Here is a 70,696-nt window from a genome sequence, read left to right on the forward strand (position 1 = left end):
CCTTTGATAGTTGAACCTATTTCTATGGTCTATCCTGAAGCTGAACGCCAACTGACAATCCATGAGCCTACTTCCACAGAGGCTCATGAAGCTGAAGACTTTCCAACAGCTGATCCCATCGCTGCTGAAGACATTGGTTAACATGACCATGTAGAAGATGGTGCGGTCCTTCCTCAACTTGAGAACAGCGAACTCATCAGCATTGGTCGTCCGCTGACGCCAATTGCACAGGATGCTTCATGGGCGGATCGCCCACAAGAGGAAGAAGACTATGAGGCCCAGCCCACTCCAACTCCACAGGCGTCGCCCGCGTTGCGCAAGCTTCGCAAAGGTCCAAGGCCTCAAATCTCTGTTGAAGACAATCCGGCTGCATCAGCCACGGAAGAAGAAGTCCTACAAGTCCCCCTGTCCCACCAAGAAGCAGTTCTCAAGGAGAAAGTGCTTGTGACCGACCCTCCAGCTCGTCAAGTGGAGGATGAACATCTTGAGGCTGCCACAACCACAAATGAAGCTAATGTGGAGCCCTCCCCAATGGAAGAAGAAGACAACGAAGCCACTGATCCCGTCACTTCTGTTCCTGAGTCTGCTGCCGGTCCACAATTCGACTATCATGTTGAGCATAGGCCTCAGGTACAGAAGCCAATCCCAATATTGCCAAGGTTCCCAGGTCCTGCATCAGCACCTGGCTCCTTCAATATCAATGGCTTCAGGGCAGACAACACATTCTTCGATAGCTCCAGGAACCCCTACTCAAGGGAAAGGATATCATCTGATCGGTTCTGGAGCTATCCTCAGCGAAGCTATTACTCATGCATTCTTTACAACCAAGGTCGCATCTTCCCACATAAGCGCCTTGACATTGAAGCCATAGCTGGTCTGCCCTATCTGGAAGAAGCTTCGGATTGCTTCAAGGAAGTTGGACTGCTGGCATTCGTTACTGACCAAGAGCATTGGAATGAAGAGCTGCTGCTCCAATTCTATGCCGCACTTCACATCCGCGGGTACAGCAGAGATCCGAAGACTTGGGTCCTGGAGTGGATGACCGGAAACGTTCATCACGAATCCAATGCATTTGACATCATTGAGCTCACTGGTTTGCCCACTCCTGGCGATCTCTACGAGCATGGCTGTCAGCTGCATAGTGAAGCTATTGAGAGCATCTTTAAGAGGCCGGAACCTGATATGAGTCAGATGCTCAGCATGATGAAGCCATTGCCCCAAGATGCTGCTTATCCAACAGAGTTCTTCGTTGAAGACCTTGAGTATCTGCCAAGAACCATCTATCACATCATCAGGCGAACTCTTTGGCCCATCAAAGGGCACTCTCCAAATGCCAAGCTTGAGGGTGCAATGAAGACTTTGGTCTTCTATATTCTTCATGGAAAATGCTTCAATGGACAGGACTTATTCATCCGCCAACTTGCTGCATCAGGCTCTGATCTGTTTGGCTTGAAGTTCTACGCCCCATGGGTAATGCGGCTAATTAAACTTCACTCCGATATCTCATATCAGCCATCTACTCGCAATCATAGGATTTTTCTGCCCGATGTGGATATGTCTACTGAAGCCATCTATCCTGAGCCTGCAAAGGAACCTCTAAGTCTTCAGAATGCAGAGCATCAGAGTTTCTCACAGAACATTGAAGGAGTTGAAGCAATCACTCAGGTGTATCCTTTGGCTGGCACTACACGTGCACCACACCCTGCTTCCACTGAAGCCACTAATAGTACAACTGCTCCAAGACCCAAGAAGCGCACTCGTGTTCTCAACAACCGAGAGCTTCTTGTGGCTCTTCATCAGAAACAGGATAGGCATCATGACTGGCTGAAGCGTCAGATGAAAAGCCTCTTGGTGGATGTTAATCGCATTCGCAATCTTGCCACCAAGAATGCTTTCGTTGCCCATGAAACCTGTCGCCGCACATGGAAAGGGCCAACGATGTTGTGTTCTGAAGATGATCTCCAAGAGGATGGCTTCACTGAGCGATTCAAGTTTGACTCCACACCTCCTCGAAGGGCTGTGCTGCTAGGAACTCCATCCCTTGAAGACTCTGAGTTCTCTTCCTCTGCTGCAACAGTGACTGCCAGAGTTATCGAGGATGAAGACGATGCCACTTCACCGCCACCTCCTTCAGCACGCTTCAACTCTGCTCCAAGCTCTTCAGCACCGCCAAACACCACCAACGACCCTGCTACTTCACCTACTCCGCATGGGAACAAGTAGATGCTCTATGTCTTCAAACCTTTTTGGTCCTTACTGACAAATGGGGAGAAGCATATGAGGTTGATAGTCTTCAAGCGGGTCCATATGGGCGGGTGCTTTATATTTTGCGTCATGCTTACAACTCTCGTTTCGCTACATTTGGTTCTTTGAGTTGTAACACTTAAACTCGATGGTCGTCTGCTACTTATCTGCCACTTTGTTTTGCGATGATAAATTCCGCATGTGCGACGATAAATTCCGCACTTAGATCATTCTGTAGACGTCCATTTTCCATTATGCATTGTCATTATCTTCATATACTGTCACATGCATAGTGGATTGTCATCATAAGTTGAAGTGGATCTCCACAAGTACAACCTGCCATGTGCATTTGCATTCCAAAAGCAAATTACTTATATGCACATCTTCAGGGGGAGCCCTTGCAACTTATGAAGACAATTCCTTATCCTTTACAATTTCACAGATTATATTCCCCGTTGAAAACTTCAACTAGTTTGTCATCAATCACCAAAAAGGGGGAGATTTGTAAGTGCATCTAGTGCCACCCCTAAGTTGGTTTTGGAGTATTGACGACAAACCTAGTTGAGGGACTAATGTGTTTGTGAGAATTGCAGGATAACACAGGTAGAAGTCCCTCATTGATTTGGTTTTCCTACCAGAGATGACCCCTAAAAATGTATGAAGACATTGAAGTCAAAGGTGGTATATGAAGATATTCACATTGAAGACTATGACAAGAGAAGACACCATGAAGCCTATGGAGCTCGAAGACTTAGATCTTTCGTAGTTCTTTTTTCTGTGTTGAGTCATAGGAACCACCGTACTATTAAGTGGGGTCCAAGAGAACCAGTCAGAATGACTGAAGTGATGCCTAACCAAAAACCTATGTCTTCGAGTGAAGACTATGAGAGCGAAATCTTGTCCAGAGTCGACAAGTCAGCTTTGCTTGTAGCCCAAGTAAAGTTGCCGTGTGAGTTTGAAATCTGACCGTTGGAACACGTGTCAGTTCCTTAGTGACCCAAGGGTCATTTCGGACAAATCAGGTCGGGTGTTGCCAAGTGGCTATAAATAGCCCACCCCCTATAACCATAAATGGTTGGCTGCTCAGATTGAGAGTACGGCTTTTGTCGTTTGAGAGCAACCCACCTCGAAGCCTTTGAGAGAGAATTCCTTGCGAGGATAAAGCCCTAACCACCCAGAGCCAAAGAGAATTGGGCATCACTTAAGTCTTCTTGTCTGTGTGATCTGAAGACTTATTACACTTGAGGACTGTGCATCCTCCAGCCGGTTAGGCGTCGCGTTCTGAGCATCCAAGAGACATTGTGGATTGCCGGTGAACGAAGTCTGTGAAGGTTTGGGAGTCTACCTTGAAGACTTACCAGAGTGATTGGGCGAGGTCTGTGTGACCTTAGCTCAAGGGGAATACGGTGAGGACTGGGTGTCCTGAGCTGCGTGTTCAGGACTGGGTGTCCGGGACTGTGTGTCCTAAGGTTTAAATACCTAGTCGCCCCAACCAGACATACAGTTGTCACAGCAACTGGAACTGGTCCAACAAATCATTGTCTTCAACGAGTCACTGGTTTCATCCTCCCTTCCCTTTACTTACTGTTACTCCTTGTGAAGTCATTGTATGTTTGCACTATCTTTTGTCTTCACTGAGTGACTGCATGTTCTGTCTGGCTTCACAATATCTTCCTATCTGATCCTTACTACATTGCTGCTATTAGTCATTGTGCTTTCACTCTATTGAATACTTGACTATGGCTTGCCTAGTGTAGTCTACCTTCCGCTGCAGGGTATTAGGTTTATTTCTATCGTTTGTCTTCATAACTCCCACATTTTGAAGACTTTCATAAAAATCGCCTATTCCCCCCCCCCCCCTCTAGTCGATATAACGCACTTTTAGTGACGAAAGGCAACAATCCAACCTCTTTGAAGCAATCCAGAGCTTCTTCCAAGCAGGGCAGACCAGTTATTGCTTCGGTGTCAAGACGCATATGAGGGAAGATGCGACCTTGATTGTACAGAATGCATGAGTAATAACTTCGCTGCGGATAGCTCCAGAACCGATCAGAAGATATTCTTTCCCTTGAGTAGGGGTTCTTGGAGCTACTGAAGAAGGTGTTGTCTGCTTTGAAGCCGTTGACATTAAAGGATCCAGGTGCTGATGTGGGACCTGGAAACCTGGGCAACCTTGGCATTAGCTTCTGTACCTGAGGTCTATGCTCAATATGATAGTCAAACTGAGGACCAGCAGCACGCGCAGGAACAGAAGCAGTAGCATCATTGGCTTCGCTGACTTCTGGTTCATGGGTTGGTGTAGGCTCCACATTTGCTTCAGCCATGACAACGTCAGTGGCTTCATTCGTGTTGGTGGTGGCAGCCTCAAGATTTTCTACCTCCACTTGATGAGCTGGAGGGTCGGGCACAGACACGTTCTCCTCGAGAACAGCTTCTTCAGTAGTTGGGGGTGTAGGGACACGTTCTTCTTCTTGGGTGTCATCGGCTGATGCACCCGGAATGTCTTCAGCAGCTTTAGCCTCAGACTCGGAGACTTGAGACCTTGGTCCTTTGCGTAGCCTGCGTAACGCTGGCGACGCCTTTGGAGATGGAGTTGGCTGGGCCTCAAGGTCATCTTCTTCTTCTTGTCGGGGTGGTGTGACTTATTGTTGTGGATGATCAGCCCATGATGCATCCTGAGCAATTGGCGTCAGAGGACGACCAATGCTGATGAGTTCGCTGTGCGTAAGCACAGGCGATGATACCTGTTGGTGCTCGATCAGAGGAAGAACTACATCATCGTCAACATTGTCATGGTGACCAATGTCTTCAGCAGCGGTGGGATCAGCTGCTGGAATGTCTTCAGCTTCATGAGCCTCTGTGGAAGCAGGCTCATGGACAGTCAGTTGGCGCTCTTGATGTTCAGCGGCAGGGCGAACCATGGAGATAGGTTCAACAACTAAGGGCTCTGTGGGAGCAGCCCGATCCTTCTTGGTCTTGCGCTTCTTCTTGGAGGGAGCAGCAGCAGAGGCTTCAGGATGTTTCCTCTTTCTGGCTTCAGCCTCAGCAGTCCTCATCTTCTTCAGTTCTGAAGCGGTAGACCTGGCTTTTGGCTTCGAGCCAGTCATGCTGGTTGGGAAGACAATGGGATGTGCTTCCTGCCTTGGTGCGTACGGTTCAGCCATAGCGGGCTTCTTCTTGTTTGCAGCCATCCTGGGGTCGATGCCAGGACGCCCAAGTGTCGGGTGGTAGGTGCGACATATGCCAACGGGTGGCTTATCATTGTGGGAGCCAGTAAAACATCGTCGGTGCCTGGAAACGGGATGAGGCGAAGACATGCACGCCGGCGAATCTTACCCAGCTTCAGGGCTCTCCGTGGAGATAACACCCCTACTGCTGCTCTGCGGGGTCTCCGCGTGATCACTAGATGAACAAGTAGCTACACGATGCTCCTTGAGCTGTTTGGCGAGAGGAGGAAGAAGGGCTCTGCTTGCTCTCTTCTCCTCCCTACGTGGTGTCTAAAACTAGCAGGGATCAACCCTTTGCATGGGTGTCCCGGGGGGTTTATATAGGCCTACCCCCCGGGGGTACAATGGTAATCCGGCTGGGCGTGGGGCCCAGCCTTCTGTGTCTTCGCTCTCCGGCTTCTGCGCCGGCTGCTGGGGCCTGCCGGCTGGTGGGTCCCGCCGGCTACCAGCTCCTTGGTCGACAGGCAGGCCCCACTGTCCAAGGCCTTGTCGGTGGCTGGTTACTGTTGCTCAATCTTGGTGACGAGGGCTTCGCCGAGGTAAGCGTGGCTACAGTGCTGCCGTCCAGCGGGTGACCACTGTAGCCTCACCGCGTCTTGTCTCCTTAATGGGGCGTCTCCTTCGAGGGGGTGGCAAGCCGGCTGGAGAGAGCCGGCTCCGTCTTGGGCCGACTAGGGGAGGCCAGGCCGCCTTCGGGTGTCTCTTTGCCCGAAGGGGCCCACCGCCCGTGGGCCGTACTAGTAGCCCGTCGTGGATGACATCAGGGTCAACATGGCAACAGTGCTACGCCGGACGGGTCATGGCCACCCGTACAGCGCACTGTGCCAGGCGCGCTCCGGGATTCGGGGATGGCAGGCTTCACTGTAGCCACGCCCCATCACATCGCCGTTATGTGGATGCAGACTTCGAGGGTACGGTCTTGACCGCTTTATGGGAGTCGGCTCCTTGGAGTCGGCCTTCTCGCAGCCGGCTCCTCGGAGCCGGCCCTCCCGCGGCTTTCTTTATGAGGGCTGAAGTCGGGCCGCCTTCCGATAGCCGGCCTGGGAGACAGCCGGCCAGGGAAAGGCGGCCCCATGTCTTGGATTCTTGAGAGCCGGATCGGCTCGTAATTTTTTCAGAAAGGCCAGGGGAGCCGGTTGGGCTACCCGTGGTCACTTACTCCGACAGTAGTCCCCGAAGCTGAGCGAGCTTCGAGGCTGATAAAGGGACGAGAAGCTTGGTTAGCTTCCTATCCTGAGGGGCCGGCTTTGCTTGTGCGCGCCGACTTCGGAGAGCTCTGTTTCTCGTAGGCGGGAACGCGGTCGACCTGCGAGCTGTCCGCAGGCCATCCCGCGGGCCACGTGGCAAGGAAACCCTGCTAGTGCACGCGCGCGACGGGACGCCGCCGCAGGCCCGGGCCCGCCACTCGCAGGCCTCGGTCCGAGCGCGGATCTTCCGCGGCCCACATGGACCGCTCGCCTTCCCGTGGCGGTTTCATTCTGCCATCCAGGCACAATAATCGCGGGATGTGGGGGAGTGGGCGCAGTTGATCCCCACGTTCCCCCACGCCGCGCCTCCTCAGCTCCGCCGCGTGGTCTATAAGTAGGAGGAGGAGAGGGAGCGGCAGAGGCTCGCGCGCTCTACCTCACTCCGCCCCTTCTCGCCCTCCTTCTTCTTCTCTTCCCTGCAGCAGCTCTTTGCCGTGCTGTTTCGCCGTTGCTTCGTTCCGCCGCCGCATCGTCTTGCTTCTTGCCGCGCTGCCCCATGGCGCTGTCAAGATCGTGGGATGGCTCCAACGTCCATGAGGACCACGTCGAGTTCCTCCGCCAGACGCGACGCCTGCCCGGCGAGGACTTCGTTCGGGTTCGTCTAGCGCCAGAGAAGGAGATTTCACCGGCACCGGAGGAGGGCGAGCGGGTGATCTTCCACTCGCACTGCCTGCGCGGCTTCGGCCTTCCGGCGAGCGGGTTCCTCCGAGCCTTTCTCGAATTCTACAACCTCCAGCCGCATCACCTCACGCCCAACGCGGTGATGCTGCTGTCGGCCTTCGTCACGCTGTGCGAAGGCTTCCTTGGGGTCCTCCCCACGCTCGAGCTCTGGGCGTAATTCTTCCAAAGCAAGCTCGGCACCGTCGTCGCGGGCGTGCCCACCCCTTGTGGAGCCTTTATTGCCATGAGGTGGGCGAGCGAGAACAACCCGTTCCCGCCCATCCCGCTGATCCAGTCGGTGAAGCTCTGGCAGAAGTCATACTTTTACGTGAAGAATGTCGCGCAGCAAGGCGACTACGTCAACCTGCCGGCTTATGAAGCCGGCCCGCCGGCTGGGAGGCGACCTTCGTGGAGCTACCGGGCCAGGTCGTTGTCCCAGGCCGGGAACGCAGCCGTCTCCCGGCTTCGGGTGATGATCCAGTCGGAGGGCCTGACCGGAGCCGACTTGGTGGCCGCCTTCATGGAGCGCCGGGTTCTTCCCCTCCAAAGCCGGCCTCACATGGTTTGTCAGATGAGCGGCCGCTTCGACCCAAGCCGGCTGAGCACCAGGGAGATGCCTCATGCGGAGGTCTCCTACATGGTGAACTATATCTCCAACTGCAAGCTCGCCGAGGATTGGCGGTACGACAAGGGGCCGTACTCTCGCGCCAACCCTCCGCCCATCGTAAGTTCTTTCTTCTTTTCTTCCTTTGGTAGCCGGCCTCATGATAGCCAGCCTCTGATCAGTCGGTTTGCCCCTAGCAGAACCCTCTCCTTCCTCCGACAACCGGGGCCGCAGGGATAGAGCGCCAGCTCGTCCCTGACCGCACGGTGGACGACGCCGACGACCCGGACTTGGGGGCGGCCGCCATGGAAGACGCCATCGTTGGGGAAAGCGACGAGGCCGGAGGCGCGGGGCTCACGGCCGGCTTTGAAGACTGGCCGGATGATGCCGAGGTCGAAGTCGCCCCGCGCCGCCAGCCGGCGCCTGATCATCAAGGCGCGAGCTCGTCCGCCGCGCCGGCTGCTGGCGGCGGCGCCCAGAAGCGTCGGGCCGTGTCGATCCTCTTCGGCAGCCGACCGAAGAAGTCCAGGGCTTCCACGGCGGCGACCAAGCAAGATGAGGCGGCCGCGAAGGCGGCCCGCTTCCGCAAGGCGGTGAAACAGCCGCAGGCGATCTCAGCGTAAGTCGTCGAATGCTTGGATACATATTTTTGTTGTTCTTTTCGATTGAAAACTCTTCTAAACATTTCTTTGCTCGCCGGACAGGGCGCCGCTTTCCCTTGAGCGGGGTCCGGGCGGCTCCGTAGTCGGGCCGACTGGAGGGTCTTCAGGCTCCCGCCGCGTGGATCCCCGCACCGATCTCAGGGAGGCCACGGAGCAGAACGCACGAGAGGTGCGGGAGGAGCGGGAGGCGGCGGAGCGAAGGGCCGCCCAGGCGACGAAGGAGCAGGCCGATGCAGCAGCCAAGGCCCGGGCGGAGGCGGCAGCTGCGGAGACGGAGGTGGAGGCTTCGCACAACCAGCCTCCACTGCTAGCCATTCCCCTCCGCGCTGTGGCCCCCAACATTCCTGTGCCTCCGCTGGAGGAGGTCGACCAAGAACCGCCCGTGATGGAGCGGAGGGAGGACTCCGTGATCTTCGTGGAGGGGGCACCGCCGGCAGCGCCAACCGGAGCGGGCCAAGGCGGCCAGTCGGCTACGGCGCCAGAGCAGCCGGCCGGGGGTGAGCCGGAAGCAGGAGCCGGCCTCGAGGTGCAGCCGGCAATGCGTCGGCGCGCAGGGGGAGGCACCGCTGCGCCAGAGCCGCACCGAGCTACGGGTGTCAGCCAGACGGCGGAGGCCTTGGAGGCGGCCAGCACCGGCACGTCCGAGTGGACTCCCAGCGGCGGGACGGGCGAGCTGAATGTGGCGGCCCAAGAGGTTCGGAACCGGCTTCAGGCCCAAGCCGCCTCGCTGTAGCAATACACCCAGGAGTTCCTTGCGACGCCGGCCGTCATCCGGGTGAGTCTTCTATCTTTGGTTGCTTTGTTCTCTTGATTTCTTCCGTGGGGGCGCGTCAGCGCACCCACTGGGTGTAGTCCCCGAGATTTGGGCCGACTGCTGAGCAGTCGGGTTGGATCTTCCTTTACGACTACCTTATTCTCGCCTCCTGTCTAATCTTCCAGGAGTATCATAACCTCCGCGCTGCCGCCTTCAACTCCCAGGCTCAGGAGCTGGGTTGGAGAACCGAAGACCTGATCAGCAGCCGGAGTACGTACTTGGTTTCGTTCATCTCCTGTGGGGGCGCGTCAGCGCACCCACTGGGTGTAGTCCCCAAGATTCGGGCCGACTGCTGAGCAGTCGGGTCGGATCTTTCCTGACGACTTCACCTTACTGGTTTTTCTTTTGTCTTTCGTGCTCGCAGAAGCCAATGCCGACTTAAGGGGGCAGCTCAGCGAGGCGCAGGCCGCCCTTCGCGCCAAGGAAACTGAGTACGACGCCTTGGTCCTGGAGCGTGACCGCCTGGCCAAGAAGCTGGCTGACCAGGAGGAGAGCCACAAGGCGGCTCTGAAGAAGGCGCAGGATAACGAAGCCGCCCTGAAGGCTGAGTTCAAGACTGAAGCGGCGGCTGGGCTGAGACCAAGCAAGCGCTGAATGAAGGCTTCGGCCGTATTGAGGATTTGATCGACGGTAAGCCGCTTTCCTCGCTCCTTGCCTGCCCCTTCCGCCTGACTTGTGTTCTGACTTGAGCTGCTTTTATTCTCTGTACAGACTACTTTCCTGGCTACTCCGTCTTTGCCGCCCAAACCATCGAGGCCCATCGCGAAGCACGCTGGCAGGCGGGGGCTGAAGTCGCGCTGGACGCGAGTTGGTCGCTTGAAGAGCAACTGTTGGCGGTCCAAGCGCGGCTGCAGCCAGCTCATCGTATGCTCCGCCGCCTCCAGCGCGCCGGAGCGCAGGTGTTGGCCGCCCTCTGGCCAAGCGAGACGATTCCCTGCACCCCGAGTCGGACTGCCGACTGGCTGGAGGTTGCGGTTGGCCGCTTCGAGGCCTGGAAGGCGTCGGCGGCCCGGCTTGGAGCTGGGCGGGCACTGGAGTTCGTCCGAGCTTGGTATCCGGGGCTGAACCTGGACCAGCTGCGCACCTGGCGGCTGGAGGCCGACGAAGAGCTAGCGGAGGTGCGGCCGGCTATCGCTCAGTGCGCGTCGACAATCGCCGAGTGTACTGACATCAGCGTCTTCGCTTCCGAGATTAATGATGACGGCGTCACCCAGCCGGAGGAGTGGTTCGGGCTGGACCCGGCGGCGGGTGAAGACTCGGCAGAAGAGATCGCCTCCAGCGACGAAGGCAAAGATGACGAAGGAGATGAAGGCGAAGAAGTCGAGCCGGCCGGTGGAACAGCCAGCCAGCCTCAGCCTGACCGTGCCTCCAGCAACGAGGCGCGTGCAAGCGCGCCTTCTGCGGGAGGCGGTGATCATGCCGAGGTTCGCCAGCCGGCCACTCCTCCAGCCAGCACTGCCGTCTCCACCGACCTGCCCGGCTCGTCAGTCGCTTCGCCGGCTTAATCTGCCGTCCTTGTTTTTTCCTGCTTGTTGCCTTCTGAACAATTTTATTAAGCTTCCGCAATTCCACCCACTGGGGGTGTATCCAAACTATGTTGAATGCTGGCCTTTTGAAGGTCTTTTATGTAAATATTAACTTGTGCATGTTTGGTTTCCATTCACGTATGCTTTTTATCCTTACGTTGTTTCCTTTGTCGCCTTCCCCTTTTGGGGAGGCAAGTACTTGAGCTTTCTTGGATTGAAGTGAAGTGAATGGAAGCCGGCCGGCCGGCTACTCTGGTAGCCGGTCGGCGGTGGGAGAAAAACCGGCTTTTGTTATATTAGTCCGTTAGTCCCTAGCCGTTTTTCGTGTGGGCACCCGTTCCTGCCCTTAACTCTTGCCAGCCGGACAGCTGGTTCTTTGAACTGCGACTTTTGGCAAGAGAAGGCTTGGGAGCCGGCACACTACTTGTTTTACTGCGGGTAGGACTTCTAATATAACTCCAGGCGGCCAGTCCCCGGGCCGACTAGTCGAACCCGGTGCCGGACGGAAAAAAGTGAATGCAATGACAAGGCCATAAGCATGATACTTTTCATTTATAGATAAAAGATGGCAGTCCCCGAGCTCTCCTCGGGGGGCCTATTGTCTCGTACTTAGTACAAAAGTTAGCGTGATACATACTGCATTTCAGCTGTAAAACCTTCGGAGGAGGTTGGCGTTCCATGGTCGTTCCGACTCCTTGCCGGAGTCGTCTCTCTTTCGTGCCTTCGGCTTCTGCGCGTCGATCAGGTAGTAGGAGTCATTGCCTAAGGCTCTGCTGATGACGAAGGGGCCCTCCCAAGGGGCCGAGAGCTTGTGCTGGCCAGCTGTTCGCTGGATCAGCCGGAGCACAAGATCGCCCTCTTGGAAGGATCTTGGCTTGACCTTCCGGCTATGGTAGCGACGCAGGCCCTGCTGATAGATGGCGGACCGGCTGAGGGCTAACAGCCAGCTTTCTTCCAGCAGGTCGACACCGTCTTCTCGTGCTTCCTTGGCCTCCGCTTCCGTGTACATGGTTACCCGAGGCGAGTCGAACTCGATGTCAGTTGGGATGACTGCCTCGGCACCATACACGAGGAAGAAAGGGGTGAAGCCGGTTGACTTGTTTGGTGTAGTGCGCAGACTCCAGAGGACAGCCGGCAGCTCATTGAGCCAACAGCCGGCTGAACGCTCCAGTGGTACGATCAGTCGGGGCTTGATGCCAGAAAGGATGAGGCCGTTGGCTCGCTCGACCTGGCCGTTTGACTGCGGGTGGGCGACGGACGCTAGGTCCAACCGGATGCCTTGCGTCACGCAGAAACGTGCCAAGGCTCCCTTGGCGAAATTCGTGCCATTGTCGGTGATGATGCTGTGTGGCACGCCGTACCGAGTTGTTATATCTGCGATAAATGTCAGGGCAGTCGGCCCATTCAGCTTCTTGATCGGCTTTGCTTCAATCCATTTGGTGAATTTGTCCACGGCGACAAGCAGATGTGTCATGCCGCCGTGCGCCGTCTTGAATGGGCCCACCATGTCTAGTCCCCAAACGGCGAAGGGCCAAGTGAGGGGAATGGTCTTGAGTGCTGAAGCCAGCATGTGTTGCTTGGAGCTGAAGAGTTGGCACCCTTTGCAATGTTTAACTAACTCCTTGGCGTCATCCAAAGCAGTCGGCTAAAAGAAACCATGGCGGAAGGCTTTGGCGACGAGTGATCTTGAGGCCGCATGGTGGCCGCATTCTCCTTGGTGGATGTCTTTGAGGATTGCAATGCCCTTCTCTTGCTTGACGCATCACTGGAGGACTCCAGTGACACTGCGCTTGACGAGCTCTCTGTTGACGATTGTGTATGCTCCGGCTCGGCGTTGGACTTGTCTTGCCTCTACTTCGTCAGCCGGCAGATCTTGGTTTATTAGGAAGTTGAGGATGGATCGAGCCCATGACGGAGCTGCGACTTCTTCTATTGCCAAAACGTCTACTGCGACCAGGGCGGGCGGGCGGGCTGGGCGGTGAAATGTTGGAGTCGGCCGCCGCCTGTTGTGTTGGTGTAGTCTCCGGGCCAACTACCGCAGTCCCCGAGCCAGGTGAGGCAGTCCCCGGGTCGGGCGTAACTACGGAAGTCCCCGAGCCGCCTGCTGATACCCCCTGGCCGACTATCGAAGTCGCCGGGCCACCTGCTCGGTTCTTCGAGCCGGACCCGGCCGCGTCGGGGTCAGGCGGCATGAAGATGGAATCGGACTCTGGAGACGGCTTGATAGACGGCTTGAGGAGGCGTTGTAGAGAGATGCCGGTTGGTATTGCTTGCCGGGTGGAACCTATTCGAGCCAGAGCATCAGCTGGCTCGTTGTCGGCTCGTGGTACGTGGAGGAACTCGCATCCTTCAAAATACCCACTGATCTGCAAACGAGGAAGCGGTAGCTTGCCATATTTGCGTCCTTGGCATCCCAGTCGCCGGATGATTGCTGGACCACCAAGTCCGAGTCACCGTAACATAGGATCCGGCGAATGCCGAGCTCTTTGGCAAGCCGGAGCCCATGTATGAGCGCCTCGTACTCGGCTACATTGTTGGAGGCGGCAAAGTGGATTTGCAGCGTGTATCTAAGCTTGTCGCCTTTGGGAGAGGTGAGGACGATGCCGGCTCCCAAGCCGGTGCGCATCTTGGACCCATCGAAGTGCATGCGCAATGAGTGGAGTCGGGAGCCGGCGGCAGGTACTGGGTCTCGGCCCAGTCGACGAGGAAGTCGGCCAATGCTTGGGATTTGATGGCGGTGCGAGGCTGGTAGAAGATCGCGTAAGGGACCAGCTCGATGGCCCATTTCGCCACCCGGCCGGATGCATCCCGGCTGCCTATGATCTCGGCCAGCGGGGCGGTGCATACGACCGTGATGGGATGCTCTTGGAAGTAGGGCTTCAGCTTCTTGGCGGCGAAGTACACGCCGTAGCACATCTTCTGGTAGTGCGGGTAGTTCTACTTCGAGGTAGACAGCACCTCGCTCAAATAGTACACCGGCCTCTGGACCGACTGGGCTCGGCCTTCTTCTGGGCGTTGGACTACGATGACGGTGCTGACCACCCAGCTGGTTGCGGCAATGTAGAGGAGCATGGGCTCTTTCTCAGTCGGCGCTGCCAGGACTGGCGGTGTGGCCAGCATCTTCTTCAGCTCGTGGAAAGCTTGGTCATTCCACTCGAAGTGAGTGGTCTTCTTCATGAGCCGGTAAAGGGGGAGAGCTTTCTCTCCGAGCCGGCTGATGAAGCGGTTTAGGGAGGCCAAGCACCCGGCGAACTTCTGGATGTCTCGAAGCTTGGTGGGAATCGCCATTCTCTCAATGGCCTTGATCTTTACTGGGTTGCATTCGATGCCGCGTTCGGAGACCAGGAAGCCTAGGAGTTGGCCGGCTGGCACTCCGAACACGCATTTCTCGGGGTTGAGCTTGATTTGGAAACGGCGTAGGTTCTCAAATGTTTCTTTGAGGTCTTCCAGCAAGGTGCCACGCTTCTCCGTCTTCACCACAATGTCGTCTACGTAGACGTGGGTGTTTCTGCCGAGTTGCTTGAGGAGGCACTTCTGCATGCAACGCTGAAAAGTGGCACCGGCATTTCTCAAGCCGAATGTCATAGTCAGGTAGCAGAAGGCTCCGAATGGCGTGATGAAGGCGGTCTTCAGGCGGTCTGCTAGATTTAACTTTATCTGGTGATACCCTGAGTAAGCATCCAAGAAACTCAACAGCTCGCATCCGGCCGTGGAGTCTATCACTTGGTCAATCCTTGGCAGGGCAAAGGGATCTTTGGGGCAGGCCTTGTTGAGGCTCATGTAGTCTATACACATGCGCCACTTGTTGTTCTTCTTTAGCACGAGGACCGGGTTGGCGAGCCACTCTGGAAAGAAAACTTCCATAATGAAGCCGGCTGCCAGAAGCCGGGCTATCTCCTCTCCCACAATCCTGCGTTTCTCCTCCGACAGTCGGCGGAGGGGTTGTTTGACTGGCTTTGCGTCTTCTCGGACATGTAGTTTGTGCTCGGCGAATTCCTTCGGAACGCCCGGCATGTCCTTGGGGGAGCATGCAAAGATGTCCCGATTCTCACGGAGGAAATCGGCGAGCTCGCCTTCCTATTTGTTGTTTAGGTTTGCCCCGATGACGGCAAACCTCTTTGGGTGCTCGAGGTCAAGAGGTATCTTCTTCATCTCCTTGGCCGGCTGGAAAGATCCTTGAGCATCATGCTCCTTGGGATCGGGGGACAAGGCCGACTGCTTGCCGGCTATGGCCACGACTCGGTCCAACATATTCTTTTCTTCGGCAATCACAAGGGACTCGGCCAGCCGGCTGCTGGCTGCTGCGCACTCAGAGGACTTCTTGTAATCGCCGGCTACGGTGATGACGCCTTTGGTGCTTGGTATCTTCATCTTGAGGTATGCATAGTGGGGAACTGCCATGAATTTGGCCAAGGCAGGTCGGCCCAGCAATGCATGGTAAGGCTCTCCAGGTCCACCACTTCAAACCAGATCGCTTCCCGGCGGAAATGCTCCTTCTCCCCAAAAAGTACATCAATCTTGATCTTGCCAATGGGGGCGCAGGACAGGCCGGGTACGATGCCGTGGAACACAGTCCGAGTAGGCATGAGTTGCTTCGTCTTGACATTCAGCTTCTCCAGGGTGTCGCGGTACAGGATGTTGATGCTGCTCCCGCCGTCTATCAGCACGCGGGAGAATCGGGCAGCGCGTCTATCCGTTGCAAGGGTGGCATCCAAAACCAACGCATAAGAGCCGGGAGACGGCATCACCTCTGGGTGGTTGGTCCGGCTCCAGCTGATAGGTTTTTCTGACCAGTGCATGTGCTCGGCGGGGTTGGCAGCAACCATGTTGACTTCTTGGTGCTCTCGACGTTTGCTGCGCCGGTCTTCGGGCTGACTTGTAAAGATGATATAGGTGGCATGCTCGTCGGGGAACTCATCATGCACGGCTCCGACTGCGGGCCGAGCGGCCAGCGGCTGCGGAGCCGGAGGCGGCGGACCGGCAGGCGGAGGCGGCGCGAGCCCTTCGCCCTTAGAGATTCGGGTGAGCCAGTGGCACTTCCGGGTCGTGTGGTTGGACGGCTTCGCGCCGCTGTGGAACTTGCACGGGGCGTCGAGAGTTTGCTCGTAGGAAAAGGCCGGCTGCCAAGCCGGCCTGCCGCCCTTGGGTTTCTTGGGCGTGGGCCGCCCTTCGGGCGGCACGTCTTCGACTGTGGCCACCTGCCGGCTGACGGGAGGCGGCGCGGGACCCTTGCGCTTGTGGTCGTTCAAGTGTGGGCGTCGGCCGGAATCCCCAGCCGGCGTCTTGGGCGCCGGGTTGAGTACTTTCCCGGACGCATCTACCCGGAGCTCGGTCTTCATTGAGGAGTCGGCGGTGGCGTACTTGTCCGCTATGTCCAGAAGCTCGTCGAGGGTAGTCGGCTCGTTGCAGAGAAGCTTGTGCTTGAGGAGGGTGCCTTCTCGGCACCCGGCAGTGAAGTATTCTATGGCTTGCACCTTGTGCACCCCTTCGCAAGAGTTGCGGAGCTCGGCCCAACGCGTGAGGTAGTCGCGAGTGGACTCGGCGGGGCCTTGTACGCACAAGGAGAGCTGTCTGGGCTTGGGAGCCCGCTTGTAGGTGCTGGTGAAGTTGCGGACGAAAGCTTCTGTGAAATCTAGCCAGCTGTTGATGCTGTGTGGTTTGAGGCTATTGAGCCAGGTCCGCACCGTGCCTTGCAGCATGAGGGGCACGTACTTCATGGCAAGGCGCCGGTTGCCGTTGGCTATGCTAACCGCCGTGGAGTAGTCGATCAACCAATCTTCCGGCTTCACAGAGCCGTTGTACTTGGGCGTGTCTCTTGGGAGAGAGAACCCTTTGGGAAAGGGCTCGTCGCGGATGCGGGGGCCGAAGCAAGGCGGACCGACATCGTCTTCTTCTTCTAGCGCCGGGGATCGCGCCAGGCGGTCGATCCGATGGCGGGCGTCGTTCTCGCCGACTCCTTCGCTGCGACCTAGCCGGCCGCTGAGAGTCGGATGCGCAACAGGCGGCGGGGTGGGATATCTCTCTCCATGGGGCCGAGGCGGAGGCGGGTTGCCCCGCCACTCCACGGCCCGAGGGTGGCCTTCTGCATCTCGCTCGATGGAGATCCGGGTTTGGCTTCGGCTGGCAGCCGGCTCTTTCTCGCGCCGCGCGCGGTCTCTACCCGCAGTCGGTGTCCAGGACGTCGCGCCGTGATCTCGGCGCGGGGGAGGGCTTTCTGCGCGGGTGTCGGCTTCGTGCCACTGCGCGGCTGCATCGATCAGCTGCTGGATGCATCGGGTCATGTGGGGGAGTTCTTCGGCCCCCAGTCCGTCTAGCTCGTCTACGGCCGCCTGGGCGGCGCGCAGGTTCTCAAGTGGAGTGGCGTAGACTGGGCGGTCGACTCCTAACGTGTCGGCAACGACAGCGCCACGCTGTCTGACAACGCCGGCCCGGCTAGGCCCGCCTGGGGGCGGCGTGCCAAAAGCGGCGCAGTCGGCCTCGTGTCGGTGGGCCTCAGCGAGGCGTCTCATGGAAACCAACTTCCGGCCCCCCGCGAGGAGGGCGAGGCGGCGAGCCTCCAGTGCTTCAGCATCGGCGTCAGCCGGGAGGGGGATGGACAAGTCGTGGACCGCCGCGTGCGGGGCGTCGTGGGCGCTCTCGTCAGCAGCGCCGTCGTGGCCGATGACCATCACCTCGGTGGTGACAGCGTTGCAGCCATCGGCTCGGGGAAGCGGGTCGTTGTAGATCGTGACGTTGGTGGGGAAGGTGTCGAATGAGGCCGTGTCGGAGTCGACAGGCATCGGATCGGTGGAGCCAACCGACTCCAAGTCCACAGCAGGCTCGCCGGAGACATGGAGCCGGCCGAGGAGGTTGACGAGGTGGTCGGTGCCCGCGTCAGAGGTGAGCTCGTCGGAGATGAGGGTCTTGTCGAGGAGATCAGCGAGGCTGCTCGCTGCGCAGGTGTTGGGGACGCCTTGTACCGCGTCGTGGCAAGCGCCATCGGGCGTGCCGGGCTGGCTACGCTCGCGGGGGAGGAAGAGGGTTCCCGTCCAGAACAGGTCTCCGGACGACGGTGCACCTGGCCCCACGGTGGGCACCAAATGTCGGGTGGTAGGTGCGACATATGCCAACGGGTGGCTTATCATTGTGGGAGCCAGTAAAACATCGCCGGTGCCTGGAAACGGGATGAGGCGAAGACATGCACGCCGGCGAATCTTACCCAGCTTCGGGGCTCTCCGTGGAGATAACACCCCTACTGCTGCTCTGCGGGGTCTCCGCATGATCACTAGATGAACAAGTAGCTACACGATGCTCCTTGAGCTGTTTGGTGAGAGGAGGAAGAAGGGCTCTGCTTGCTCTCTTCTCCTCCCTACGTGGTGTCTAAAACTAGCAGGGATCAACCCTTTGCATGGGTGTCCCGGGGGGTTTATATAGGCCTACCCCCCGGGGGTACAATGGTAATCCGGCTGGGCATGGGGCCCAGCCGTCTGTGTCTTCGCTCTCCGGCTTCTGTGCCGGCTGCTGGGGCCCGCCGGCTGCTGGGGCCCGCCGGCTACCAGCTCCTTGGTCGACAGGCAGGCCCCACTGTCCAGGGCCTTGTCGGTGGCTGGTTACTGTTGCTCAATCTTGGTGACGAGGGCTTCGCCGAGGTAAGCGTGGCTACAGTGCTGCCGTCCGGCGGGTGACCACTGTAGCCTCACCGCGTCTTGTCTCCTTAATGGGGCGTCTCCTTCGAGGGGGTGGCAAGCCGGCTGGAGAGAGACGGCTCCGTCTTGGGCCGACTAGGGGAGGCCAGGCCGCCTTCGGGTGTCTCTCTGCCCGAAGGGGCCCACCGCCCGTGGGCCGTACTGGTAGCCCATCGTGGATGACATCAGGGTCAACATGGCAACAGCGCTGCGCCGGACGGGTCACGGCCACCCGTACGGCGCACTGTGCCAGGCGCGCTCCGGGATTCGGGGGTGGCAGGCTTCACTGTAGCCACGCCCCATCACATCGCCGTTATGTGGATGCAGACTTCGAGGGTACGATCTTGACCGCTTTATGGGAGCCGGCTCCTTGGAGTCGGCCTTCTCGCAGCCGGCTCCTCGAAGCCGGCCCTCCCACGGCTTTCTTTATGAGGGCTGAAGTCGGGCCGCCTTCCGATAGCCGGCCTGGGAGACAGCCGGCCAGGGAAAGGCGGCCCCATGTCTTGGATTCTTGAGAGCCGGATCGGCTCGTAATTTTTTCAGAAAGGCCAGGGGGAGCCGGCTGGGCTACCCGTGGTCACTTACTCCGACACCAAGGGCCTTGCGCTTCTCAGCCTCATTGTAGGCTTGCACACACTTGTCAGCCAGGCTCTTCATGCGCTCACGAGAACCTTGAGCTTCTTCACGCTTCTTGAGAAAGGCTTCTTTGAGCTCGTGCAGCATGATCTTGAAGTTCTTGACCTCTTGCACGCTGAGCTTGGCCATATGCTTCTTGAACTGAGCTTTCTCAAAGTCAATCTTTTTCTTCAGTTCGACGATGCGCTGAGTTAGAGCTAGCTCTGAAGCAATGGCGCCATGGAAGGCGACACTGAGGCCAATGGGAAGTTGCAGATCTTCAAAGCTGAGGTTGGGCGTGTCAAACCACTTATCGATGAAGTCGTGGATGATTGCCACGTCAAAGAGAGGCAAACTGTTGAAGATTTCTGCTTCTTCTTTGCTCTTGATCAGTTGCTCAAGAGCGTCATCTGCAAAATCTTCATCATTGGATAGATCAATGGCATCGTTGCGCAGAATAGCAGCAGCAGTCAGTTCTTAGCTGGTGTGTGCCAGAGGCATCTTGACTCTCGGGGGCTTGGAGATGCGTGATAGATCTTCAGACTGCACACTGTCTTCAGGAGGTGCAGTAGCCAGTGGTTTTGCCAGTGAGATTTTTGGTGCTGAGGCAGGCTTTGAAGCTTTAGGCTGCTTTGGCTTCTGCGGCTTTGGAGTAGGAGTTGGGGCTTCATCAGTGTCAGCATCATCATCAGAATGATCCACTTTGGCACCTTGAACTGAGATGTGAGTGATGAGGCCATCCAGGTTGTAGAACGGACCGATGACATTGGGTTCTGCATCACGTGTGCCGTCAGCACGGGGAGCAGAGGGACCAGGGTTGAAGTCTAGTCCCAATGACTTCTTGTTCTGCTTCGCCGAATTCTGGGCAAACTGGAAGTTGCGCTTGAACAGATTGTTGTCACGACACCATAGCAATGACGATGGGTCAGCATCCGCAGGCTGTGGTCCACGGACCAAGTAGGGATAGAAGCCTTGTTCAATGGCTTCATCTCTGGACCTGGGTTGAAGATTTCTGTATAAAATGTCTCCCCATGGTCGCTTGATGGCATTCTTCTCAGCATATTCCTTTGTCACAAACCTGTACTTGAACCACTCTTCTGCCCAATATCGTCGAATCCATTGGATTCGTGTCTTGCGTTGATTGTAATCCTCTTCTGGACCTGTCTTGTACAGTTCTGAGAGGTCATCGGGCAGATCTCTTGATGTTTCACCTCGATGCTTTCTGCCACCCTTCCTTGCTGATTTCTCTGCAGCCATGAACTTTAAACTGAATGGCTTCAATACGTTCAAAGGCTTCAAGGGCTTTCACTTTCTGGACAAACAGGAACTGGCTTCGGGAGAATATATATGATGTTGTAAGAATTCTGCAAATGAATGCAGACTATGAGAACCAAGGGATTCTCCCACGGACATGTACCTGTGACAGCATTAAGGTGCAAGGGAAGGGGAAGAGGTCATATGCATTCTCAGAAGATTTTGAAGATAAATCAGTTTAGAAGACATTGACCTCATCGTGCGAAGACATTCACTCACAGATAAGGAGTTGGTTCCAGATTTGTACGAATCCACAGATCAGTACAAGTGAGGAATCTAACTACTTTGTGAAAATAAGTGAACATACTAGGCATAATATGAGATGCAGTATGAAGTGGATCCAACATGTGTGAACAGAAACTTCTTGTGGTAGAAAGTGACGAATCTATAGGATCAAAGGGGCCGTAAAAAGGAAGTTTTATTTACCACACAATGAACTGCTAGACGGAGTGGAAGAGGAGGCCGAGCAGTTCGATCGTCCGTGCCCTAACTTGGCGACGGAGGACACCTACGGCGACGGCGGAGAAGACGATGTCCGCGGCCAGCGTGAAGACGGCGTCGGAGAGGTCGCGGCAGCTAAGCGCTTCGTCGACGGCGTCGCCGAGGGCTAGCGGTGGCGCTAGGGTTCGTGCGAGAGTGGAAGAAAGGATAATGACTGTGGTGAGGCGTGTATTTATAGGGACAGGGACGGCACAGCATTATTACACAGGTGCCCCTGGCGACTCACATCTGAAGAACACGTGGACATCATGCAACATATCGGAGGTTGTTCCACGTTCCCACGCACGCCTGGATTGTCGGGTGGTCGTTCCCACTTCTCCGGGTTTCAGGTGAAGGAATTAGCATTGAAAACGGACTTAATATTTGTCTCTGTATCTTCTGCTGACAAGGACGCAGAGAAGATATTCGGCAGTTTCAATAGAATGCATATGATTTGGAGAGATAGAGTTTGAGATAGAAAGCATAGAGAGGTTAGGGTCCGATCACATTCACTAAGTTCAAAAGATTCAACAAGAAGACATAGCTATAAGTGAATGCTGTAGAGGACAGAACACTAGTATATATATATATATACATATATATATATATGATCAACATAATGAAGATAATCATGAAGACATGTTGAGATTGAAGCCAAACCAAATGTGAAGACACAGCAAATGTAACACCATGGGTAAAACACTTCAAACAGACGAATTTTGTGGTGGCGTTACCCACCGTATAGGAAGTATTAGACCCAGACACGGCGCACAATTATCGTGGCGCTCCGAAGTCAAATTCCGCATTAATGTATTCACACTTAGAATGTATGTCTTCATTGATTGAAGATATACTTTACTTCGTGTGTTGCACATCTAAGTCATCAATATGCATAAGTGTTAGGATGTGTGCCTGATCACAGGACATTTGAGGATTCCAAGATATTTAGCTCACACCGTAACTTGCAAAATCTCTTCTCATCCAAGGGCTTGGTGAAGATATCTGCCAATTGCTCTTCAGTGTTGACGTGTATGATATCAATATCTTCCTTCACAACATGATCTCTGAGAAAGTGATGACGAATTTCAATGTGCTTTGTCTTCGAGTGCTGAACTGGGTTGTTGGCAATCTTGATGGCGCTTTCGTTGTCGCAGTAGAGTGGCACTTGCTTCAGATGAATGCCATAGTCTTTGAGTGTTTGCTTCATCCACAGAAGCTGAGCGCGGCAAGATCCAGTAGCAATGTATTCAGATTCAGCAGTGGAGAGAGATACACAGTTCTGCTTCTTTGAAGACCAACATACAAGTGATCGTCCCAGAAAATGACATGTGCCTGATGTAGACTTGCGATCCACCTTGTCACCAGCATAATCAGCATCCGAGAATCCAACCAGATCAAACTCTGAGCCCTTTGGATACCATAATCCCAGAGTTGGGGTGTAAGCCAAATATCGAAGAATTCGCTTCACAGCTAAGTGAAAGTGCGTTATATCGACTAGAGGGGGGTGAATAGGCGATTTTTATGAAAGTCTTCAAAATGTGGAAGTTATGAAGACAAACAGTAGAAATAAACCTATTACCCTGCAGCGGAAGGTAGACTACACTAGGCAAGCCATAGTCAAGTATTCAATAGAGTGAAAGCACAATGACAAATAGCTGCAATGTAGTAAGGATCAGGTAGGAAGATGTTATGAATCCAAACAGAACAAGCAGTCACTCAGTGAAGATAAAAGATAGTGCAATCATACAATGACTTCACAAGGAGTAACAGTACGTAAAGAGAAGGGAAGGATGAAACCAGTGACTCATTGAAGACAATGATGTGTTGGACCAGTTCCAGTTGCTGTGACAACTGTACGTCTGGTTAGGGCGGCTAGGTATTTAAACCTGAGGACACACAGTCCCGGACACCCAGTCCTGAACACGCAGCTCAGGACACCCAGTCCTCACCGTATTCCCCTTGAGCTAAGGTCACACAGACCTCGCCCAATCACTCTGGTAAGTCTTCAAGGTAGACTTCCAAACCTTCACAGACTTCGTTCACCGGCGATCCACAATGTCTCTTGGATGCTCAGAACGCGACGCCTAACCGGCTGAAGGATGCACAGTCCTCAAGTGTAATAAGTCTTCAGATCACACAGACAAGAAGACCTAAGTGATGCCTAATTCTCTTTGGCTCTGGGTGGTTAGGGCTTTATCCTCGCAAGGAATTCTCTCTCAAAGGCTTCGAGGTGGGTTGCTCTCAAACGACAAAAGCCGTACTCTGAATCTGAGCAGCCAACCGTTTATGGTTGTAGGGGGTGGGCTATTTATAGCCACTAGGCAACCCGACCTGATTTGTCCGAAATGACCCTGGGTCACTAAGGAACTGACACGTGTTCCAACGGTCAGATTTCAAACTCACACGGCAACTTTACTTGGGCTACAAGCAAAGCTGACTTGTCCGACTCTGGACAAGATTCGCTCTCATAGTCTTCACTCGAAGACATAGGTTATGTTTAAGCATCACTTCAGTCATTCTGACTAGTTCGCTTGGACCCAACTTAACAGTACGGTGGTTCCTATGACTCAACACAGAAGAAAAAGAACTACGAAAGATCTAAGTCTTCGAGCTCCATAGGCTTCATGCAGTGTCTTCTCTTGTCATAGTCTTCAATGTGAATATCTTCATATACCACCTTTGACATCAATGTCTTCATACATTTTTAGGGGTAATCTCTGGTAGGAAAACCGAATCAATGAGGGACTTCTACCTGTGTTATCCTGCAATTCTCACAAACACATTAGTCCCTCAACTAGGTTTGTCGTCAATACTCCAAAACCAACTGGGGCGGCACTAGATGCACTTACACTAAGTGATGCGATTCCTTTGGTGCCGCTTGTAATCGAGCACACATGCAAACACTAAGCATAATATCTGGCCTAGATGCACATAGATAAAGTAAAGAACCAATCATGGAGCGGTATACCTTTTGATCGAACTCTTTACCATTGTCATCGGGACCCAGATGATGTTTGGCTAGCATTGGCGTCATGAAGCCTTTGCAGTCTTGCATACCAAACTTCTTCAGGCAATCTTTGAGATACTTCTCTTGAGATATAAAGATGCCATTGGGTTGCTGACGTATTTGAAGACCAAGGAAGAACTTCAGCTCACCCATCATGGACATCTGATATTGCTCTTGCATCATATATCCAAACTCTTCACTGTACTTCTGATTGGTGCAGCCGAAGATAATGTCATCCACATATATTTGGCACACAAACAGTTCACCATCATGTCTTCGTGAAGAGAGTGGGGTCGAGGGAACCAGATTTGAAGCCTTTGCTCTTCAGGAAGTCTTTGAGTGTGTCATACCAAGCCCGAGGGGCTTGTTTGAGGCCATACAGTGCCTTGTTGAGCTTGTACACCATGTCAGAATGTTTTGGATCTTCAAAGCCAGGTGGTTGTGCAACATACACTTCTTCTTCAATGTTGCCATTGAGAAAAGCGCTCTTCACATCCATTTGATATAGAAGTATGTTGTGATGATTTGCATAGGCCAGCAGTATGCGTATGGCTTCAAGTCTAGCCACAGGAGCAAATGTTTCATCGAAGTCAATCCCTTCAACTTGAGTATATCCTTGAGCAACGAGACGAGCTTTGTTTCTGACAACTTGACCATGCTCATCTTGCTTGTTGCGATATATCCATTTGGTGCCTATTATATTGTGCTTCCGAGGATCAGGACGCTTAACCAGTTCCCATACATTATTCAGCTCAAACTGTTGAAGCTCTTCTTGCATAGCTTGAATCCATTCAGGTTCCATGAAGGCTTCTTCAACTTTCTTGGGTTCTGTTATTGAGACGAATGCGAAGTGCCCACAGAAATTTGCTACCTGTGTTGCCCTTGAACGAGCGAGTGGACTTGGTGCATTGATGCTATCGATTATTCTCTCAACCTGCACTTCATTTGCAACACGAGGATGTACAGGACGAAGATTTTGCTCTTGCTGATCATTGTCATTGTTAGAGGGATTGTCTTCAGTCTGAGCATTGTCTTCAGGTTGATCAGGTGCGGAGATGATAAGTTCTTCTTCAGGTTGAGCTTCAGAAGGTATGATTTCTCCAGTTCCCATAAGTTTGATTGATTCACTGGATGGAACTTCATCTAGCACATTTGGCAAGTGCTCTCATTGTGAGCCGTTAGTTTCATCGAACCGCACATCCACTGTTTCAACCACTTTGTAATGGAAGAGATTGAAGACTCTGTAGGAGTGCGAATCCTTTCCATATCCAAGCATAAAACCCTCATGTGCTTTTGGTGCAAATTTTGAAGTGTGATGTGGATCCTTGATCCAGCACCTGGCGTCAAATACTTTGAAGTAACTGACATTTGGCTTCTTGCCAGTAAGGAGCTCATAGGATGTCTTATTCAGAAGCTTGTGAAGATAAACACGGTTGATGATATGACATGCTTCTTCCTTGCAAGGGTGTGGAGGTTCCTCATGCTAGCATGCCCTAGCCTTCGATGCCAGAGCCAGCATTCAGAAGCTTTTGCTAGAAGACATACTACAAGTTGTGGTCCTGCTGAGAAATCTACAACATACAAATCATCTTTTCGATACCCTTCAAACACTAGAGACTTGTCAGATTCCATTAGTACAAGGCAACGATATTTTCCAACCATCACAATCATGTTTAAATCACAAAGCATTGAGACAGACATTAAGTTGAAACCAAGGGATTCAACAAGCATGACTTTATCCATGTGTTGATCCTTTGAGATTGCAACTCTACCTAGACCCATTACCTTGCTTTTACCAGTGTCAGCAAATGTGATGTGACTTTTGTCTGATGGATGTAAAGTTGAGTCCATGAGAAGGCTTCGCTTGCCAGTCATGTGATTTGTACACCCACTATCAATAATCCATTCTGAAGCAGCTGGTGTCGTACCCTACAGTGCAGTTAGGGGGATAGGCTTCACGAAGAGAATTATGAAGTAAAAAACATTTGACAAACCAGTGGATTATTAAAGCTTAGATCGAGATTAGGACTGATAGGGCAAGTTGCAAGCGATTCAGAAAAAAAGTACATAGTAAGACCATTTGGACATTTGATCTTGCGCCCTACAAGATGTTTAAGGTCCCCAGCAATAGTGTCAGACGATTTTGGTTTTCGGCTGGAGACCTTTCCCTGCAAAAGAAAGTTAAGCTTTCTTAGCCACTCACATCTTCAGGGGTGGCTTCAAAGCAATAAGTCTAAGTGCAGCATCTGAGAACTTTGGCTTTGGAGCCCTAGCAAAAAGTCTTGCAGGTGGACAATAGTATTCATAAGAATAAGCAGAATAGTTCTTGGTCTTATGAACATGGCGGTTTGATGAACCACACTCATATTCATAGGCCTGAGTATGGCTTCCCTGCAAAACATTTGCGTTAGTGTGACTCAGGTGAGTCCTCTGTCTATATGAAGCCTTTGGACCGTATGAAGCCTGTGGTCTGGGCTTTGTCTTCTTCACCTGTGGTGTCATGATGACATTCACAGGGAGATTCTCCAAACACCTTTTCGGCACCCAGATCTTCTTCATAGGCGGTCCATTACTGCAGTTAGTACCAATATACCTGGCAAACACTTCACCATTCTGATTCTTAAACAGTTTATAGTTTGCATCAAAGGATTCATCAATAACAATGGGGTTAGCACAAGTGAAGCCAGATAGAGTGGATGGATCTGCTGAAGGTTCCTTTGCAGCAACCCATGTGGTTTTGGGGTACTGCTCAGGTTTCCAGTAAGAGCCATCAGCATTCATTTTCCTTACGAACCCAACACCCTCTTTCCTAGGGTTTCGGTTCAGGATCTGCCTTTTGAGGACATCACATAGTGTCTGATGCCCTTTGAGACTTTTGTACATCCCTATTTCAAGCAGTGTCTTCAACCTAGCATTCTCATTAGCAATAGCAGTGGTGTCTTCAGCAGAGGGGTTAGTTTCCACATCAACAGTTGAAGATATTGCAACAGTAGCAGTAGTAGAACATTCAGCAACAGAAGTAGCGTTATCACGCTCAATGCATTTAAGACATGGTGGTTCAAATCCTTCCTGAGCTGAACTAATCTGTTCGGCGCGAAGTGGCTCGTTTTCTTTTTGAAGATCTTCATGAGCCGCTCTCAATTTTTCAAGATCTTGCTTCCTTTGAAGATAATAATAGGAAAGCCTTTCATGAGCTGTTGAGAGCGTTTCATGACGACTTTCAAGTTCCTCATACTTAACGTGAAGATTTTTTATGTCTTCAATTAAGGACTGAGATCGAGTCATTTCAGCGTCTAACAGATCATCGCTTTTGTCTAACAGTTTTTAAATGTGTTTCATGGTTTTTCTGTTGTTCAGTTGCAATTTTAGCAAGTGTTTTATAGCTGGGTTTGGAACCACAATCAGAGTCATCATCACTAGATGTTTGATAGTGAGTAGTGCGTGTGTTTACCTTGGCACCACGTGCCATGAAGCAGTAGGAAGGAGCGGAGTAGTCCTTGTCATTTGCATCGGTGTCGGTGATGAAGTCATTTTCTTCAGTGTTGAAGATGGACTTGGCAACGTATGCTGTAGCCAGACTTGCAATGCCAGAATCGGACTCCTCCTCAGACTCCACCTCCGCCTCCTCAGAAGCGGACTCATCCTCAGAGTCCATTTCCTTGCCAACAAACGCACGTGCCTTGCCAGATGAGCTCTTCTTGTGTGATGAAGACTTGGAGGAAGACTTGGAAGAAGATTTTGAGTATTTCTTCTTCTTCTTGTCATCAGAGTCATACTCCTTGCTCTTCTTCTTATTCTTGTTCTCATTGTCCCACTGTGGACACTCAGAGCTGTAGTGGCTAGGTTTCTTGCACTTGTGACATGTTCTCTTCTTGTAGTCATGAGCAGAAGCTTCATCATTCCTTGAGCTTGATCGTGACGACTTTCTGAGGCCTTTCTTCTTGGTGAATTTTTGTAACTTCTTCACAAGCATAGCAAGCTCCCTTCCAATGTCTTCAGGATCATCAGAACTGCTGTCAGATTCTTCTTCAGATGAGGAGACAGCCTTTGCCTTCAAGGCACGAGTTCGCCCATAGTTGGGACCGTAGATGTCTCTTTTCTTAGAAAGCTAAAACTCGTGTGTGTTGAGCCTCTCAAGTATGTCAGACGGATCGAGTGTCTTGAAATCAGGACGTTCTTGAATCATCAGGGCTAGGGTGTCAAACGAACTGTTAAGTGATCTCAGGAGTGTCTTGACGACTTCATGCTTGGTGATCTCAGTAGCGCCGAGGGCTTGAAGTTCATTTGTGATGTCAGTGAGTCGATCAAACGTGAGCTGGACATTCTCATTGTCATTTCTCTTGAAGCGGTTGAAGAGGTTGCGAAGGACACTGATTCTCTGATCTCTCTGGGTTGAGACGCCTTCGTTGACCTTGGATAGCCAGTCCCAGACTAGCTTAGATGTTTCCAAGGCACTCACGCGGCCATATTGTCCTTTGGTCAGATGACCACAGATGATATTCTTGGCAGTAGAGTCCAGTTGAACGAACTTTTTGACATCAGCGGCAGTGACACCTTCTCCAGCCTTGGGAACGCCGTTCTTGACGACATACCATAAGTCGACATCAATGGCTTCAAGATGCATGCGCATCTTATTCTTCCAGTAGGGATATTCAGTTCCATCGAAGACGGGGCACGCAGCGGAGACTTTAATTATCCCTGCAGTCGACATAGCTAAAACTCTAGGTGGTTAAACCGAATCACATAGAACAAGGGAGTACCTTGCTCTGATACCAATTAAAAGTGCTAGTGATCGACTAGAGGGGGGTGAATAGGCGATTTTTATGAAAGTCTTCAAAACATGTAAGTTTCGAAGACAAACGATAGAAATAAACCTATTATCATGCAGCGGAAGGTAGACTACACTAGGCAAACCATAGTCATGTATTCAATGAAGTGAAAGCACAATGACAAATAGCAGCTAGGCAGTAAGGATCAGGTAGGAAGATGTTGAGAAGCCAATCAGTACACGTAATAACTCAGTGAAGTCGAATGGTGATGCTATCGTATAATGACTTCACAAGAACCAACAGTAAGTAAAGGGAAGGGAAGGATGAAACCAGTGACTCGTTGAAGACAATGATTTGTTGGACCAGTTCCAGTTGTTGTGACAACTGTACGTCTGGTTAGGGAGGCTGAGATTCAACTCAGAAGACCTCGTCTTCACCTTATTCCCCTTGAGCTGAGGACACCCAGTCCTCACCCAATTACTCTGGTAAGTCTTCAAGGTAGACTTCCAAACCTTCACAGACTTCGTTCACCGGCGATCCACAATGACTCTTGGATGCTCAGAACGCGACGTCTAACCGGCTGGAGGATTCACAATCCTCAAGTGTAATAAGTCTTTAGATCACACAGACAAGAAGACTTAAGTGATGCCTAACACTCTTTGGCTCTGGGTGGTTAGGGCTTTATCCTCTCAAGGAATTCTCTCTCAAAGGCTTCGAGGTGGGTTGCTCTCAAACAACAAAAGCCGTACTTTAACTCTGAGCAGCCAACCGTTTATGGTTGTAGTGGGTGGGCTATTTATAGCCACTAGGCAACCCGACCTGATTTGTCCGAAATGACCCTGGGTCACTAAGGAACTGACACGTGTTCCAACGGTCAGATTTCAAACACACACGGCAACTTTACTTGGGCTATAAGCAAAGGTGACTTGTCCAACTCTGAACAAGATTCGCTCTCATAGTCTTCACTCTAAGACATAGGATTTTGGTTAAGCATCACTTCAGTCATTCTGACTTGTTTTCTTGGACCCCACTTAACAGTACGGTGGTTCCTATGACTTAACAAAGAAGAAAAAGAACTACGAAAGATCTAAGTCTTCGCGCTCCATAGTCTTCATGCGATGTCTTCTCTTGTCATAGTCTTCAATGTGAATGTCTTCACATACCACCTTTGACTTCAATGTCTTCATACATTTTTAGGGGTCATCTCTGGTAGGAAAACCGAATCAATGAGGGACTTTCTACCTGTGTTATCCTGCAATTCTCACAAACACATTAGTCCCTCAACTAGGTTTGTCATCAATACTCCAAAACCAACTAGGGGTGGCACTAGATGCACTTACACCGCTTCCACTTCCGCTTATTCTTATGCTTCTGTTACCCAATTCGCTTGAGCGGTAGTACCTCTCTAAGTGGTAGCACTGCTCCCCGAGCGGTACTACCTCTTCGGCAGAACTACCATTCATATTTTTCTACCTCGTTGGTTTGTTTTGACCATGCTAAGCGGTAGTACCGCTCCTCGAGCGGTAGTACCGCTTGTGCAGGACTTGTGGGCATAACGGTTGGATTCGGGGGGTGGGGCTATTTAAGGGGCCCTTCTTCCCCATTGGTCCCTATCCTTTGAGCTCGTGTTTTGTCCCAATTGTTGACCTTCTTCGAGCTTGCTATCTCTCAATCCCTTCATGGATTCTTGCTAGTGTTTGGGGGGAGGAAGAGAGAGGAGATCTAGATCCACATTTCCACCTATCACTTCCCCCTCTATGTGAGGGGAACCCCTTGGATCTAGATCTTGGAGTTCTTGGTGTTCTCCTTCTTGTTCTTCCTCTTATATTCCTCCATAGCTTTCATTGCTTTGGTGGGATTTGAGAGTGAGGGAATTGGGCCCCCAGTGTGCCCTTGCCATTGCATTAGTTGCATCAGTTTGAGTTCTCCACAGTGATACGTGGAAGTGAAAAGTTGACAACCTTATTACTCTTGGCTGCTTGGTACCCTAGAGCTTGTTCCTCTTGGGTGCTTGAGCGCCCTAGACGGTTTGTGGTGTCTTAGAGCTCAATCATTGTGGTGTAAAGCTCCGGGCTTGCGCGGAGTCTGCAATTAGGGTATGGAGATTGCCTCGAGTAATTTGTACGGGTTCCAGTGACCGCCCCAAGGGTTGTCAAAGTGTACGGGTTTGGTGACCACCCCCAAGGGTTGCCATTTGTACGGGTTCGGTGATCGCCCTCAAGGGTCCCTTAGTGAAATCACGACATCTTGCATTGTGTGATGGTGTGAGGAGTTTACGGTGGCCCTAATGGCTTCTTGGGAAGCATTGTGCCTCCACGCCGCTCCAAACGAAGATTAGTATCTGCAAGGGTGTGAACTTGGGGATACAACGTCATCTCCGCGTGCCTTGGTTATCTCTTACCCGAGCTCTTTAATTATGCACTTTACTTTGCAATAGCCATAATATGACATGATATATATCTTGCTATCACTTAGTTGTTTATCTTACTTAGCATAAGTTGTTGGTACACATAGGTGAGCCTAGTCAATTTAGGTTTTGTGCTTGACAAATTAAACGCTAGTTTTATTTTGCATTTGTTCAAGGCTAAACCGTAATTATCTTAAAGCGCCTATGCACCCCCTCTAGGCGATATCCATGATTTTTCAATTGTTTTGTGTGGGCATACTTATCCATATAGTCATGAACAATGTTCTGATGCCGGCTACACATGAATAATACTAATTCCCCTACAAATATTTAATTTAATTTCCCTGAGTAAAGAAGCATAAGCTGAGATAACATGGTATGGTCTCAAGTTTGCTTGTGTTTAGATTGGACCAAAATTATAAATATCATTTATTAACTACTATATACATACTAAATTAAATATGTTGATTTAGCCACCTAGATGTTTATAAAATAAACTGAATCCAGCCGCAAGTTATAGAACCCTGATGTTCCTACAGGCTCGGCTAAAATGTTTGACCAAAAGAATGGTTCGGCTAAGTTAGACCCTTGAGTACATTTCATTAGTTCAGAAAATACTCGCTATATCTAAATATAACTAGTGCTCAAGCGAAGATATCTAAACGTATTTCGTTACATACATTCGTTTGAGTAGCAGTTGTTTTTAGACCGACGAAGACTAAGTGGTTGTTTGGATAGTGAATATTAGCCCTGGGTTTTAGGAAAACAAGTTTTAAGCTGATTTTTTGCTAAACCGGCATTACTTATTTTTCTGTGCATAATCGATTCAAGGAAAACTTTGTTTGGGTGAAGGAAAGCCTGAAACCAGCGTACATAGATCCTTGTTTGGAGACTGATCGGCTGCAACTATTCCCTCTCTTCCAGAAAAAAATATTTGTATTTTCTACGTATTCTTCTACCTGTGAGCTGGTGGCCTTTCCAAAGCTGGCCACTTTCTTCAATCTGGCCGGACGGCAGCTTCCAAATCTCCAATTCATCGTCGCCGTTGCCTCCTGTCACCAACACCACTTCCAAGCGGCTCCCCTCTTTGTGTCCAGTTACTCCTTCGTCCCCAACTCATAGAAGCTACAGCTCGCCTACACTTTGGCTTTGACGACACGACGCACGCGCGACGCCGGCAGTGGATTTCCACGGCTCCTGCAGGGGTGCCCTACGGCTTTTGTAGTGGGCCCACCGGAGCCCAAGAAGAAGGACATGTACGTCGGCCTCGCCTGCGTCGTCGTCAAGGGCAAGCTCATGGATGCTCTGCACCGTCCTTGGCACCTTCGTCCTCATCGGCGATGGAAAAAACAGCGCGTGGAGGTAGCTGCGGGAAGGAATAGTTGGCGCCAATGTGTTTGTTGAGGAACGAGCGGAGAGAAACAAGTCAGTTATGGAGAGTTTTCTGTAATCTTGTTTTCTGAAAAACGACTATTAGACGTTTTTGATAAAACCTACTTTCCTGGCTTTGTGAAAACAGAATTTTAGTTATCCACGTTTTTGTTGGAGGGTCCAAACATGGTTTTAGTTTGTTAGACAGTTATATGAGTTCACGGAAAACTGGTTTGGCTAATCCCACGTATCCAAACAAGGCCTAACTAATGGGGAGTAATACAGTATTTTGTACAGAATCAGAAATAGCAGTACTTCCAACTAAAAAAAAACCCAGTACCTTTGAGTACCAATCGAGGCGAAATAATTCACCCGCGCAATAACTTTGACCGTTCGATCATGGTACCAACACGATCCTGACTGTCCATGCCGGTCCAGAACGTTCCCCAGAGCCATCGCCTCGCTCGGTTTTCCCCTTCCTCCTCACGCACGACCGCCCCAACTTCCGCCGCCGCCTCCGCCTCCGCCGTCGCGAACTCGCTGTCGGCTTCCCCGGCTGCCCCCATTTGGCGCCGCCTCCGCCTGTAGAGGCAGGCGGCCGCTGGAGAGCGCGGTCATGTTGGAGAAAGACAGGATATCCTATTTCTACGATGGTATGTTCCCTACGCCCCCTCTTCTGCAACCCCACCCCCCAACCAACCACCGTTCATACCTAGTTCTCCCCTAGTCGCAATTCGTTACTCTTACTCCTCCTAGGTGTCTCATCTGGCAATTTCGAAAGTAGGGGGAAATACTGTGTGGGCATAGTGGTATGTTGTGCTTGTTTCGCCGATTTGTAGTGGCAAGACGTCAGCATGGGTCATTGCAGTCGAATCCTGTGCTATGGTTATGCGACAAGGAAAATTACTTGATGCTACGTGCCATTGTGATCTGTTCAACTAGAATTGGTGTGTCCCTGTTCTTTGGCCTACTATTTCCTTGAGTTGTTCAACCCTAGCCGTAGGTGCATTGTAAAATTTGCATTAGTGTATGCTTCATTCTTGGTCGATAAGGAAGTCAAATGGTAAAAATTTCTGCGCTAGTTATTTGATTTGGTTCTCATGACTAGTTCCTTAACTGTGTTGTTTGTAGAAAATCCACACACCTTCAACACTATATAAGTTTTTTTGCTGTTCAACCTTTTATGATTGCTTACTTGGTTACTTTTCTGTGACCGAACATCTCAGGGGATGTTGGCAATGTGTACTTTGGGCCAAATCACCCGATGAAACCGCATCGCCTTTGCATGACACACCATCTCGTGTTATCATATGATCTTCACAAGAAAATGGAGATATATGTCGGTATTGAATTATTGTTCATCCCCTTTCTTTGTAATTATGAATTGTTTAAATGTGTCGCTTACCTTATTTTGCTCCCATTGGATTTTGCAGAGACCCCACAAAGCATATCCAACAGAGCTTGCGCAGTTCCATTCTGCTGATTATGTGGAATTCTTGCACCGAATAACTCCTGATACCCAGCACTTGTATGCAAGTGAATTAACTAGATGTATGAATGATTATATTTTTCTCTTTTACAGACTACTCTCCCAGGCTTTGCTATTTTCACAATAAAATACACGCCGCATATATTGCTTGCTTATATTTAGCTGTAAAAAAATCATGTCAAAACTTGGTTAGAACATGTGTATGACGAGTGGACCATGTGCCATGTGCCTAAGAATTTGTGGCTCGCCACAGTTGTTTATATGAACCAAACGCCAGCAGCATTTGGTCAAACTTGCGTAACTTCTGACACCTAACCCAAAACTCCCAAAATGATTTACCTGAATCTAAGGTAGTGCTATATTAGCTTAGGTCTTTGGATGTATGCTTAAAATAGAAGCGGAACACAGTAAGATGGTCTGATCTCTCAACAAATTGTTGTATCCAAATGGAAGCTTAGCTGTTTGCACTTAAATGAAGAACTGTCTGCTATAATTTCCACAATATGCCTGTTGTACTAAATGGAATTGCTAAAAATCACATCTCCATGTATTTAGGGTATTCTTACTTCACTTATCTGACTTCGTCATTGTAATCATTGTCCCAGACAACCTTGGAGAGGACTGCCCGGTCTTTGATGATTTGTTTGAGTTCTGCCAAATCTATGCTGGAGGAACTCTAGGTAATAGGAAAATTGCCAATGCTTCTTTCTGTTTTGTGATCTCTCTAAGCATTTCTTTATTTTTCAGATGCGGCTCGAAGACTAAATCATAAAACATGTGATATTGCTATTAATTGGGCTGGTGGGCTGCATCATGCAAAGAAGTGTGAGGCATCAGGCTTCTGCTACATTAATGACCTGGTTTTGGGAATTCTGGAGCTTCTCAAGTATCATGCTAGGGTTCTCTATATTGACATTGATGTCCATCATGGAGATGGAGTTGAAGAAGCCTTCTATTTCACTGACAGGTTCATGCTTTTATGGATAGTAAAATACATGACTGTAATTGTTGATAGGATGTGTCTCACTGATCTTCAGAGCCTCCATAGATGCCTACTCTTTTGTTATCACCATATATTCATTTTAGTTGCTAATCTCTGGCTCTGTCTAGTGTGAGGTTGCTGTATAGTAATGCCGCTGTCTCTTTGAGAGCCTTTAGATTTCCAATCTGATTTTGTCTATACATATTTGCAGGGTAATGACTGTAAGTTTCCACAAGTATGGTGACATGTTCTTTCCTGGCACAGGTGATATTAAGGTAATGTTCCACTGACAAGCTTTATGAATATACATTTTATGTAGTTGCTTTTACTTAATTTCTCAGTAGTTCATCGCTATTATTTTCAGTTTGTATCTTAGTTTGTGCTCAATATTGGGCATGAGTTTTATGGTGTTTGTTGTCCCCTATTTACTTATGTCGATTAAAGTTGGAATATGAACTCTCAATTGTATGAAATAGAAGAGACATTTACAAACTGAGTTACAATGGGTTTTAGCATAATATTACTCAAAGCTGATGGTACTGGAGGTAATCAATAATTTTAGGAACCATCGTGACATACTTCAGTTTCTTCTTTTCTTCACTCTCTCCTGTCCACCTAGAAGTAGAACATGTAAGTATGTGACTTTTATCATTGAACTCTTGTCTCTATTACTGGACAATCTTGGTGCGGTATTCTATCCAAATAGCCAGCATCATATTTGGGAATGGTGGAGGTTTATGATCTATATTTGATAAGCGGTAGTGCCAAAAAGGATGTTCTTCATTCTGATGCATGTATTATCATCTGAGCTTAGAAGAATAGAAGCTGTCAACTGACCAACACAACCCTTGCGGTCATGCTTGAACCATCACTTGAAGATTCACTTTATCGTTTTTGTATTGGGTCTTTACTTTTGCCATAATGCTATTTTTGCACATATTTTATGCGTGCATCTGTATGAGTGGAAGGGTTTCTTTACGCAATTGTCTTTGATTGAGTTGCGAGTTCTCCAATCAAAATTATCTCATCAACTAGAGTTTGTAACTCACATAGAGGAATGGCAAGGTTCGATATGAGCAGAAATGTGCGCTTTTCTATTTATTAACATGCTGAAAAAAATGGCACTTGCAGAGCCTGCATCTTGCTTTGTTTTTAAATAGTTCAATATCACGTGCTGTTAAGTAATGATGATGAGAGCTTTAAAAAATTTAGCTTCATTTTATAAGGATGTGCTCTTCATATCAATTTACCTGGCTGTCATTTTGAAGGATATAGGAGACAGGGAAGGAAGATATTATGCAATCAACATCCCACTTAAAGATGGCATAGATGACAGCAGCTTTACTCGGCTTTTTAAAACGGTAAAAGTCGATGTGCATTACTTTATGTTTATTCTTGTTCTTGTTCTCTACTCTTATGGAGGTACGTAATGTTGCTTATCATGTAGATTATTGCCAAAGTTGTTGAGACATATCTGCCAGGTGCTATTGTTCTTCAATGTGGGGCTGATTCATTGGCGCGAGACCGCCTAGGGTGTTTCAATCTTTCAATAGAAGGTACTCTCTAAAACTTGATATTACGTGCTACTATAGATTTGGCAAAACATCAGATGTATAAACTAACCGTGATTACCTTGTCCCCACTGTTGAATTTGTGTATTCTGAGAATTTTCTTGCGTTGATGGTATTTGGGTCCTTTGGACTTTAGTTTCATTGAGCTAACTCACTCGGATAATCTATTATTATACTTACTAACTTGATCTGTTTCCATAAACAGGCCATGCTGAATGTGTAAAGTTTGTTAAGAAATTTAAAATCCCGCTGCTGGTAAGGGAGAAAACTATCATTGTATGATTATTTTTGCTCTTTCTAGGATATTCATGTATTTTCAAACATGCAGGTGACAGGAGGTGGTGGGTACACCAAAGAGAATGTAGCACGCTGTTGGGCTGTTGAAACTGGGGTTCTTCTAGACACAGAACTCCCAAATGGTATCTCATTTGTTTGTTCTGCTCCCCTTAACCTTGTTGGTTTGAGTGACAGTAGCTAGTATAATCCTTCAATATAGCGGCATTTTTCTTGTATTCTTTTTCTTCTTTTCTTGATCTTGTAAGGTGAAAAGTGAAAATAAATCCAATATTGTCCCAATACTCTTCCCTTATAGAACTACTCTCCATAAGCAATTCTTCCTTAGTGGTTATCCATTGTCCGGAGTTTTACATGGCATTTTCTTTGCAGAGATCCCTGACAATGAATACATTGAATACTTCGGTCCAGATTATACATTGAAAGTACCAAATCTGAACATGGTATGAACCTTTCTGACTGATCTTTCTAACTCTATGCCTGCCTGGTGTTGTGGATTTAACTGTTGTTTGGTGTGTCATGTTTTTATATGTTGGGTACGCTTAACTAGAATATCAATTTCTTTCTTTAGAGGTGTGTAGATGTGCAAATGATATTTGTCTTCCTATTGATGAATGGACCAGGACAACTTGAATAGTAAGACGTATCTCAGTTCAATCAAAGTGCAAGTAATGGAGAGTTTGCGGGCCATACAACATGCACCTGGCGTTCAGATGCAAGAGGTTAGTTTGTATTCTCGTCCACATGTTGATTGTTGAAACATCCCAATTGAAACCGGGGATGGATACCATGTGAAGACTATAATATGCCTTTGCGTCTTTTGTTGTCTTTAACTTTCTTGCTTCCACCAGGATAGTGTAGTTTGTTGTTTCTGAGCAGAGACCGGATACATAATGAGTTTATTTTGCAGGTTCCACCCGATTTCTATGTCCCGGATTTTGATGAAGACGAGCTGGATCCTGATGAACGTGTTGATCGTAAGTGAAATACCTCTGGCATGTCTTGCAGTGCTCATATGGACAAGTAAAAACTTGATGATTTCTCCGTGCTAACTCGCCATTGTCCTCTCGAAGCATGTGCGCGCCACATAATGAGAAATTTCCCCTGAAATGAAATAAATGCGGTCCATTTTGTTATCTATTTATTCTTAAATTGGTTGTATTCTTCTTCATTCAGCCAGCTCCTTGCCTGGTATTGTCTCCAGTCCTTCTGAACCGTGCCATCATATTTCTATTTTCTTACAGAAGTGTGTATTATGTCATGCAGAGCATACCCAAGACAAGCAGGTTCATCGTGACGACGAGTACTATGAAGGCGACAACGACAATGATCACGATGACGGCGGACATTGAGATCGGCATCTTGACGATGTATGTAGGTGGAAGCTGAAAGTCTTTCCCGCAGCAGCTGCTGTTCAGTTTATAACATCGTGGGATGGGGAATAGTTGGCTGATTGACATTTTAGGATCTGACGCTAGGGCTGGAGAGCATTGTGGGAGAACGTAACACTTGCTGACTTGTACAGCATTGTACGATCTCACATTTGTACTTATTTAGCCTTTGGATTATTCTTGTATTTGTATGTATGGCCTTTTTGAATTTGGAAAAGCAACTGATTGATAACGTTCATAGAGGACTACTTTTTCCCCGAAACCTAGGGCTCCCTGGCGGCGCTAGGGTTTCGACGTGGAAACCAATCGGCGGCCGCGGATCTCATCGGCGGGCCGCCCGAAGGACTCGGCGAGGGTGATGGCTACACCACCCGCGGCGGAGACGTCTCCGCCGCAGGCGAACTCGGGATCGAATAATACCAGATCGGCGAGGGAGAAACTTGAGGAAGCGCTGGGAAAGCTGGACATATCCGAGGAGGAGGCGACTCCTCTCGTCATAGATGACCATCTGGATGGTGCTCCGGTGAAGTGGTTGCTGGCTGGTAAGGTTCTGTACCGCAATCAGTATCATATACACATCATTGGCAATGCTTTGCGACCGGCTTGGGGAAACCCTAGAGGACTGCAGTTCCGCTCGACTGGAGCGAATATGTTTGTGGCTGAATTTGAGTCCCAGCGAGACCGTGACAGAGTTTGGGCAGGATCGCCTTGGCACATCAACAAGAATGCGGTCATCTTGGCCGAGTTTGAAGAGTGCATGCGCCCAGATGAGGTCAAGTTCGATCGCCTGCAGGTTTGGGCTAGGGTTCTTAATTTACCCTATAATTTGAGAGATGATGCATGGAGCCTCCCAATAGCCAGGATGATAGATAAAGAGGTTCAGATTGCTAAGTTTGATCACAACGGAGACTACCTCCGAGCTAAAGTATCGGTGGAGGTCAATAAACCAATGAGGAGATGGGTGCTTATTGATTCGGCGAGGAGAAAGAAGGTGGATTCTTATGACATACAATATGAACAAATCCCATACTTCTATTTCTCTTGTGGGCGGCTGGGCCATTCGGATCTTTACTGCTCTAACCCAGGAACACGTGATGAGAAGGAAGAGCTTCCGTTTGGGCCAACACTGCGAGCTCCTGATGAGAACAGGTATCCAGCAGGTAGCGAAAATTCCTCCAGGGGCCAGAAGTCTGACCATAACAGCAAGCAAGAGACGAGGAATTCTAGAACAAAATCCAAGCAAGATGCGGGGGAGGAGGTGGTCTCGCCCTTGAAGAACAAAGAGAACACTCGCTATAAGAGAAAGGAGGGACCGACCGCAGTATATCAACCGAAGCAGTTGCTTCTTACGGCAGCACAAACTCCAGAAAATCTAGATCCGAGTACAAGCACTGCAGGTGGAGAAGATGATGAGGATCTTGTTCGGGAACCAAAGAAGAAGAGGCCTATGCCTGACAACTCGGCAGAGACCGGTGACCGGTCCTGCCCAGCCCAATGAATTGCCTCTCATGGAACTGCTGGGGGCTTGGGAACCCCGAGGCGGTTCGAGAGCTTTGCAGCATTGTGAAGCTAGAAGGACCCACTCTTCTCTTTGCCATGGAAACAAAAATTAAGGGGAAGAGAGTTGAGGACTTGCAAAGACATCTAGGCTTCGGCGGGTGCTTTGCAGTGGATAGTGTAGGCCTTAGTGGTGGCATCGGGCTCTTTTGGTCACATGATGTTATTGTTGATCTGAAAAACTATAGTTATGGACATATTGATGCTACTGTTAAATACAAAGATCAAAACTCCTTTCAGTGGAGGTTTACTGGTTTTTATGGAGCGCCCCGAGCTGAAGATAGACATCATAGTTGGCGTTTCCTATGTACTTTGTACACCATGCCGCATGCGGCCTGGATTTGTATGGGTGATTTTAATGAAACTCTCTATGCTAACGAACACTTCAGTCGGGCAACTAGGCTTGAGAGACAAACGAGAGCTTTCAGAGAAGTTACCGATGAGGTGGCCCTCCAAGATTTGGGGTGGTCAGACACAGCTTACACCTGGGACAATCGGCAGGCAGGTGATGCAAATGTCAAGGCGAGGCTGGATAGAGCCTTTGCCAATGAAGAGTTCCGGCAACACTTTTAATACATCAGAGTCAGACACTTACCTTCTGTTGAATCAGATCATTGTTTTGTTGTAGCGGAGATAAAGGAAAAGCTTACGAACATGTCACGAGCAAAGAGACAGTTTCGATATGAGAACGTGTGGTCATCGCATGTGGACTATGACCGTATAGTTGCTGCAGCGTGGCAAGAGGCAAATAGAGGTCCGGGTCTCCAAGGTATTGCGGACTCACTGCATCATCTGAAGGAAACGCTTGAACCTTGGGGGTCTCGTGAGTTTGGCTGCTTAACTCGCCGAGTCAGACAGCTACATAAAAGACTCGACAATCTTCGGTGTCGTTCGGTGGGACGAGGGCCAACGGAGGAGGAAAAAACTGTGGTCCGACAGCTGCGCGAGGCCCTTCACCAGGAGGAGATTTGGCTACGGCAGCGTTCTCGTGTTCCTTGGCTGAGAGAAGGCGATCGTAATACTGCATACTTCCAGGCTCAGGCAGCTCAAAGGAAACGTATTAACAAAATACAAGGTTTATGTCGAGCGGATGGCTCGGTTTGCGCAAATGAAGAGGAAGATAAGAGTGAGGTTCAAACATTCTATAGGAATTTATATGAATCCCAAGGTTTTATGGATTCTACCGAGCTGCTCACTCATGTTCCAGTTAAGGTCACGGATGACATGAACGTGGAATTAACAAAACCCTATACGGCGGCGGAAGTCAGGGCAGCCTTGTTTCAAATGGCTCCCTCCAAAGCACCGGAGGTAGACGGTTTCACTGTGGGGTTTTATCAGCGTCACTGGAGCTTAGTAGGTGAGGCAGTAACTGCGGCAGTGTTGGATTTTCTAAACGGTGGAGAACTACCAGTGGGTTTGAACGACACTTCTATCACTTTGATCCCCAAGGTACGGCATCCCCAGTTCATATCGCAGTACAGACCCATTGCATTATGCTCGGTTCTATACAAGATTGCTTCAAAGTGTGTGACGAACCGAATGAGAGCATATATGGATGTGATAATCAGTGAAGAACAAAGCGCGTTCATCGCTGGACGGCTCATAACTGACAATGTCCTAGTTGCATATGAGAGTGTGCACACAATGAGAAGGCGGAAAAAAGGGAAGAACTATGCTTGTCCAATTAAACTAGACATGATGAAAGCGTATGACCGTGTCGAATGGCATTTTCTTGAGGCTATTCTTACGAAGTTGGGTTTCAACATGGTCTTTGTCCGGCTGATCATGAAGTGTGTATCTTCGGTACGCTTCTCAGTCCGGGTAAACGGGGAGCTGCTGCCCTTCTTTACACCCTCGCGTGGGTTGAGACAAGGTGACCCGGCGTCACCTTTCCTTTTTCTACTCTGTGCGGAGGGTTTCTCCTCTTTGCTGAAATTTTACAATAATGGGCACATCGATAGAGGTATAAGAGTGAGCTACAGATCGCCATGGGTGTCACACTTGCTGTTCGTGGACGACAGCTTGATCTTCATTACTGCAACCACCCAAAGTGCAGAGAGATTGAATGACATCCTCAGAATTTACGGGGAAGCATCGGGTCAGTGTGTTAATCGTACTAAGAGTGCTATTTATTTCAGCTCCAACATGCCGGCCCAGCTCAAACAGCAGCTTAAATCGGTTCTCAACATCGACGTCGAGGCCTTTAGCGAGCGTTACCTGGGGCTACCCACGGCGGTTGGCCGCATCACAAGCGGTACTTTCGACCACATCGGGGAGAGAGCTCGCGGGAAGATACAGGGATGGTCTGAGAAACTACTTGCATGCGCAGGTCGTGAAACATTGCTGAAATCAGTTGTTCAGGCGATTCCCACGTACTCAATGAGTACATTCTTATTGACAAAGAAGGTGTGCAAGAGTTTGACTTCACCAATGGCCAAATTTTTCTGGAGCAGCTCTATTGACAAAAATGCGTTGCATTGGGTTTCCTGGAAGAAGCTGGCTACCCCAAAGTGCCAAGTGTTGGGGAACGTAGTAATTTCAAAAAATTTCCTACGCACACGCAAGATCATGTGATGCATAGCAACGAGACGGGAGAGTGTTGTCTACGTACCCAACGCAGACCGACTGCGGAAGCGCTGACACGACGTAGAGGAAGTAGTCGTACGTCTTCACGATCCAACCGATCAAGCACCGAAACTACGGCACCTCCGAGTTCGAGCACACGTTCAGCTCGATGACGATCCCCAGACTCCGATCCAGCAAAGTGTCGGGGAAGAGTTCCGTCAGCACGACGGCGTGGTGACGATCTTGATGAACTACAGCAGCAGGGCTTCGCCTAAACTCCGCTACAGTATTATCGAGGAATATGGTGGCAGGGGGCACCGCACACGGCTAAGGAATAGATCACGTGGATCAACTTGTTGTCTTTTGGGGTGCCTCTACCTTAGTATATAAAGGAGCCAAGGGGGCAGGGGGGCGCCGGCCAGAGAGAGAGGCGCAGGAGGAGTCCTACTCCTTCCGGGAGTAGGACTCCCCCCCCCCAATCCTATTCCAACTAGGATTCCCAAGGGGGAAAGGGGGAGAAGGGTGGCCGGCCACCTCTCCTAGTCCTAATAGGATTAGGGGAAGGGGGGAGGCGCGCAGCCCTTGTGGGCAGCCCTTTCACCTTTCCACTAAGGCCCATGAAGGCCCATATGGCTCCCGGGGGGTTCCGGTAACCCTCCCGGTACTCCGGTAAAATCCCGATTTCACCCGGAACACTTCCGATGTCCAAACATAGGCTTCCAATATATCAATCTTTATGTCTCGACCATTTCGAGACTCCTCGTCATGTCCGTGATCACATCCGGGACTCCGAACAACCTTCGGTACATCAAAATGCATAAACTCATAATATAACTGTCATCGTAACCTTAAGCGTGCGGACCCTACGGGTTCGAGAACAATGTAGACATGACCGAGACACGTCTCCGGTCAATAACCAATAGCGGGACCTGGATGCCCATATTGGCTCCTACATATTCTACGAAGATCTTTATCGGTCAGACCGCATAACAACATACGTTGTTCCCTTTGTCATTGGTATGTTACTTGCCCGAGATTCGATCGTCGGTATCCAATACCTAGTTCAGTCTCGTTACCGGCAAGTCTCTTTACTCGTTCCGTAATACATCATCTCACAACTACCAATTTAGTTGTAATGCTTGCAAGGCTTATGTGATGTGTATTACCGAGAGGGCCCAGAGATACCTCTCCGACAATCGGAGTGACAAATCCTAATCTCAAAATACGCCAACCCAATATCTACCTTTGGAGACACCTGTAATGCTCCTTTATAATCACTCAGTTACGTTGTGACGTTTGGTAGCACCCAAAGTGTTCCTCCGGCAAACGGGAGTTGCATAATCTCATAGTCATAGGAACATGTATAAGTCATGAAGAAAGCAATAGCAACATACTAAACGATCGGGTGCTAAGCTAATGGAATGGGTCATGTCAATCAGATCATTCAACTAATGATATGACCTCGTTAATCAAATAACAACTCATTGTTCATGGTTAGGAAACATAACCATCTTTGATTAACGAGCTAGTCAAGTAGAGGCATACTAGTGACACTTTGTTTGTCTATGTATTCACACATGTATTATGTTTCCGGTTAATACAATTCTAGCATGAATAATAAACATTTATCATGATTATAAGGAAATAAATAATAACTTTATTATTGCCTCTAGGGCATATTTCCTTCACCAAGGTGGTATGGGGTTTCGTGACCCTCATCAGTTCAATCTTGCGCTGCTCGGGAAGCATGGTTGGCGGTTTATGACTAACCCTAATTCTCTTTGCGCAAGAGTAATGAAAGGCCGGTACTTTCCGGACACAAATTTCTTGCATGCTTCTGTTCCAAAGTCAGCGTCAGCGACTTGGCGAGCCATCATTGCTGGCAGGGAAGCACTGCAAGCGGGCCTTATCAAGAGAGTTGGAGATGGGAGATCCATCGATGTATGGCAGGACAAGTGGATTCCAGGAACCATATCTATGTCACCTCTGCTAAAACCTCCAAACACGCCGGTTCAGACAGTTTCAGATCTCATTGATATTGATAACTGGACGTGGAGGCAGGATCTGATTAGGACAACCTTCATCGCCCCGGATGCTGATGCCATTCTTAACATCCTAATCAGAAGGGGAGGAGGAGAGGATTTCTATGCTTGGGCTTTTGAACGATCAGGCAACTACAGTGTTAAATCGGCGTACCGTGCTCTAATGACTCAGAACGAGCGCTTTGCTCTAGAGGAAGGGACGGCTACCGGCGCTTCTCGAGATGATAAACAGATGTGGACGGCCTTGTGGAAACTCAAAGTGATCCCAAAAGTTCGAGTGTTCTGGTGGCGGGTACTGAGAGGGATCCTACCGGACGAAAGCACTCTAAAGCATCGCCATATTGCAGTCTTAGATACTTGCAAAGTTTGTCTGGCAAGGGAGGAGGATCTCATGCATGCGCTCATTCAATGTTCCCATGCACGACGCTTCTGGAACGAAGCTTGTGCTTGGTTTGATCTGAGGCTTCCTCGACTACACCCACACTCGTGGGCCAGAGACATCCTATGTGGAGACCGGGTCAGAGATGAAGATCGAGCAAAGATTATTACCATCATGTGGACGATCTGGCATTCTCGCAATCGGATCAAGCATGGGGAAGAAGGGAGAGACCCAACAGCAGCCATCAGGTCGACGAGGGAGGCCCTAGCGCTGCTGGAATTACCGCGGAAAGAAGCTACACTTCTACCAGGCTTCGGATGGCGACCACCTGAACAAGGTATGATCAAAATATCGACGGATGGTGCACTCAATGTGGCGGATGGCCGAGGAGGCGCGGGTGGTGTTGCTCGCTCCGCGTTAGCGCTACCGGGCGCATGGTGCAAGCCGTTCGGTGACATTTCAGATCCATTGATTATGGAAGCTCTATCATTGCGAGAGGGAGTGCTTTTTGCAAAACTTCGTGGCATATCGCATGTGATAATGGAGACCGACTGTCAGGAGTTAGTGGAATTCTCGCCGCAATTCACGTTCGATTGTGGCCCCTATCCTAGATGAAATAGGAGAGCTAGTTTTTGATTTTTCAGTATTTGAGGTTCAACATGTAAACAGGACAGCAAATCTACCGGCGCATCTCTGTGCAAAACGTGCATGCACTCTGAATGCGACCGATTGCTGGCTCGAAAAGACTCCTAGCTTCTTGGTGACCAGCCTTTGGCTGATTGCCGGGAGAACACTTTTGTTGAATAAAAGCTCTCTGATTTGCCTGGAAAAAAAAAGATAACGTTCATAGAGGCAAAACTAGATGAGAGCATCGAGGCGTGGCGTGTAGACGGAGAGAAGCGCCGAGTGGTGGCCACGCACGGGTCTCCGATCCTCCCCGTCGCCCACCCCTCCGTGACGGACGGCCTCAGCGACAAGAAGCCAAAACGGCGCTTCGCTTCGCCCACTCGAACGCCTTTGTTTGCATCCCCCTCGTGCCCGCCGCACAGCCAATCAATCCCGTCAGTTTCGCTTTTGCGGTTCGATTCGAGGGCTCCTCCCAGCGCATGGGGATCGCACAGGCTGCCGCCCCGCTGCGCCTGCATCTCGGATGCTCCGGCGCGGCGCCCCCGCGGCCCACCTCCCTCAGGGTCGGGGTCGGGTTCGGATCCCATGCGAGGAGGAAGGGCGGGAGGAGGCGGAGCCCTCCCCGCGCCGCCAGCTCGCTGCATCCCAGCAGCAACACGAGAGCGCACGACCATGACCCCGCCCTCAAGCCTCCCGCTCCCGCCGGCGATGTCGCCGGGAGGGACTTGAACGGCGCCGCCGACCACGCGCCGCAGCAGAGGCGGCGCGCGGCGAGCGACCTGGAGGAGGAGGCGTGGGCGCTGCTCCGGGAGTCGGTGGTGAGCTACTGCGGCAGCCCCGTGGGCACCATCGCCGCCTGCGACCCCAACGACTCCAGCCCGCTCAACTACGACCAGGTCTTCATCCGGGACTTCGTGCCCTCGGGCATCGCCTTCCTGCTCAAGGGGGAGTACGACATCGTCCGCAACTTCATCCTGCACACGCTCCAGCTCCAGGTCACCCACCCTTCATACTCGTTGGAGTATTTCGGTCGGTTGGTGTCTGTCAATACAGATGCTCCTCTTACTTGTGTTATAATAATGTGTATGCAATTGAATCATTCATGCTGATGCTCCTCAGTTCCAATAAGATTAAGCACAACCTATATGAAATTATTAGTTGAAGGCAACAAATCAGGATACCATTCTGCTCAATGTACTGCCTATCATGTACTCCCTCCGTCCCAAAATAAGTGTCTCAACTTTGTACTAACTTTAGTACAAAGTTGTACTAAGCTTAAGACACTTATTTTGGAACGGAGGGAGTATGAAGCTTGTAATAATTTGTAAAAACTGATTGTTGACCATCTATAGAGCTGGGAGAAAACCATGGACTGCCACAGTCCAGGGCAAGGCTTGATGCCAGCTAGTTTCAAGGTGCGTGTTGTTCCGCTTGAAGGCGATGAAGAGGGCGCAACTGAGGAAGTCCTCGATCCTGATTTTGGGGAGGCTGCTATAGGCCGTGTGGCACCAGTTGATTCAGGTAAGGTTTTTTAATAAACCTTTTAATTCAGGTAATGTTGACTCTGTTAATACACGTATAGCATAAAAAAAGAGCCTTAATGATGGTTTTCAGGTCTATGGTGGATCATATTACTGAGGGCATACGGAAAATGTTCAGGAGATCTTTCATTTCATGAGAGAATCGATGTCCAGACTGGAATAAAATTGATCTTGAAGCTCTGCTTAGCTGATGGGTTTGACATGTTCCCCACATTGCTAGTCACTGATGGATCCTGCATGATGGATCGTCGAATGGGTATCCATGGACACCCACTGGAGATTCAGGTAGCACAAATGTCCGAAAGTAACAGCGCAGTGAAACATCACACACACACACACACAACAAACAGCAAAAAGCACATAACCATACCAACACAAACATATATGACGATGGCACAGGCACTAAATAGTAAATACAGTTATGGAGTCTGGTATATTTTTACACAAGGAATGAGAGAGTTCTTACATGTCTTAAATTCTTTTTGGGTGTCACTCATTTCACTGCACGGAGCACAGTTCTGGCCTGAAACCACAAATATTGGCCAATCGAAGCACCTGTCTTTAAAAACATAGTTATTCAGGTCATTCTAAGATTATGGTTAATAGTGCCACGTGATCCTCCCGTGCTATTCTGTAGATGAGTGAGGATTACTTTCTGCTATTTATGCATGATTTCTCATATATCATTTTCATTTCTTGTGCAGTCACTGTTCTATTCAGCCCTCTTGTGTGCACGTGAGATGCTTACCCCAGAAGATGGATCTGCTGACTTGATCCGTGCCCTAAATAACAGGCTTATGGCGCTCTCTTTTCATATTAGGGAATATTACTGGCTTGACAAGAGAAAGCTAAATGAGATATATCGATACAAAACAGAAGAATATTCTTATGATGCTGTCAACAAGTTTAACATATATCCTGATCAGATTCCCCCCTGGCTAGTTGAATGGATCCCTCCGGAAGGGGGTTACTTAATTGGAAACCTGCAACCAGCTCACATGGATTTCCGATTCTTTTCTCTGGGGAACTTGTGGTCTATAGTAAGCAGTTTGGCAACAACCCGTCAATCCCATGCTATTCTGGATCTAGTTGAAGCCAAATGGTCTGATCTAGTGGCAGAAATGCCATTGAAGATATGTTATCCTGCTCTCGAGGATCAAGAGTGGAAATACATTACAGGGAGTGACCCTAAAAACACGTGAGTCCTAGATTGTTGCCTACTTCTGCGAGTCTTGCAGATCGTTTGCATCTGCTCATAACATTTATTTTGTTTTGCTGCAGGCCTTGGTCATACCATAATGCAGGTTCCTGGCCAACATTGTTGTGGCAGGTTTGCAACTTAAGCATCATGTTTGAAATTTTGATGTGTACTATGCAAACCACCTTGTCGAGTGTTTGGATTGATTACTTAGCACCATTTGCTCTTGATTGTAAATGTCAATCAGTTTCTTGTTTTTCTTTTGGCAGCTCACGGTGGCATGTATCAAGATGAACCGGCCTGAGATTGCAGCAAGAGCCGTGGAGGTGGCTGAGAGGCGTATTTCCGCGGATAAATGGCCTGAATACTACGATACTAAGCGTGGGCGGTTCATCGGCAAACAAGCTCGACTATTCCAAACGTGGTCCATTGCGGGCTTCCTTGTGGCCAAGCTGCTGCTCGAAAACCCTGAAAAGTCTAGAATACTTTGTAACAACGAAGACGAGGAATTTGCTAATGCTTTTAATCTCATGGCTGATTCATGCAGCCCGAACAGGAAGCGTGGCAGGAAAGCCCCGAAGAAGACCTACATTGTGTAAGTCTAACAGCAGCTCCAATGTTAGGGGGGTTCTTAGATGTAGCGGTGTAGTTTTTTGTGCGAATCGCACATATACCTCCAGGATTTGTACATATTACAGTTAACTTGTCTAGAGGAAATGCCCGCTTTGAGACACTGTCACTCTGTTTATGGTTGGTTAATTGTTATCAAGGTTTTCGCAGCACAGCGCAGCGTTCACTTTACCACAGATGCACAGTTATGCTACTCACCGGTCAGCACCATAAAATGGTCACATCCAAGCAACCACTGATGTCCCATCGGCATTCATCAACGCAAACCCATAACATAATTGTGATGTCCGTGACAGACACATGACTTCTAAATCCTTGCTCCTAACTTTATGATATTATTAATGAACAAGAACATATGTTACACAACTTATTACTGGACCTTACTTGAGTTACTACTGCTACATACTGTATCAAGCAACAACGACTACTGCAAGCAGTAGTGCACAACAGCAGCATGTTCAACCAGATGCAAGCTTGCAAGACCATGGCTCATCTGATATCTGATGGTATTAACAAGGAATAAAGTTACAGGCACAACACCCGACCTTACTCTACTGATAACTCATTTTCAACAGAAAAACTGCAGGGGAGTGGGGACTGGGGAACTGTGGGACTACTACTTCTAGCTACCACGGTATGGATATTCTTCAGAACACAACGTACTACCACTACAACTTCTACTGCTACTACTGCCACCACTAGAAGAGCTCGAACTCAATGTCGTCTCCATTCATCCGGAACTCGAGGCACTTGCCTTCCTTCTTCTTCCGTGCCACCGCTGCCGTAAGGGTTGAGGCGTCGACGCTTTTCGGGGTCTCGGGCGGTGCAGTCCAACGGATCAAGGCCCAGTTCAGGCCTTGGAAGAAGGGGTGCCGCTTGATCTCGGCAGCTCCTTTCCTCGAGCCTAGCCGGAGCTCTGGCTCCTTCACAAGCAACCCTCTGATCAGATCGCGAGCCTGGTAGCTGACAGCTGGGCTATCAGGGAACTTCAGCCCCTGTGAGACCACATTTGTAAGTGTTTCGTCATTGCCAGGTCCTCTGAATGGTGTCTTGCCGTAGAGCAATTCATACAGAAAGATGCCAAGAGTCCACCAATCGACCGAGCTGCCATGGCCATCTCCTCTGATGATCTCCGGGGCAAGGTACTCATGGGTCCCCACAAATGAATTTGACCTCGCGTCAGTGGGCTCGACGACAAGCTGCGGAAGTGATGGTTTCTTCAGGGGCTCAGCTCTCCGTGTCCTGGAAGGTGTAGAAGATACCAGCCGAGGTGTGAAGCAAGAAGAGTTGGCCCAGGATGGCTGGATACACAGTGGATCGATGCAGCTTTCAGCACAAGGTCCGGAAGGCCTAGGAGGTTCATCTCTTCCTACTGATGAGCACCTCACAAGCACGGGATTAACTGAACACCTCAGGGACAGATCAAAGTCGGAGAGCATGATGTGCCCATCTTCACGAACAAGTATGTTCTCAGGCTTCAGATCACGATATATAACCCCCAACATATGCAGATACTCCAATGCTAGGAGAACTTCAGCGACGTAAAACCTGCAAAGGGACATACAATACTTGTGAGTTAAATAACTTGAAACATGATTTTCAGCTAGAAATTCAAGTGCAGTCGGTCAATGAGATCACACATAAACACCACAGCTGAAGTTACTTACCTAGCAGCGGCTTCTGAAAAGCATCTAGTAGGTTGCTTCTGCCTTAGGACATGCAGGTCACCGCCTGGACAATACTCCATCACTAGGCAAGACAGATTATCTGTCGTGAAATAAGAATACAGGGTGGGAAGAAACGGGTGGTCAAGCATTTGCAGTATCTCCCTCTCAGTTTGAGCCCTCAGCATCTTCTTCCGGCTTATTAGGTACTCAATGTCCATAACCTTCAGTGCAAACATGCAGTCCGAACCAACCAACTCAGCCAGATACACAGTGCCAATATCTCCACATCCAAGCTGTTTGAGAAGCTTGAAGTTCTTCAATCCCAGGGTCCCTTGTTGGATCGCTATGCGCTTCATGGCTTCCCATCTCACATCTTTTGACATGTGAGGCCTGCTGCCATTAGCACTGAAACTACCATAACTATCTTCACTGATGCTGGTGCTTGTGCTGTAGTCACCGATGCTGCTCTTTGAGCTTTGGGAGCTTTCACCCTTTTCCTTCGACCTTGACAACTCACCAGGCTGTGAACCAGGGATCCCACTGACATAGCATCCTTTGCCAAAATCAACTCCTTCGGCGCCGAGAGAGCCATCATCAGCACCCTTCTTGCTGGTTGGTGCTGGAGTTTTGGGCTCATCCTGAGGGGCCTCGTGTTGCTTCTTAGTATGAGAACCGGAACCTTTTGGCTCACAATGCTTCTGTGATGCCACCGCTGCAGCTGGTTCCGGTTTAACCTTCTTTTTAGTGGAGGACTTGCTGCGAAACACCAGCCGTGAGCCTCCAACTGGAACAGCTCGCGGACTAGATGCTTTTGGAGATTTACCCTTTCTCTGTTTTGCCACAGCTCTTCCTGCAGTCGGATCTTCGCTTGCCTCCAGTGACTTATTACTGATGACATCTTGGATTCTGGTTTTTTGGACCTTGGCCTTGGTTGGAGACGCTGATCGCACATGCTTGTGAGCTGAAGCCTTACTGTGCACCTTCTTGCCTGATTCAACCAACTTAACCGATGAACTTACTACAACCTTGTCAGGCAAAGCAACGGCCTTCTCAACCTTGTTCTTCCCATCTTGGTCCTCGTCTGTTGGAACCACAACAGAGGCATAAAGCTTCTTAATCGCCCCAGATTCAGGAGTACTCGACACAGCCGCGGGCTTGGACATCCTCTTCATGGCGGCCATCTCCGAGGCCTGGGAGATGCACATCTTCCTGAGGGCCTGCTTCAAGCTCACAGACTCCACGATCTCCGAGCTCGACATGGGCGCCTTCCCAAGCGCAATAAGCCTCTTGTCCGTGCTCGTCTGCCCAGAAGCCCGCGCCGAGGTGCGCACATTGAAGGATCTGAGGAGCCGGTCGAGGTCATCCTCGACCGAGCACGACCGGCCCCCATGCTCCTGCCCCACCGGCTTCACCCTCACCCTCAGGTGGGTGACCCCGCCCGGACGGGCGTCTTTGGTCTCATCCACCAGCTCGACTATCTCCGGGCACCCTGAAGAACCCATCCTCTCCAGCACTCCCACCGCCTCCAGAAATGCTCCCTCCTAGGCGCCTAGCAGAGTATTGAACTTGCGGAGCTCTGCAAGCAGCAACCGCATCTGGGTGGGTGGTGATGCGCTTCAAGTTAGGACCGTTGGCGCCTGCAGTTAGGTGAGCAAAGAGGCAGCTTTCCCGGATCGAGAAGCGGCATCACGAGGCAGGCCCTGCAAGGGAGTAAGCAGAAACTGGATCAGACGGTGTGGGTATTCATGCACAAGAAAGAACCTTATTGGCACTAACATAGTGGAGGAAAAAAGGTGGGAATCTGGAGCTTGAGCCGATCTTGGTGCCCTTGTACTCATTATCATCTCCCACTAGTCACCCTTCCCCACCCATAGTTAAAATTTGAAAAAAGAACTATAGAAAAAACGAAAGCAAAAGGGACATAGATGCGGTAGGTGAGGTGGGGTTTCTCTCTCTTTTCTTGTAGCGAACTGATGCAAGATCCGTAAACCTCCGGGCGGCTTGAGGGACAAGAAGACACAAGCAAGCACCAGATGGGCGAACAAAATGGGGGTTACTTTGAGCCAAGCCAAAGGCACAAACGCGCAGAGTCAAAAAAGAGAGAGGAAGAACCAGATTTGCGCACGAGAGAGAGGAGGGAAGCGGGGGATTTGGACTTTGGAGCGGGAGAACCTTACCGGCGGGAGGACGGCGGAGGCGAGATTTAGGGTTTCGAAGCAGCGGCGGCGACGAGCAGGGGAAGAGGCGGTCAGTCAGCTTGAGCAGCAATGCGCGCACATCTGACGAGGAGGCAAAAGAGGAAGAGAAATGAGAGCGGCTGCCTCCCCCCTCCCCTCACTCACACCTATGGGCTATGGAAGTATGGATGCCGCTCCTCTCTCCCTCGCTGGTCGCTGCCACACTCACCAAACTCACGCACGGTGCCCCCTCTCTTTCCTATCCTCTCCCTCACTCTAGCCCCTCTCTCTCCCTCTCTCTCTCTCTCTGGCTATGGCTATGGGCTATGGCTACGCGAGGGAGCGACGCGCCCCCACCGCAACCCAATAAAAACACGCACCACCACCACCACCACCCCTACCCTAGGATTTACGCTTGTTTATTTATGGCCGCTATTTATTATTGCTGCCTGTAGCAGGGCGTAGCGTGCCTCCCTTTCACGCGTCTCTCTCCTCGCCCTTTTCCGTGTCTCCCTCCCTGGCCAGCAGGGGGAGGGGAGGGGAGGGGATGGGAGGGCCTTTTCTTTTTTACTTTTCCTTTTCATGACTCGTGTTATCACGCTCGCCGCCGGTACAGGGCGACAAGAATACGACCCGGATGCAGAAAGCAAACTGTAGTAATTTCTTTATTTAAACGGGTTCAAAGCCACCACTACAGAGACTGTCGATCTCTAGCCGCACTAGTGGATGCAATCGCAGCCAGAAGATGGAGTATAGTACTACTGGAGCAAGTGGAGTAGTAATCTGCTTGTTACATATTCGCGGGAGGCCAACTGATTGTGCCGTTACCTGCGTGGTCCGTCACGTCAACAGCGCCGCGTCATGTCGTGCCGCCGCTGAGACACATGGTTACCACTTCACCGCTGTATGTACTGTCCCTAATCTAACCTGTGGGGGCGCACCGCAGCACTGTATCTGTATGTATGTGTGCTGGTAGAGGCAGAGGCTCACACACCACAGACGCCTCGTGCGCGCCTTGTATCCCCGCCGCGGAGCGCCTGCCCCACCCCCACTGCTCTCCTCGTCGTTTTACGCACGCATTCATCTGCTCCACGCGCACCTCGCGTCTCGCTTGATCCTTTGCCCAAACGCGCGGCGCGGCTGCCGTGCCGCCTCACCCTCGCCAGTCGCGGCCCGCCGTCGGCCCGGTGGATTGGAGTACTTGTATAGTACTCCTATACTCTACCTGCGAGGTACTAGTACGAGTCGCTCGCCAGTAGTAGTAGAGTACACAGGCTCACACCGACCTGGCAGTGCAACCGCAAGTCCGCAACCGCAGCTGTGCCTCTTCCTCGCGGGAGGATGTTGCAGCCTGCCCTCCTGCCTGTAGGATACGAGCCGAAACAGATCTCGGTGGGTGTCGACTGTCGAGGCATCCAGCTGACGTTTCGATGCGAGAAAGAAACGACGTTTCGCTTGCGGGGCAAGGGATGTTGGTGCCAACTGCCAACTGGTGTGTGAAGCAAGAACGATGCAAGTATGGAACCAGTGGTGGCGGCTGGCGTAGGAACGCCTCCACCTTCTCCTCCGGTGTGTTTTGTTTTGTTTTGCCTCAACGAGGAATCCACTTTCTAAACGGAAATCAAACGGGTTCTTGTATATTTCGTCAAGACGTGAAACTTGCGACACCATCAGGTTCTGATTCTTGTACTCCGTCGCATGCGGCCTGCGGTCAGTGCCGCCGCCTAGAAGCTCGCCGCGCATTGGAATGCAGGGCAAAAAAGAGAGGAGGCGACGCAACGCTCGCCGGCCCGCGCAGTCACACACTTGCCGGCTCTTGCAAAACGGAACATGGGAACGCCTTTGTACTCCTCCGTTCGCTCCTTGGATCTTTCCCTCCGCAAACTTTTGAAAACAAACCAACAGCAACAGGACCCTCGCCGGCCCCGAGGCTGTCTTCATGGCTCCGATGCAAGTACTACTCCCAACCGCCGTGCATAATTTAAAACGGGCATGTGGGCCGTGGGCCCCTTCGTCACTTCAGTTAATCGTCTCCGTGCATCGGCCGTATCATCGCCATGCTTCCTCCTTTTCTAAAAAAAAAATAAATAAATCGCCATGCGTCCGCAAGAACCAGTCAGCGTACCAAAAAGCCTAGACAGAGAGTAAAGACGGTAACGGTACGTGGTCTCCGGCCATTACAGAGAACAGAGACGGCAGGGATAGAGATTGCGAGGGTCCGTGGGGTAGTATTTTCCAAAAATCTCACTAGTACGCACGTACCAGCAGTACTGTACCGGTGATCAACATTCATACGCGTGGCTCGTAGATCTTCAAGATTCCGTTTCCTTGGAGTGGAATGCTATGCTATCATCTCATCTCACCCTTTGGATTACCTTGGTCACTACTTAGGCGGTGTTTAGTTCTTTAGTCTTAGGACTTTTTCTAGTCCCAACTAAAAAGTCTCTAGTCTTTAAAAAATCCTTTCTTGTTTGTTTCCAGAAACTAAAAAGTCCCTAGTCCCTTCCTAGAGGTTATTAAATAACCATGTTGCCCCTAGTATATAGAAAAATATCAATCAAACAACATCATGGGATGGCGGGTCAATGAGTGCATGGAGGGGCATTGTTGAAAAAGTTTCAAAAAGTCCCAAAAATACTCTCCTTGAGAGTTTTTTCATTTAGTCCTAAATGCCTAGTTTAGTCCTTAAAAAGTCCCTCCCGTTTGATAAAAAAATCTTTAAGAGGGATTTTTTTAGTCCCTACAAAAAAAGTCCCTGAAAACAAACACCCCCTTAATGGCACTATGCACCTTGGTCCAACAAAGTGTCTTGCGGAATTACTAGATAGCAAATTTTCACGACATGCAAAAAAAGGGAAGGAAAAGGTTCCAGCAGTCAGGTGCAAGCAGACATAAGAGCATGCCCGCGGCGTGCCGCCTAGCGATTGTTTGATACGATTTGCATGTTGATCCGATATTGTTTTATGGGGTAGTAGTACACTTGGAGTTCTTCTTAAAATATGCTCGTAAATCTCCTACCGGAGCAGTTTTATATTGGTTGAAATCTGCACGACCTCGGTCATCACAATCTGCTCGATTTTCTTTTAGTCCGATGTAACTTCTCCAAGCTGGCGTTTGATCTAACCGCCTTCATAATTTTTTAAGCTCGTAGCCAGTTCAAAATGGATGCTCTCTACTATACCTGGCTATGGGCCGGGCCGGGCCAGGCTTAAAAAAGCCCACGCTAGAAAACTAAGGCCCAGGCCCTTCCAAGCCCTACCAACGGGCCTACTTTTCAAGCCCAAGCACGGCCCATCTGGTAAAAAATCCTGAAAAGCCCTTAGGGCTTAGGGCCGTGGGCCGGGTCGGACCTAAAAGAGCCCACGCCAGAAAACTAAGGCCCAGGCCCTCCCAAGCACTACCAACGGGCCTACTTTTCAAACCCAAGCCCAGCCATCTGGTAAAAAGCCCTGAAAAGCCCTTAGGGCTTAGGGCCGTGGGCCGGGCCTCTTCCTTAAAATGCCAAGCCCAAACCCGTCCAGGCCCTGTTGGTGGGCTCAAAACTCAGGCCCAAGACCGGCCCACGGGCTAGCCCATCGGGCCTAGGGCCGGGCCTGGGTGGGCCGACAGGGCCGGGCCGGAGATGGCGAGGACTACTCTCTAGTGAACAGTATCACCGGAATCGCTGGTTTTGCCTAGTGCCGAGTTGTTTGCCAAGTGTATTTCATCGGTGACTCAGCAAACACGACCTTTGTGAGAGTGTCAAAAATACACTCGGCGGAAAGCCAACACTAGGTAAAGTTTTCTTCTTCTTTCTTTTATCCTCTTTGTTTATTTTATTTTCTTTCTTCTATTTTTTATAATTCTACTAAAATAGACTTTACTTGTTTTTAATTATAAAAAAGAAAGGAAAGTCTAAACACATGAAAATTGGCATAGTGTCATGATTAATCATTTGACATTACAAAAATCTACACACAAATACACAATCAGATGTTTCATATCAACTTTTGACATTTTTGGGGTTCATTTGCTATTTTAAGCCACTAATGAATTCCTAGTCATTTAGTGAATATAATTCAAATTTAAATGCGTGAAAAAAGTTGGCAAAATGGATTGAAACTTTCAATTTGTGCTCTTCAATCTTTATTTAGGACTTATACAATAGAAGAAAAGGAATTCCAAATATCTGGGTGCCAAGACTTGACCCCGGACATGGATCTCATAGTTTTTTTATTCTAAAGAATGAAAACGGAATCCGAAAAACATTAAACCTCGCATGGTGTCATGATAAAAATTTGAGAATATTTAGCAAAATCTGTGACGTATGTTGGAAATATACTCTAAAGGCAATAACAAAAGTTGTTATTATTCTATTTCCATGTTCATACTTAAGTTTATACTTTTTATGTTAGAATTTGTGTTAGTTCTTGAATGTGAGATTTGGAATAAAACCTAGTTGTATGTGCAGAAAGATAAACACCAAATAGGTCTGTATTCAGGACTCTAAACTAGCTCATGTATTGTTGATGGTTTTGTTTTATTAACCATGGGCATTGTTAATGTAACAAAGATGAAGACAGTAGGAAATATGTCCTAGAGTTAATAATAAAATATTATTTTATTTTCATGTTCATATTTAAAAGTTTATATTATGTGTTATAATTATAATGGTTTTTAGATATGAGATTCAGAGGAAAACCCAGTTGCATATGTGAAAACATAAACACCAAACAGATCCCTAGTCTCACCTCTAAGACTAGCTCGTATATTGCATATGATTAATTTTTCCTGATCACAGGGCATTGTCAAGAGTAATAAGGATGTGAGCAATAATGAGAACACATTGTTGGAAGAAAATGGTGTTGGATAGACCCAATTTATGATATACTGTGAGATCCTATCGTCACTATGTTGTGAGTATTATCATATTATGTGAAACGTTTACTCATGTTCTTAGACCATGAGAACAACGTACCTTCATACCGAACGACCGCTTTGGGATTGCCGAACGTTACTCGTAATTGGGCGATCATAAATGCAGCTTACAACCACACCGAAAAAGTGTGTCAAGGTGCTAGATGGTTCAAGACTAGGATTTGCTCGTGCGACGATGAAGAGATACTCAATTTGGTATAGTGATCAAGGTGTTGCTTCATAAGTCTCACCTGGGTTTTGTAATGTATTGCGAATGAAATGAAATTGTATGCGAATAAAATGTTTGCTCAATAAAGATCTTTATGAATATGCGGGAATTATCATGGTTGTCTAGATCTCGTTGTTAATTATTGATCGAAAAGAGTTCTGAGTCATCTCCACATATTACCAAACTTGTAGGGTCACACGCTAAACGACTAGTAGTTTGCAGGAGAGCTATGAGATAAGAGAGAATAAGATATTAGGAACCGGGATTGTTCCGGATGATCCTAGAAATGTTTCGAGAGGTCTCGATGATGCTTGGAAAAGCCCCGGGTGGCTCTAGAAGCTTTTGGAAGGTTACAGAAAGTTCTAGAGTGCTCTAGAGGATCATGGTGTGCGGTTTACCCCTCGACTGGGCCAAGAGGCGAAGACCACATGGCACAAGTCTGATAGATAGGACACATTCGACCTCGTTGTCCGCCGTCCGCCCAGGGCGCAAGAAGGTCACATATTAGAAGATGCTCATGCCGGAGCACCATGCTGAGCTTGCCATCAAAAAGTGTGTCTACCACACACGACCCTTATTACGACCGACCAAACCAACGCTCGGAGAAGCCAAGCTCAGAGGTTTGCCCCGCCGCCGAGTTCGAGGTGGTCGACACCGCAACCGACAGGGGCGACGACATCTGCCTCCTCTTGATGGAGGAGGCGAGGAGCAATTTCTCCTGGCACAAGCTGTAACGCCCCGAGACCGTTGCGCCAGGTGTCTTCCAGTTATTCGCTGTTGTTGCCTTGTCATTTGTTTGCGTGTCATGCATTTCATATCATGTCATCATGTGCATCGCATTTGCATACGTGTTTGTCTCATGCATCCGAGCATTTTCCCCGTTGTCCGTTTTGCAATCCGGCGCTCCTACGTCCTCCGGTGCCCCTCTTTTGTCTCTTTTCGTGTGCGGGTGTTAAACTTTCTCGAAATGAGCCGAGATTTGCCAAGCGGTCTTGGTATACTACCGGTAGACCGTCTGTCAAGTTTCGTGCCATTTGGAGTCCGTTTGATACTTCAACGGTTAACCGAGAAACCGTAAAGGCCTTGTGTGTGTTGCAGCCCAACACCCCTCCAAAGTGGCCCAAAACCCATCCAAACCCCCTCCATCCTCTCGGTCGTTCGATCATGATCGCGTGGCCGAAAATCGCACCTCATTTGGACTCTCCTAACTCCCTCTACCTATATATATGGGTCTCCCTCCGAAAATTCACGGATGAACCCCAACCTAGCCTCTCCTCGCGTCGCCGGACATTTCTTCCTCCGTCGCCGGACATGTCCGCGCGCCGCCGGACAAAGTCTCCGCCGCCGCCCACGCCCAATCCCCGCCTGCCACGTGTCGCGCCGCCGTCTCCCGAGCGCCTCCCCGCGCCGCGGCCCGCTTGGCCCAGGGCAGGCCCGCACCACGCCGCGCCGGGCCCGAGCCATGCCGCCGTCGCGCGCCCGGCCCGATCCGCCGCGCCGCCGTCTTCCCTCTCCTCCCGAGCGCCCCGTGCTACTCGCTCCCGAGCTCCAGGGGAGGAGCTCCTCGCCGGAGCTCCGCCGGAGACCTCCAGCAGGCCGGACCCGTCCCTCTCCCTTCCCTTTCTCTCCTCTGCTCTTGCTCTCCCTCACGAGCTCTCTTATCTCCATGAACCTCGCAGGAACACCATGGCCGCCCCGATCTACGCGCTTGCGCCGCCCCAAGCCGCCCCTTCGCCGAGAATGGGTTGCCCCGCGCCCGATCTACCCATTCACGGCCTTCCCGACGCTCGCCGGAGTTCCACGCCTCCACGCCATTCCCGTTGACTTCCCCCGGCGCCATTCTGTAGCAGAGAACGAGCTACCCCCGACGTGGATCCCGTTTTGCATTGGTAGTTTTCCACTATGTTCCAGAATTTTCATCTTATGTGCACTGGTTTGACCTAGCGTAACTCTGCATCCATAGCTTCGTTTTGCGCGTGCCATATATCAAAATGTTCATCATGAGATGCTCTTCATTTTGTTCCATTGTGCCATGCTTGTTTGAGTCCATCTTGATGCCCAAATTGCTGTTGCAAGAGTGCTACAAAATGTTAGTTCCTGATTCTTACCAGATTATGAGCATTTGTCATTTTTTCCATGATTATTGTGTGCTGCATTTGGTCTTGAGCTCTACATGTGTTTTGGGCTATGACATGTCATCTTTACAGGGGTGTATGCCATGTATTTTTGTGATCAATGTGGTGATTAGCACAAGCATGCAAAGTAGCTCTCGTGATGTTGCTGATTTCAGGGACTTAAAATTTCATTAAGTCATTTCCGTGATGTTATTTTTATGCCATGTATTCATGTTGCTACAGAGTGATCCATGCCTCTTTTGAGCATGTTCAGTAAGGCTGATTTGGGCATATGATTGTGCTCTATCCATCCATGCTCCTGTTTGCATTTATGGAGTACCCTAGCATGACTCAATCTTACTCTACTTTTGCTATAAAATGTTCCTGGCAGATTGTTTACGTGTTAATCATTTTTTCCAAGGTTGTTGTAGTTGATCCATGCATGCTATGAGATTGTTCTTGACATGGTTAGCTTCTTGAACATGTCTTCTTGCTGGTAGTATGCTTAGTTTGTCATGATATGCCATGTGTTGAGTGCATCGAGCTCCCAAACATGCCTTCATAATTCTGATTATGCCATGCTCTGTTTTCTGCCAAGTCTGAATCTGTTAATGTAACTTGCTATGTTTACATGGGTGCCATCATATCTTCTGATCCTTTTTGGCTTATGGTCAGTAAAGGACTTTTGTTATATGCTTTGAGTAGATTCATTCCATGCCTTGTATTGCTATGATTTGATCATGTAGCATGTTGTTATCTTGCTCTAAACATTGCTTCCTGATGTTAATTCCTGACATGTTAGTATTTTTACTAAGTCTGTGATGCTGTTATCTTTTGCACTTTTGCCATGCTTGTTTGAACCTGCTCTTGTGTGATTTAGCCGTAGCTCAGTGTTCATCTTTTGTCAAGCATCTTGAGTAGATCACTGCCATGTGATTTGTTGCTATGTTAGAGTGCAGTAGCTTAGTTTCTTGTTGCATTCTAGATGGCATCGTGCTGTTAATTGTAGAATTGTGCCATTATTGTTTTACTTGTCATTTGCAGACCGTGCATCCAATTTCGGTGATCTTTATATCGATTTCGACCGAAATCAACTCATCTTTCCAGCGGCGCACTTGGTTTGCCAAGTTGATGCCTTGTTCAATCTTTTCCTTCCGGAGCATGCATATGCATTGCATATCACATCCCGCATATCATGCCATGTTTTGCATCATGTTGCTTGCGCATTGCACCGTAGTTGATTGTTGTTTCTTTTGCTTGTGTTCTTGCCTTGGGTAGAGCCGGAAGACGAGTACGTGATCGAGGAACCCGTTGAGTACGCTTACGAGGATCAAGCTTACGTCAACTCGGAGAACTTTGCAGGCAAGATGACCATACCCTCGAAACCACTTCTATCTTTGCTTGCTAGTTGCTCGCTCTTTTGCTATGCTGCGATACCTACTACTTGCTATATCGTGCCTCCCATATTGCCATGTCAAACCTCTAACCCACCTTATCCTAGCAAACCGTTGTTTGGCTATATTACCGCTTTGCTCAGCCCCTCTTATAGCGTTGTTAGTTGCAGGTGAAGATGGAGTTTGTTCCATGTTTGAACATGGATATTTGTTGGGATATCACAATATCTTTTATTTTAATTAATGCATCTATATACTTGGTAAAGGGTGGAAGGCTCGGCCTTATGCCTGGTGTTTTGTTCTACTCTTATCGCCCTAGTTTCCGTCATACCGGTGTTATGTTCCTTAATTTTGCGTTCCTTACACGGTTGGATTATAATGAGAACCCCTTGACAGTTCGCCTTGAATAAAACTCCTCCAGCAAGGCCCAACCTTGGTTTTACATTTGCCTAACAACCTATTACCCTTCCCTTGGGTCGGCCAACCCAAGGGTCATCTTTATTTTAACCCCCCCCCCCCCGGGCTAGTGCTTCTCTAAGTGCTGGTCCGAACTAGAGCTCCTTGCAGCGCCATCTCGGGGAAACTTGACGGTTGGTTTTAGTTGTATGGATTGCTCATCCGGTGTGCCCTGAGAACGAGATATGTGCAGCTCCTATCGGGATTTGTCGGCACATTCGGGCAGTCTTGCTGGTCTTGTTTTACCATTGTCGAAATGTCTTGTAACTGGGATTCTGAGTCTGATCGAGTCTTCCTGGGAGAAGGAATATCCTTCGCTGACCGTGAGAGCTTGTGATGGGCTAAGTTGGGACACCCCTGCAGGGTATTGAAATTTCGAAAGCCGTGCCCGCGGTTATGGGCAGATGGGAATTTGTTAATGTCCGGTTGTAGAGAACTTGAAACTTAACTTAATTAAAATGCATCAACCGCGTGTGTAGCCGTGATGGTCTCTTCTCGGCGGAGTCCGGGAAGTGAACACGGTTCTTGTGTTATGCTTGAACGTAAATAGTTTCAGGATCACTTCTAGTTCACGACTGTGCTTTGCTTCTCTTTTCGCTCTCTTTTGCGTAAGTTAGTCACCATATATGCTAGTGCTTGCTGCAGCTCCATCTCACTACCTTCTCCTACCCATGAGCTTAAATAGTCTTGATCGCGAGGGTGTGAGATTGCTGAGTCCCCGTGACTCACAGATTACTTCCAAAACCAGTTGCAGGTGCCGTTGATACCAGTGCAGATGACGCAGCTGAGCTCAAGTGGGAGCTCGATGAAGATCGTGTTCGTTGCGTTGTTTCGTTTTCCAGTTGATCAGTAGTGGAGCCCAGTCGGGGCGATCGGGGATCTATTGCATTAGGGGTGGTCTTCTTTTATTTTGGTTCCGTAGTCGGACCTTGATTGTATTCTGGATGATGTAATGCTATATTTATGTATTATGTGAAGTGGCGATTGTAAGCCAACTCTTTATCCCTTCTTATTCAGTACATGGGATGTGTAAAGATTACCTCTCTTGTGACATGCCTACTATGCGGTTATGCCTCTAAGTGGGTGTTACACAAGCCGAGGAGGCAGAGCACCTCGCGGCAAAGGTGTAGCTTTAGGCTGAGCTCGCGATCGCTGCAGCCCCATCGATCTTGTAGGTGACCCCGCCGTCGTCGCCAAGAATGATGCTACCCTCAAGTCCGAGCGGGAGGTTGCGCGAACCGTCGCAAGATAAGCATGTGCGACGTCAAGCAGGAGCAACTCTTCACGGAGGAGCCCGACGAGGAGATGTCCTTGATTTGTCCTGCCGCGAACGACCATGAGGCCGGTGGCTCCGGCGAGGGGGTTGTCTAGCTCTCCTTTAACAAGGACTAGGGGTAATTTTAAGTTCGTTGTATGCATTTTTTTCATATGTCCTAATATGTAGTACTCTTTCTGTCCAAAAATACTTGTCATCGAAATGGATAGAAAGAGATGTGAGAGTACGTCAGATGTTACACTGTTGTCCAATGTTTATCTATAGCATGTACTATGTATGTGATATGGGGCCAAAACAATACCCACTTGGTAAACAAATAAAGACGTTTTAGATCATTATAAAGCAGTGGCGGAGCTACGTTGGGGCAAAACCCAGCCATGGCCCGCCCAGCATAGCACCAAATAGTAAAGATTAAGAGGCTCTTAATAGAAAAATTATTAAGGTTAGCTTTAATCTGGTCTGTTTGGCCCGCCCAAGGATTTTAGCGTAGCTCTGCCACTGTTATAAAGGCTGGTGGCGCTCGATCCGAACAATACCCGTTTCAACCAGCACCATGACACGTCAGCTAAAAAACATGACACGTGGGTTATTAGCGGTGAAACAGAGCCTGGACACACGCACGTCGACACGAAGGCATAGAAGGGAAACGATGCACCACAGCAGGCGTTGGACGGATGCCGGACAAGACGCACGCACCCTCCTGTGATCCTGTCCCCGTCGGCTCGGCACCCACCTCACCCGCCACGGCGTGGCCATAGCCACACACATGCGGATGGAGCGGTATCCGAAGCCCGGTGCTCGCCGTTCGGTGGCATGACACGGTCCCACAAGACAAGAGATGGTCACGAAGTGCACATGTCTTCGGTTCGGGTTCGCGGTCACTCGCAGGCACATTCGTGGCCGGGGTGGTCCGGTCTGCACAGCAGCTGTGCCCGTCATGGCGCGATCGATCTCTATCTATCCCGCCCGCTGTGTACTCGTTTTGGACGCTTCTGCGTCGGTCCGCTGCTTGCTGCTACCCCAGGAACATGTGCCGCGGCTTCTCCTGGCCATCTTGATCGTCGGATGATTGGAGCAGCGGCCCCGATTCTTTCCGAGTGCTCTCACGGGACTGTTACACGGCAGCGGTAGCGAGTTCACATAGTGTTTTTCTTTTTCTTGGCGGAGTTCAGATGCTGTATTATTGTGTGGCATTGCCGTAGCCTCTCGATCAGACCATCAGTTTTTCTCCGTAGCCACATATACTCCTTCCGTCCGGTCATACTTGTCAAAGAAATGAATACAAATAAATATATCTAAAACTGATATATATATATATAGAGAGAGAGAGAGAGATACATCCATTCTTTTGAAAAATATTTTTGTACAAAGAGAGTATAAGATCTTTTAAATCACTAAAAATAGTGATTTAAAAGAACTTATATTAGATTACAAAAAGAGTACACGACTTTACCTTTCCCTCCTATGGCTTATGGGGCCTAAAAAAGTCTGAAATCCATGAGTTTTTAGAAGGAGATGAAAAACAAAAAACCTCCTTTGAATACATATCCCGTGAAGAGCGCTTTGGTTACTGTTCACAACATATCTTTTATAACAACTAAGAATATCCCGCGCATTGACGCGGGAATCAATTGCAATATATTTCAGTGATTTGATTGTATGAAGCTTTCATCGTTGAATTAATAACATATGAATTAAAGCCAAATATATATTATATATTATACTTGATTATTGTGTAGTCAGAAAATATTTTGAATATATGTGGCATAATGTAATGAAAAACTTTTTTCAGGCACGTTGAGTGGACCTTTAATGAGGTGACATGTGTGGTGAGGTAAAAGATGTGCATGAGATCAACTCATAATGGAAAACTTATTCTCATGCATGTGAGTGGTGAGCCTTTGATGATGTGACATTGTGCATGTTGAGATAAATAGGATATTGGGATCAAACTTCTTATGTAGCTTTGCTTTACCCCTAAAAAAATGTATATAGTGTGAAAACACATACTGCGTCAATATGTAAATCCTTTTTAATTTTCTGAAAGGTTGTCTTCAGATAGTGACTGCCGGTTTTTTAGGGCTGCACATATCATCCGTCACCACAGCAGGAGTAGCCGCTCTGTCTATCTAGCTAACGCAATTTTCCTTCTGCTACTGTAGGACTAGCAGTTAATCAGCAGACTAAGCTCACACTCTTGTCAACAAAAACACATCACGCCTAGTACACTACCTAGATGGCTAGATACTAATGGAAAAGTCGATCTTTCTCTCATCTATCCGTAGGTACGAACCCCACGCCATTAATCTAACCGACCTGCCAACAATCGCACCGTTCTCGTTCGTCAAACTCCGCCTTTTACGCGGTCCTTTCACGGTTTCAACACAAGGTGGTTACGACTACGGATTGGACTGGTGACCGAACCCGCAGGAAAAGCGGCAGCCGTGCGACAAGGGCTGATCGCCGAACCGGCCGAGGTGCAGTCGTGCAACCAGAGAAAATGGTGTGCACATCGCGTTAATGGAGGATGCACGGTGCACGCTGACGAACATGCATGCGTTACGGGCGCGAGTTGGCTGTAGCCGTGACTGCAATAAACTGCGTTCGCAGCTGAGGTGGCCTGGGTGCCTTAATTCTTGTGTCCTTGGAAAAGTGCCCTCTGCGTGCGTAACTGCAGCGAGGGACTGCACGTGTCCCGGGCCGGCAGATCGCGCAGCCGGCAGCAGTTCGGATTAACGCGAGGCACTGTGGTGATCGATTGTGGCCTTTGTGGGGGCGCTGTGCTTGTGCAGTGCAGAATTATGGGAACGGGGTATGTGGGGGCGAGCTGGATCGATCTAATCTTGGTATAGTATCCGAGAATCCAAGAACAGAATGAAATAATACGGTTGCCCTGCCTGTCCACTCTCATGATGCACACGCTTTTTTTAGCATTTTCGAGCTAGGGTAAGAGAACTACTCCCTCTGTTTCTAAATATTTGTCTTTCTAGAGATTTTAAATGGTCACCACATACGGATGTATCTAGACATATTTTAGAGTGTAGATTCACTCATTTTGCTCCGTATGTAGGCACCATTTAAAACATTTAGAAAGACAAATATTTAGGAACGGAGGGAGTACAGGCTAGTCATGAGCCTCAACATTACATTAGACGCTCTCTCATGAATAAATTCAACTTGAACAAAACGTCCTCGACATCGCTTAATCTCCTGTGAGATAGAACTACAGTGGCAACGGCTTCCATGATTAATATCTCTGATCTCAGCGGCAACACATAATGAAAGCGCGGAGCCTTCTGGTATTATGACATATAGATTCACTAGCAATGCCAAAAGCTTCACAACATGTCATTGATTTCAATGTTGCGTGATGACACGTCAAAAAAAAATTGCATGATCAAAACGTCCTTATGCATCTCCATCTTTGAGGTTCGTGATTCTCGTACTTTGTCTTTTTGGGCACACTCCATCACGCCCAGAGCAACTACCGTTTTCTTGAGCCTTCTTCCAGGCATACTTGTTTCTTTCACCTGCGTGTCAATCATAGAAGAAGAAAGAACTTCATTTACCGTCTCGAGGACAACAATGGTTGGGTTATCGACAACGATCACAAAAATGCCATCATCCAAGACCACTTCGCCGAGGTCACCAAACGTGGGCTGCCACGTCACATGGACATCAATTGTGGCAACATTTTGCAGTGCCTGCTTGTGACCTTTTAGACCTTGGGCGGCTTTTACGGAGGAGAGGTGAAGAAGGCAATTTCCGGTCTTCCTTGTGGCAAAGCGCCGGGCCTCGATGGCTTCTCTGGAGCCTTCTTCAAGGATGTTCGGAGATTATCAAGGAGGACATTATTCTTACGATGAACTACTTCTCAAACTTGCACACCTTCAACCTTCGGTGGAGGCGGGGTGGTGGCGGAGTCCAAGCTGAAGCCGCCGCCGACTGCTGGCATGATGACGTGCGGATGAGCGTGTCAGCACCGGCACTTGGGCCGCCAACACAAAGCCGATGCGGGGTAGCAAGACCCGAGCGGCCAATGCAGCAACGCCTCCCGAGCGGCCAATGCAACACCGTAGGGAGGCGACCATACACATGTGGCGGAGGCGGGAGGTGATGGAGGAGTCCGATTCGGAGCAAGGCGGCGATGGCCGGCGCAGAGCGACGAGCGAGCAGGCGCACAGACTACGGTCGTGACAGGCCGCCGCATCGTGCAAGGCCGGCTGGTCGGAGAAGAGGCCGGGTGGTCACGTCAGTGTCGAAGTAGAGGCGCACAGGGGTCGGCGGTTGTGGCGGGCGATGCAAACCGATCTTAGATTGTAAAACCAATAAGAAAAAGATGACCAATGCGACCGGCGAGAGAGAGAAAATGTTGGGGAACACAGTAATTTCAAAAAAAAATCCTACACACACACGCAAGATCATGGTGATGCATATCAACGAGAGGGAAGAGTGTTGTCTGCGTACCCTCGTAGACCGTAAGCGGAAGCGTTATGACAACGCGGTTGATGTAGTCGTACGTCTTCACGACCGACCGATCCTAGCACCGAAGGTACGACACCTCCGCGATCTACACACGTTCGGCTCGATGATGTCCCACGAACTCATGATCCAGTAGAGTGTCGAGGCAGAGCTTCGTCAGGACGACGGCGTGATGACGGTGATGATGATGCTACCGGAACAGGGCTTCGCCTAAGCACCGCTACAATGTGACCGGGGTGGATTATGGTGGAGGGGGGCACCGCACACGGCTAAAAGATCAATGATCAACTTGTGTGTCTATGGGCCCCCTCCCCCGTATATAAAGGAGTGGAGGAGGGGGAGGGTGAAAGGATCGAGAAGAGGTGTCTAAGGGGGTGAATAGACTCTTAATAAGAAAAGTTGCATTTTTTAATTTCTTTAAGTTGAACTGGAGTTTTAGCATAAGTTTAAACATTCACAATACATATCAAGCAAGCATGACAAGAGTATATGAGCAACGGAAAGTAAATCATGCAAGTTGCAAAAATGTAGGGGGGTGGGATTTGAGTGTGCAAACGCAATAGGAGACACGGAGATTTTTGGCGTGGTTCCGATAGGTGGTGCTATCATACATCCACATTGATGGAGACTTCAACCCACGAAGGGTAACAGTTGCGTGAGTCCACGGGCTCCCATGAAGGGTCCACGAAGAAGCAACCTTGTCTATCCCACCATGGCCATCGCCCACGAAGGACTTGCCTCACTATGGTAGATGTTTACGAAGTAGGCGATCTCTTTGCCCGTACAAACTCCTTGGTTCAACTCCACAATCTTGACGGAGGCTCCCAAGTGACACCTAACTAATCTAGGAGACACCACTTTCCAAAAGGTAATAGATGATGTGTTGATAATGAACTCCTTGCTCCTGTGCTTCAAATGATAGTCTCTCCAACACTCAGCTCTCTCTTATAGGATTGGATTTGGTGGAAAGAGGGTTTGAGTGGAAAGCAACTTTGGGAAGGCTAGAGATCAAGATTTATGTGGTTGGAATGGAATATCTTGACCTCAACACAAGTGTAGGTGGTTCTCTCTCAGAAAATGTATGTTGGAAGTGTAGGCATGTTCTGATGGCTCTCCTCATGAATGAAGAGTGGGTGGAGGAGTATATATAGCCTCCACACAAAATCTAACCGTTACACATAATTCACCAAACTCGGTGGGACCAAATCAGACAACTCGGTCGGACCGATTTAGTTCATAATGTGACCGATTTAACTCATCAAGAGTTGGGAGCACCACTTGTAATTGAATTTCATCTACCTACATGGGTTAGTCTTGCAAGGAAGAGCACTTGTGTATCCAACATGACAATCATGAAATTTGATACCAATGAAATTTGATATATGGAATTTGTCAAAGGATATGCTGAGGGGTTTCATGCTTCCTTGTCTTCAACCACCATTGTGTAGAGACTTGGAGATGTAGAGATTACTCAATATGTGAGTGAGTTGTAATCTCATGGATTTAGATTTATCCAAGTACCTACAAGGGTTAGATAGCATGCAAGGGTGCAAATATATCCAAGACATATGATCACATCATCATAAGAAAAGTATCAAGGATTAGTCATCGGCTCATGCCTTGCATGTATCCAAATGGAGTTCCTACTCCAAGTTTGAAGCATCAATGATGTTCAATTCACCTTTCAAACGGCAGAAAACTTTCCCATCAAGCGGTTTGCTGAATATATCCGCCAATTTCTTATCAGTACGAACATGCTTAAGATCAATGTCCCCTTTAGCAACATGATCTCGAATTAAATGATGACGAACTTCAATATGCTTAGTTCGAGAATGTTGCACGGGATTGTGAGCAATCTTAATAGCACTCTCATTGTCACAAAGCAATGGAACATGTTTCACGTTGATCCCATAATCTTTAAGAGTTTGGGTCATCCAAAGTAATTGAGCACAACATGAACCAGCGGCAATGTATTCCGCTTCAGCGGTGGATAAGGATACTGAGTTTTGTTTCTTGGAGGACCAAGAAACAAGTGATCTACCAAGAAATTGAAAAGTACCCGAAGTGGACTTTCTATCAACCTTGTCTCCGGCATAGTCCGAGTCGGAATAGCTAACAAGATCAAAAGAGGACCTCTTAGGATACCAAATGCCAAAATTTGGTGTATGTATTAAGTATCTCACTATCATTTTCACAACCTTAAGATGACATTCTTTGGGGGCCGCTTGATATTGTGCACACATGCACACACTTAGCATAATATCGGGACGGGAGGCACATAGATATAATAACGAACCAATCATAGAGCGATAAACCTTTTGGTCAACCGGGTTGCCATCCTTGGTCAAATCCAGATGTCCACTAGTTGGCATGGGAGTTTTCATACCTTTGCTTTCTTGCATGTTGAACTTCTTGAATAAGTACTTGGTGTACTTTGTTTGAGAAACAAAGGTGCCTTCCTTAGTTTGCTTGATTTGCAAACCAAGAAAGAACTTGAGTTCACTCATCATAGACATCTCAAACTTCTTCGACATTAGCTTCCCAAACTTTTCACTAAAATGAGGGTTAGTAGAACCAAAAATGATATCATCAACATAAATTTGGCATACAAATAATTCACCATTAACCCTTTTAGTGAAAATAGTAGAATCTATCTTTCCAATCTCAAAGCCTTTCTCAATAAGGAACTTGGTCAAGCACTTATACCATGCTCTAGGAGCTTGTTTCAGACCATAAAGAGCTTTGTGAAGTTTGTAAACGTGATCGGGTTTCTTAGGATTGACAAAGCCGGGTGGTTGTTTAACATAAACTTCTTCCTCAATTTCACCATTTAGAAAAGCACTTTTAATGTCCATTTGATATAAAGTGATATCATGGTGATTAGCATAAGCAAGTAAGATGCGGATGGACTCAAGTCTAGAAACGGGGGCATATTGTAACACCCACGATGCGGCTATATCTCCCACGTGTCGAGGCACGACTTAGAGGCATAAACGCATTGTGGTTTTGTCGCAAGAGGGGTAATCTTCACACAATCCCATGTACTGAATAAGAAAGGGATAAAGAGTTGGCTTACAATCGCCACTTCACACAAATAACAAGTTAAACATACATCATCCAGAGTACAA

At 49.3% G+C, this 70,696-nt stretch overlaps 3 protein-coding genes across 5 annotated transcripts; 2 read left to right on the plus strand and 1 right to left on the minus strand.

Annotated features, from left to right (window-relative positions):
• The first annotated feature begins 33,037 nt into the window (after window positions 1-33,037).
• On the plus strand, window positions 33,038-38,576 carry LOC125538027 (histone deacetylase 9). Of its 2 annotated transcripts, none has more exons than XM_048701335.1 (14): window positions 33,038-33,264; window positions 33,838-33,950; window positions 34,045-34,162; window positions 34,706-34,780; window positions 34,848-35,067; window positions 35,294-35,357; window positions 36,351-36,443; window positions 36,530-36,638; window positions 36,859-36,908; window positions 36,982-37,072; window positions 37,320-37,390; window positions 37,571-37,669; window positions 37,858-37,924; window positions 38,214-38,576. In XM_048701335.1, exons 1-14 carry the CDS (start codon window positions 33,228-33,230, stop codon window positions 38,297-38,299), a joined length of 1,293 nt encoding a protein of 430 aa, XP_048557292.1. In that variant the 5' UTR covers window positions 33,038-33,227; the 3' UTR covers window positions 38,300-38,576. The 2 variants fall into 2 exon arrangements, with proteins under 2 accessions (XP_048557292.1, XP_048557293.1); XM_048701336.1 differs by having other exon boundaries at window positions 33,047-33,264; window positions 33,838-33,954.
• A 7,208-nt stretch (window positions 38,577-45,784) lies between these two features.
• On the plus strand, window positions 45,785-48,980 carry LOC125538026 (neutral/alkaline invertase 3, chloroplastic-like). Its single transcript, XM_048701334.1, has 6 exons — window positions 45,785-46,503; window positions 46,861-47,029; window positions 47,123-47,334; window positions 47,754-48,247; window positions 48,331-48,379; window positions 48,517-48,980. Exons 1-6 carry the CDS (start codon window positions 45,988-45,990, stop codon window positions 48,844-48,846), a joined length of 1,770 nt encoding a protein of 589 aa, XP_048557291.1. The 5' UTR covers window positions 45,785-45,987; the 3' UTR covers window positions 48,847-48,980.
• Window positions 48,981-49,362: 382 nt separating this feature from the next.
• Window positions 49,363-53,108, minus strand: LOC125538025 (serine/threonine-protein kinase D6PK-like). 2 transcript variants are annotated; one of them, XM_048701332.1, is made up of 3 exons: window positions 52,722-53,108; window positions 50,545-52,244; window positions 49,363-50,425 (listed from the first exon to the last, which is right to left on the minus strand). In XM_048701332.1, exons 2-3 carry the CDS (start codon window positions 52,044-52,046, stop codon window positions 49,576-49,578), a joined length of 2,352 nt encoding a protein of 783 aa, XP_048557289.1. In that variant the 5' UTR covers window positions 52,047-52,244; window positions 52,722-53,108; the 3' UTR covers window positions 49,363-49,575. The 2 variants fall into 2 exon arrangements, with proteins under 2 accessions (XP_048557289.1, XP_048557290.1); XM_048701333.1 differs by lacking the exon at window positions 52,722-53,108 and adding an exon at window positions 52,321-52,699.
• Between the last annotated feature and the right edge of the window lie 17,588 nt (window positions 53,109-70,696).

This window comes from Triticum urartu, chromosome 2, assembly GCF_003073215.2.
Source record: "Triticum urartu cultivar G1812 chromosome 2, Tu2.1, whole genome shotgun sequence".
In the NCBI taxonomy this organism is placed as follows: domain Eukaryota; kingdom Viridiplantae; phylum Streptophyta; class Magnoliopsida; order Poales; family Poaceae; genus Triticum; species Triticum urartu.

Coding starts and splice junctions, on each gene's coding strand:
- LOC125538027 (XM_048701335.1), top strand. CDS start 33,228: ATGTTGGAGAAAGACAGGATATCCTATTTCTACGATG. Junction 35,358..36,350: donor CTGGCACAGGTGATATTAAG/GTAATGTTCCAC, acceptor GTCATTTTGAAG/GATATAGGAGACAGGGAAGG. Junction 36,444..36,529: donor TTACTCGGCTTTTTAAAACG/GTAAAAGTCGAT, acceptor CTTATCATGTAG/ATTATTGCCAAAGTTGTTGA.
- LOC125538026 (XM_048701334.1), top strand. CDS start 45,988: ATGGGGATCGCACAGGCTGCCGCCCCGCTGCGCCTGCATCTCGGATGC. Junction 47,335..47,753: donor GACACCCACTGGAGATTCAG/GTAGCACAAATG, acceptor TTTCTTGTGCAG/TCACTGTTCTATTCAGCCCT. Junction 48,380..48,516: donor GGCCAACATTGTTGTGGCAG/GTTTGCAACTTA, acceptor TTCTTTTGGCAG/CTCACGGTGGCATGTATCAA.
- LOC125538025 (XM_048701332.1), bottom strand. CDS start 52,046: ATGGGTTCTTCAGGGTGCCCGGAGATAGTCGAGCTGGTGGATGAGACC. Junction 50,426..50,544: donor TTTTCAGAAGCCGCTGCTAG/GTAAGTAACTTC, acceptor GTCCCTTTGCAG/GTTTTACGTCGCTGAAGTTC.